The 60,948-nt window shown below is 32.0% G+C and overlaps 2 protein-coding genes across 3 annotated transcripts; one reads left to right on the top strand and one right to left on the bottom strand.

Annotated features, from left to right (window-relative positions):
• Nucleotides 1–647: 647 nt before the first annotated feature.
• On the bottom strand, nt 648–42,779 carry LOC139490859 (synaptotagmin-12-like). Of its 2 annotated transcripts, XM_071277937.1 has the most exons (9): nt 42,626–42,779; nt 15,904–16,094; nt 15,312–15,471; nt 12,561–12,696; nt 9,573–9,702; nt 8,502–8,714; nt 6,856–6,976; nt 6,019–6,152; nt 648–1,279 (listed from the first exon to the last, which is right to left on the bottom strand). In XM_071277937.1, exons 2-9 carry the CDS (start codon nt 16,069–16,071, stop codon nt 1,109–1,111), a joined length of 1,233 nt encoding a protein of 410 aa, XP_071134038.1. In that variant the 5' UTR covers nt 16,072–16,094; nt 42,626–42,779; the 3' UTR covers nt 648–1,108. The 2 variants fall into 2 exon arrangements, with proteins under 2 accessions (XP_071134038.1, XP_071134037.1); XM_071277936.1 differs by lacking the exon at nt 42,626–42,779 and having other exon boundaries at nt 15,904–16,167.
• Nucleotides 42,780–46,329: 3,550 nt separating this feature from the next.
• On the top strand, nt 46,330–53,704 carry LOC139492396 (uncharacterized). Its single transcript, XM_071280601.1, has 4 exons — nt 46,330–46,408; nt 50,918–50,975; nt 51,656–51,937; nt 52,850–53,704. Exons 2-4 carry the CDS (start codon nt 50,930–50,932, stop codon nt 52,852–52,854), a joined length of 333 nt encoding a protein of 110 aa, XP_071136702.1. The 5' UTR covers nt 46,330–46,408; nt 50,918–50,929; the 3' UTR covers nt 52,855–53,704.
• The last annotated feature ends 7,244 nt before the right edge of the window (nt 53,705–60,948 follow it).

Here is a 60,948-nt window from a genome sequence, read left to right as displayed (position 1 = left end):
TTTGATTTGCATTTGTCCCGGGTAAATAAATCGACTCCTGATTTTAAAAGAAAATCATTACATAGTACGAAGTCAGTATACAAATCTCTCAGCCAAAAATTTATTTCAACTAGGATTATTTCCTGATGACAAGAGTTTGATAGTCAGCATCATTTGGTTTAATGAGATAATAAATTCATGAAACTATTACATTGTTAAAATGGTTTCTAGGTTACGAACCTTTACAGATCGGTAATTCAACTGATACTACAGACGCTTTAGTTGATGTATCATTGCCTTATACGAAATGGAAGATGTCCCCAATCTTAGTCATATTAACGGTACTACTGTTATTGTAGCATATGTGCAGTTGACAACTTATGTCTCTTAAGTGACGCTTGGGCGTAAAACATTAAACACACATCGAAAGGCTCATGAAACCTAAAAGTACCAAAAGTAAAGTCGCACAAGGAATCAGAGTTATGCGTTACCGAGATATATTCCTTAGTTTTGATTTTTAAGTACTGATATTCGTATTTTTACCGATTAATTAGCTACTGAGCTAGTTGTACAGTCCTCCAGTAGAGATGTCGACGTAGAGGTAGTAATATAATTTACGCTCATTCAAGACAAGCACAAATAGAGTGAGTCAAAACAAAATGCATGTCTATTTTGGGGTATATTATTTATTCATTTTAAATAAATTGAAAAGTAAACATTTCATAGAATGAACAATAAAGGAGTAAACTTAAACAAGCATGGTTTATTTATTAACTAAAAATATATTTAAATCACAGATCATACAAGACAACAGCCTGACAACCTAACAATAAAGGATCACAACATAAAATGGTGAGCAGTTCATAATAAAAAATAAATCTATAATATCATCAAAAATTGTGCTAAAATAAAGTGTAAAATTAAATTAAAAGTTTTCAGCATATATACATTATTACCTTCCAAAACGTTACATGTTTTTATTTCAAATCCGATAATGACTTAGTGAAAAATACGACTTTTTCCTGGATTGGCCAACTCAGTTTGTATTACAAACAATAATCGATACATGTATAGAAAGTGGTAAATTAACAAGCACCCGGATTGTCTATTTTGCTTTTTTGAGTGTTTTTCATTTTCGCAAATAATGCCACATTGCTACGGGCTTGCGCAAACTCGACATCATTTGGTTCCAGTGTGAAAGTTCTGTACCGGAAGTGTTAGCACCAACGATGACATGGCCTAAAGATGGCGTTTTATTCTCTGGCAAATGTTCAGCAACAGTTATTCTAAGCTGCACCGTCTAAAATAAGACATAGATCCAATAAAAGTACTGATTTCTCAATAAGTAACAATAAAACATAGGTTTGTACGCAAAATATCGTTAAATATAATACTGCGTATAAATGATGTTAAGGGTAATATCAGCAATCATTTTAAGGTTTATATACTTGCATTCAGCAGTCTGAGAATTTTGATTGCTGCCTTGTGACTTGCGAGGGCCGTTGATCATCAAAGCGAATCCAATATAGAACACAGGTAAATTGCCAGGGTTATGATTAGAAATCGTTAAAGATATACTTTTAAGCAGATTATTCACACTATCTTCGATTCCTTAAACCATCCCGCAATTTTCAGCAGCATACGCTCACTGGAGAACAAGACTGCAACTCGCAATATTTCCACAACGTAGTTGTGATCGAGAAATAGTTTATCAACTATACCAGGATTATAATATAGTACGCTATACGCGCGTTTCGTCAACATAAGACTCATCAGTGACGCTCAGGTCAAAATAGTTATAAAGCCGAACAAGTACAAAGTTGAAGAGCATTTAGGACCCAAAATTTCAAAAATTTGTGCCAAATACGGGTAAGGTGATTAATCTATTCCTGGAATAGTTTTCTAACATGAAATTTATTTCTTTGTCCTGAATGGCAGTTCTTATCTTATAGTTCGTTTCTGTGTGTGTTTCATTTTAGTGTTTCTGTTGTGTCGTTGTTCTCTTCTTATATTTGATGTGTTTTCCTAAGTTTTATTTTGTAACCCGGATTTGTTTTTTTCAATCGATTTATGAATTTCGAACAGCGGCATACTACTGTTGCCTTTATGAGGGTGTTAGCACGTGGAGTTAAACGAAAAGTCAAACATAATGGTTTATAATTTATCTTGACAATGAATACATGATAGCCTGGTATCTGATGATTTCTTTTCCTATTACTTATTTGAGACAGAAACTTGACGCTTAAATTCGATAATTTCCATATTTTCTATATGTAATGCGTTCTGGCTTTCCACGAGTCCTGAAAAGGCCGTCAGACCAATCTTGGACTACATTTTCAGTCTTTAACCACTCAATTACGTGTTTTCACACCAATACAGGTAAGAAAGAATAATAGACTTTAAATACGGTAAAAGAACTATTTTATCCTGTTCACGTGTTGTTGTGTATGGGAGATAATCATAACAGAAGATGTACACAATATATGTTTAAATATATCAAAACTTTTTACTAATGTTAGAATTGATAAAAGAAGAAATCCATTGACTACTGCAATAACTGATACATGAAAGGAACCTATATCCTTTTGAAATAATCGATTCATTTGAGAAACCTATTACCGAAACGCCCACAGTTAGCATAAAGCCTAGGGTAAGTTTTCTTATGTAAATAAATCAACTGCAAATCCAGTATGTAATTTCATAATGATATATTCAAAGAAAAAAAGTGATGGTTGTGCTTTTCCTCACAGTATTGTACCTTGGCCATTCTGAGGTAACATCAAGTTTGAATTTTGGTTTGTTTTATTATAAATAATGTGTGTAGTATATATTTTTTTCCATATGAGGAATTTCTTCAATGTTAGTCCTTATTATGGTGATTGTTTTCAATTCTTATGGATTTTATTTTCTATGCTAATTATTATTGTCTTTTTATTGGCGATAGCATTGTCACTGTATTCCCTTATATCATTTAGATATAAACTAGCAAATATACTATTCAGCATGCAATTGTTAAAGAGGAGTGGCTGATTAGTAGTGATAATTGATGTTTAAGTAACGTTAGGTAACCATATCTTATCAACCATTTTCTTAAGAAAATGAGTATACCAAACTAGAGGCTCTACAGAGCCTGTGTCGCTCACCTTGGTACATGTGAATATTAAACAAAAGAAGAAGATAGATTCATGACAAAATTGTGTTTTGGTGATGGTGATGTGTTTGTACATCTTACTTTACTGAACATTCTTGCTGCTTACAATTATCTCTATCTATAATGAACTTGGCCCAGTAGTTTCAGTGGAAATGTTAATAAAAATTTACAAATTTTATGAAAATTGTAAAAAATTGACTATATCTATCTATATTAGTATTCAAGATAATAACCAAAAACAGCAAAATTTCCTTAAACTTACCAATTTAGGGGCAGCAACCCAACAACGGGTTGTACGATTCATCTGAAAATTTAAGGGCTGATAGATCTTGAGCTGATAAACAATTTTACCCAGTCAGAGTTGTTCTAAATGCTTTGGTTTTTGAGTACTAAGCCAAAAACTGCATTTTCCCCCTATGTTCTATTTTTAGCTATGGCGGCCATCTTGGTTGGATGGCCGAGTCACCGGACACATTTTTTTAACTAAATACCCCAAAAATGATTGTGGCCAAGTTTGGATTAATTTAACCCAGTAGTTTCAGAGGAGAAGATTTTTTGTAAAAGATTACTAAGATTTACGAAAAATGGTTAAAAATTGACTATAAAGGGCAATTACTCCTAAAGGGGTCAACTGGCCATTTCTGTCATGTTGACTTATTTGTAAATCTTACTTTGCTGAACATTATTGCTGTTTACAGTTTATCTTTATCTGTAATAATATTCAAGATTATAACCCAAAACAGTAAAATTTCCATAAAATTACCAATTCAGGGGCAGTAACCCAACAACGGGTTGTCCGATATATCTGAAAATTTAAGGGCAAATAGATTTTGACCTGATGAACTATTTTACCCTGTTAGATTTGCTCTAAATGCTTTGGTTTTTGAGTTATAAGCTAAAAACTGCATTTTACCCCTATGTTCTATTTTTACCCATGGAGGCCATCTCGGTTGGTTGACCGGGTCACCGGACACAGTTGTTAAACTAAATACCCAAATAATGATTGTGGCCAAGTTTGGATCAATTTGGCCCAGTAGTTTCAGAGGAGAAGATTTTTGTAAAAGATAACTAAGATTTACGAAAAATGGTTAAAAATGGACTATAAAGGGCAATAACTCTTAAAGGGGTCAACTGACCATTTCGGTCCTGTGACTTATTTGTAAATCTTACTTTGCTGAACATTATTGCTGTTTACAGTTTATCTCTATCTATAATAATATTCAAGATATAAACCAAAACAGTAAAATTTCCTTAAAATTACCAATTCAGGGGCAGCAACCCAACAACAGGTTGTCCAATTCATCTGAAAATTTCAGAACAGATAGATCTTGACCTGATTAACACTTTTATCCGATGTAAGATTTGCTCTAAATGCTTTGGTTTTTGAGTTATAAGCCCAAAAACTGCATTTTACCTATATGTTCTATTTTTAGCCATGACGGCCATCTTGGTTGGTTGGCCGGGTCACCGGACACATTTTTAAAACTAAATACCCTAATAATGATTGTGGCCAAGTTTGGTTTAATTTGGCCCAGTAGTTTCAGAGGAGAAGATTTTTGTTAAAGATTACTAAGATTTGCGAACTAGAGGCTCTAAAGGGCCTGTGTCGCTCACCTTGGTCTATGTGAATATTAAACAATGGACACAGATGGATTCATGACAAAATTGTGTTTTGGTGATGGTGATGTGTTTGTAGATCTAACTTTACTAAACATTCTTGCTGCTTACAATTATCTCTATCTATAACAGTACTTTCTGTGGAAAATGTTATTGAAAATCTTCAAATTTTAAGAAAATTGTTAAAAATTGACTATGAAGGGCAATAACTCCTTAGGGGGTCAATTGACTATTTTGGTCATACTGACTTATGTTTAGTTCTTACTTTGCTGTACATTATTGCTGTTTACAGTTTATCTCTATCTATAATAATATTCAAGATAATAACAAAAAAACAGCAAAATTTCCTCAAAATTACCAATTCAGGGGCAGCAACCGATTATCCAATTCATCTGAAAATTCCAGGGCAGATTTTTTAAACTAGATACCCCAATGATGATTGTGGCCAAGTTTGGTTAAATTTGGCACAGTAGTTTCAGAGGAGAAGATTTTTGTAAAAGTTAACGCAGGACGACGACGACGGACGACGACGGACGCCGGACGCCAAGTGATGAGAAAAGCTCACTTGGCCTTTCGGCCAGGTGAGCTAAAAATCCGGAATTTGACAGTTATTTTTCACTCGATTCGTCGTTTGAAAACGTTTGATTTTGTCGATTTTTGTGGATTTTTTCCCCTTTTGTGAAATTACCTTGTTTGGTATTTTTTCTATACTTTTTTTATACTTTGTATTAATTCAACAACTATCTATAAAAAAAACCTGGAAAAAACCAACGTAAACTGTGACTAGCGCTTACGTATCTTCCAAATCTATCATATTGGTCTTTGAAACTCAGTATGAAGAATACGTATACTGTTGACTGCTGGTCATTAATTTTGGACATTTTGTCTGTTTGTCTTGTTCACATATTGTTGTCAATATAATGAAGTTTTATGCGACTATCATACAATTGAGAGGTTAAGCTAGCTATAAAACTTGGTTTTGTCCACCGTTGTACATAAGAGAATGTCTGTACTAAGTCAAGAATGTGACAATTATTATCCATTTATTTTAGTTTGATATGTTTGAGCTTTAATTTAACTTTTTGATTTGGGACTTTCCGTTTTGAATTTTCCTGGAGATCAGTATTTTTGTGATTTTCTTTTTACTATTTGGTTAGTAAGGAACATGGTAAAACATGAGGTAGCGGGCAAATTGAAGGCTTTCTAATAGAGTCAATTGCAGTTTTTATCTGTAAAACAATTTTGATATCAGAATTACTATTAATACATACCGGCAAGGCAGTAGCAGGTACTGAAAAGATCATGGCTTCATTAAAATTGGGATGTTTTTCTCCACGTTTGACTGTTGTTTTCTTTTTGCTTATTTTCTTGCCATTTTGCATCAAATAAACCTTGACAAAAGGGTCTGAAATAGATAAAAAAAATTGTTATTACAATAATGAATTTCTAATAATTTTTACTAATTCCAATGTAAAGAAATAAAGTAATAGCTTTCATTATAGACATGAAGATTATATTTTATAATTTTCGTGCTAAGGAAGCGCCTTTCTTCGTTAAACTTCACCAGTAGCACTCAAACTCAAGAACCAAACATTTGAATTTCCAAACATTTTAAGAGATTTTTCTTAAGGGAATCTAAAGGAATATCCGAAATCATAAAGATAAAACTTTGTCTGAGGGAGTTGAAACCTTCAGTTTTTGTTTGTTAATATTTTAAGTTTCCTGCACCGGAGAATTTAATATGAGTATTTATTACCAAAGCACTGACTATTGACCTGTTGATACAAGCCATCGAATCTAACATTTATTTGTTACAATGTTGACAAACACTATAAAATACAAGTTGAAATAAATATGGATCATCGAAAGTATGGAGTCTTACTGCACATGTCTAAAATGACAAAGTTAAATTACTCCACCTCGTATCTTCAATTTGTATATTTGATAATTTACTCTGTGTTTCAAAGGAAAATTAAAACCATATTTTTTTTAAAGTAAATGTAATCTACGTTCTATTATATAGAAATGTGACTGAAGCAGATTCGTTTCCTATTTGTGCTGACAAAGATAAAACTAGATCACGAAGGGATTATACAAATGCTTCTTACCGCCTACTTCTTTCCCAGCTGTCATTCGAAGAGATCTAGCTTTGACAATTACAATCGTAAGTCTTTCTGCCGTAGGGAGGTAGCTTAAGGAAAACATAATATCACCATACTCTGTTGGTTTCTGAAACGAAAATAATACCATGGTACAATCACAATCTTTTCTAACATTGAACTCACTTAAGACAGCTTTGGGACTTTATGCCTATATGTCATCATTTTCCCATGTTTAGTAAATAGGTTAACTGTCATGTAAAAGAAAACATGCTAAGATCGAAACCTTTGTGAACAAAAGGAGAAAAAAAATATCGATTATAAAGATTTTTGAATTTTAATAAAAATCTGCTTGTAAAAATCTGCTTGTTTTGTATCAAATTTTAAAATTTATCTACTATTTTAAATAAAAACTATTCTATCCGTATGATTTTTTTTTAATTTTCTCTCATAGAAGCTCAGTCAAGTTATCTTAAAAATGAACATATGTTGTTGATATTGCCATACGTCTGTATAAACAATCACGAAAAGTCCAAAAATGACGATTGTTCGTTGCTTTATTAAAAGTCTGTGCCAGCCATCCGGGATTCTTGGCCCTGATTGTCGTTTAACTTGTACAAAGAGTTCCGTTGTCATCAAATTTAAGCTGTATCGACCTTGGTTAATTGTGTTAATTATGTTATAGAATTATAGAATTGGTTCGACCTTCAATAATTGAGCTATCTCTAGAATTTCTTTGTCTGTTTTCTACTTCAAATTAGTAAGGTTTTCAACGTCAGTAGATGATTGATGACTTAAGGATGTTCGCTTGTCATGTTTTGGGGGTTTTAGTCAGATTTTCGGAATCCTCTTGTTTTATCCATTTGAATGCCTAAAAATATTTTGCCTTTTGACCCCCATTTTTCTTTTTATAAATCTTTTATATGTATAATTTTAAGCCATCTGTAAAAGTCTTTTAAATTCTTGTTATTTTTTTATACTTTTTTGAGAACTTTAACTTGTCAATGATAAAGCTGAGAAAAATTAAGAGAACACATTTTTCCGCCAAAATTTCAATGGCTAATGTCTCAAAAACAAGCACATTAACCTCATTGTTTTTTGTTTGCTTTTTTAATTCCTTTATTAAACCCCTATTAATATATACTAGTGTTAAGAAAAGCTTGTTATTTTAAAACTGAATAGCGAACTTCCTTAAGGTAAATAAATTATATTGCAATGATTTTATATCTTGGCATGAATTTTCTGTGAAGATTTTGACGCCAAACATTCAAAAAGGTTTTTTCAAATCAATGTTGTTCCGCATAATCTTAAAACATCAGCTACGCTTGACGTATGTTTTACTATGTTGCACAACAACGCTTCCTTTCCTCAGACACTTGATTTGTATCTGCCACAGTTCCCTATTTTCTTCTCCTTACAACATATGTAAAGACTAACATAGAATTCTGAAACCAATACAGTTCTTTAAAAAAAAAACCACACACAGTGATTCTCCTTATGAAGACACGACATTTTGTTAAAGATTAGTTTAACAAGCAGACGATCGATTATTACAATATGAGAAATGGAAGTTTTTGCTGTTTCTCACCTTAATTAAACTTGATGTACATTGTTTACATAGATTACAAAACCAGGAAATTAACACATCAACTTACGTCATCAATATCTCGTAAATTTAACCACATTTTGATTGGTATACGCAGGTCAACGTCACCTACACGTATTTCTGATTCACCAATGACTTTATGTCTAGCATATTTATCCACTGCAAAAACTTGAAACTGAATGATTTTACTGTCTAGCTGGAATGGTTCAATGTTAAATAGAAATCTCTCCTTAAAAATCGGATCCGTAGAATGCTTTTGTATCTGTAAATTAAATAAACAGTACAAATAATTCACAAATTTTATGAAATTTTGTAGTCAAGTTACATTGTTATTACATGTTTTACAATATTGCCTGCGCTTATCAAATAATCTAGGGAAGGAGGTAACATTTGTGACAGTACTTATTTGATAATACAGATTTTCTTGGGAAAATGTATGAGACAGGGCCTGTTATTGAAAAGCTCTTATAAGAAATATAGTTTATAAAGGTAAACAAGGTAAAAAAAAATCCCAGGGAAGGGATAAACAGTACATAAGAGTAAAAAGTCATTAAGAAAGGGTCTTGATTGTTTTTATATAAAATTAATTTTTGCATATTCTAGTAAGAAGGTAAACGGAAGTTCTGGTAAAGACGAATATGCTTACCAAAGTCACCCTTAATGTTTGTGCATACGATTTGTGTCATATTTTATTTTCATCCTGTCGCACACCCTACACAAATAATTTCATACCAATTAATTGGCTATAAACTGAAATAAAATTACATATGGAGAAATATCTGCAAGAAGTTTTTGATAACTTTTGTTTATATATGCAATTTACGGTTTTAGTGTAAAATAAATATATTGAGAAATTTCTTTGAGTCGCGTTATAGCAAATGAATGTCGATAATATGACGTTAACAGTAATATTCAAAGAATATCTAAAAATGTTTTTCTAAATCATAGACTTTTTAATATTCGGCTCTGAACGTTAATAGTGAAGGTAAATCCAGAATAGTGATTCGAACGCATGAAATTTATAGAGTGCAGTTATCATTAATACAGCACTGGGTCTATACCATTGTTGGTTGACTATCAACCCCAAAGAGGATCATCGGACAAATTTTGTTGGACTTACTTTTGTTTGGAATGTAGTAGATGTATTCGGTAATATCGTTCCTTTGATGTAAGTATCAAGCGATCCAGAGTATTGATTTGGTGTTAGGTCTCTTGCTTGTATAATACTCACTACCAGTTCAGATACTTCCCTGTAAAAAGAAATTTAATAAAAAATCAAACACATTTCAATTAAGTTCTAATTGAATAAAATTGTGTAGATTTAAGACAGACATTTGTGATCAATAGCTGGAAGATGACAACATACTGATGTTTTATTTTCAATGTCAAATAAACCTCAAATATCAGGACGAAGACATGTTGATATGATATGATATGAATATGAACACCGCGTTTTAGTAGACTGGTTACTAAGTCAGATTTTTTCAACGAGCTTATACATAAGCGAATAATTCACCAGAAGACTTTTCACTCTTACTGGATACATTCTGACACCAAAAAAGAGAGAAATAAAATGAGAATTAAAATAGTAAGATGCAAAACAGGAAAATAAAATGCAAGATGTCTTCATCCAAACTGTGTCATGACTGTTTTTGTGGTTACACAAGTTTTGTAACATAGGAACAGACAAATAGAGCTTATCGTTCTGTGCTCTTAATTCTAACTGTAACAACTTAGCGTAGAAACAGCAAATATCAATGTTTAAGTCTTTGGTTTGATCCGACCAAAGATCAAACCAAAACTTTACGCGCTATTGGAGATCATAATATCAAGACATCATCGAGACGGTTATAAGCTGAAAGGGATTGCATTTTTGTATTTGGAACATTGAGTAGATGCACTTATTAATTTGTACACGTTTGAAAGAGAAAACAACAGTTGATTAATCAGTATACAACGCCCCTCCCTCCCCCCGCACAAAAAAGTAAAATAAAATACATATGATGGACATCTCGATATTTTTACCATTATGTAAACGTTTGATGTTTATCAAATAGTATTATCAAACCGAACCCTTTTTATCGATTGATATCTGATAAAACAATTTGAGTATGTATTATAGGGAATGCCGTATATTTGTCTTTGATGAATTTTCATTAACTACTCGTTAATAGACCAACTAGTGAACAAGTACCTCAAGCATAAACTAATGAACCATTTTATGTATTTAGTTTCTACAGTTAACAAATGCCTTACCATTGGCCATAATTTTTAATTAATTTGATGAATTTTCAGTTGTACTTTTATCATAATTCCAATTAAATCGTTCATTTAAGAATTGTAATTTCTTATCCGAGGCATATATAACCTAAGCCGTACTTGGCACCACTTTTAAAGTTTTGGGTCATTAATGATCTTCGACTTCGTATTTGTTTGGTTTTCTTAACTATTTTGGTCTGAGCGTCACTGGTTGGTTTTGTGTGGACGAAACGCACGTATGGTGTATTAAATTATAAGCCTGGTACCTTTGATAACTATTAGCATGTCGAAATGTCATATTGTAATATCTATTTGTGTATGTTTTCTTTGACCTGAATGTTCTTGCATTTATTTGTACTGTAGTCTTGTCATGTACTATTGTCGTTCTTATGTTATATTTAACATTGCCATAAAAGCGCGAGGTTTGGCTAGCCACAATACCAGGTTCAATCCACCATTTTTTTCTTAAAATGTTCTGAACCACATCAGGAAAATTGCCATTGTTATATAATAGTTCGTATCTGTGTGTGTTACAATTTAGTGTTGTGTTTCTGTTGTGTCGTAGTTCTCCTCTTATATTTGATGTGTTTCCCTCAGTTTTAGTTTGTAACCCAGATTTTTTAGCGGTATACTACTGTTGCCTTTTTTATATCAGGCTTTTGAATCTTTGCGAATAACCACCATAGAATGTTTTACATATCCTTATATGTGGTTGTGATTTGACATTTATTTCGAAGTGAAAAAGAAGATTTAAGACATTGAAACTGTGTTAATTTATTTTCAACAAGAAACGTTGTTTTGACCATTAACTATAGTGTGTCCCTTCTTTTTTATACTATGCACTAAGACACTGACGTAGATTAAAGAGATAGAAGAAAACTACATAACCTTAAAAGTATAACACAAATACCGAATTCAAAATTTGGAAAATAATTAAAAAGGAAGAAGCTTATGAATACTGACAAAATCAAACTATTTTAATTTTGACTAATTTTATAAAAAAAATGAAGATTATATATGCTTCAAGGGAGAAACGAATGTCGTCCGTTGTCTATGACTTTTAAAGTTTTTTTCCTGATTTGTTTTTCTTTTGGTCGGATGTTTTTAAACTATGTTCAATTCTTGTATGTCTTTCGTGTAAACTCGAAGCAAAAGAGAGAGCCTTTCTATGCTTGTCCAATTGTTAAAACGTAGAGTGAACCCAGGTGCCTAATTATAGTTAACGTCTTGTTAACATTTACCCCATATCTTTCATCATTCAATTATACCTTGAGCTTTCGAGAGAGAAAAGATGACTGTAAGTAATGTAGTTACGTTAAACGATTAAAGAAAACTAGTATAGGCTTTTGACACTTACGTCTTTCTAACTATAAATGTCTCGGCATATTAAATAGAAACAACATTTAATATGTAGATTTTTATTCTTTTGTCAGATTCATACAAACATTCACAGCTTGTATTTATCTTTTTTTAAACCTACTTCGTACCCTTCAAAGAGTATCTTTTTGTGACTGTGGTGGGTATTGTTAGCGTTGAACCTTCATGTATATCACAGTCATACTATTTTGTTCAGTTACAATCGGGACCCATAATTAAGATCGTAAAAGGTATATGCCTGTTTGTATAGTAATAGCAGATGACCTTCAGTCAGGCTATTAATTTGTAACAGTTGGATCTTAAGAGATTTGTTTTTGATTTTATTTTGGTTTTTACAAGACATTGTAATTTTTATTTCTTTTCATTGTCATTTTTTGTTGTAATGGTTTCTTTCTTTCTTCTTACTACGTGAATAAAGTGTGTTTGTTTTTTCACTTTATGTTTCTTAATGGTTCTAACAAAGGTGTCATACCTGTCATATTCTAAGGCAAACTCCATTTGACCTATCTTTGGCATGTCTGGTTGCATTTCCAGTACAGAAGAATCAGAGGCTACACTTTCACATGATTCAGCACGCCTTAAGCCTTGTGGAATTTCAACTTCTGAACCTTAAAAGAGGGACGAAAGATACAAAAGGGACAGTCAAACTCATAAATCTAAAACAAACTGACAACGCCATGGCTAAAAAGAAAAAGACAAACAGAAAAACAATAGAAAACATGACACAACATAGAAAACTAAAGAATAAACAACACGAACCCCACCAAAAACTAGGGGTGATCTCAGGTGCTCCGGAAGGGTAAGCAGATCCTGCTCCACATGTGGCACCCGTCGTGTTGCTTATGTGATTACAAATCCGGTAAATAGTCTAATTCGGTAGGTCACATTCATGAAAGGGAAGGGGATTGTAGTTACGACGTAAGGAACATATCCGATATCATTTGTGAAACGGTTATTCCATAACGGTCAACCAACTCGTGATGGCGTCCATAAAATTTACGAAGGGACGATTTCAACTTCACCATTTGGAACTCTTGGTTTAATAGCTTCCTTGTGAGCAGTAACCCTCTATCAAGAAAATCATGATAGGAAATGCAAGCACGGGAATATCGTAGCAATTGGGAGATATATACCCCGTATGCAGGTGCTGCTGGAATGTTGCTACTTAGAAATGGAAAGTTTATAATTGGAAAGCTGAAATCATCTCTTTTGTCGTAAAGTTTTGTTTTCAACCGACCCTCATTGTCAATTTCTAGATGTAAGTCAAGATATGAAGCCGACTTAACTGTATCTGTAGTATCCTTTATCTCCAATTCGATGGGATAGATGCGTTCCACATAGTCACCAAATTTTGAATTGTTTAGTGAAAGAACGTCATCTATATAGCGGAAAGTAGAGTTAACGGATATTGCTAACTTCATATCATTCTTCCTAAGAAAGATAAGAAGTTATCAATCTTTTCTTAAATGATAAAGATACTATATTTCTAAAATATGTTAGTGATTCAAAATTATGAGTATTACATTGTGTTTCGTCACCTTGCAAATGCATAAAAACAGGAATCGACAACAATATTTGTCAGTACAAAAACCGCATAAACAACAGTCGCCTCAACTAAACAAAAGACTAACAAACAGACAGAGACAAACACCAAACCAGACATTATCATAAAAGTCTTATTATTGTGTTGCAATCATTAAATGTTTTTAGGTTAAATCAGTTACCCAAACGCACAAACCTCCCACTATGCCAACGTAGATTTTAGCTTAGAGTTGATGTGTTTCCTCCAGTTTTAGTTTGCTTCTCGGATTTGTTTTCCTTCAATCGATTTATGACTTTTAAACACCAGAATACTTCTATAATTGTCTTTATTTACAGCATATCACACAATGAATAAACCTGCACTATCAAACTACCTACATAATAACCTCTGACTTGGAAAAAAGGTAAGTAAAGACCGTTTCATAATTAAATACAAGTAGGGTGAAGATGTGTTTGCTATACAAGGAGATAGTTAATCTAAGTTGAGATGTTGATTGGATACTGCTGCTGCTTAAATAAATAGTAATCAGAAATATCAATCACAACAAATTTCATAAAGTCATATTATTGAACTGAAATCGGTTATATTTGTTGAGACAAGCGATGAAGCATTCGTAAACCATGGTATCACGTTTTTAAGGATGCTTTTTTTTAATTCAATCTGAATAAATATATAGACGATGACCTCTGGGTAGTTTAGCGACATTGACTGGTTATAAAGCCCTAGCACGGTCGGGAATGTATAAAATGGAACTGAAATGGCTTCTCAAACAAAACACATAAAAAATATGTCAGGTAAAAATATATGTTTGCGTTATTCTAGTAGTATCAAAGTAAATCAACGTTTACATGCATTTGCAATTTATGTTGCTACAAATGCAATGTGACCAGCTAATGAGAAAAGAGAGGGTGATCATAAACACTTATGCAGCTCTGAAAACATAACTGTTATTATGAATTATTGTATTATGGACACAATTAATGAAAGTTATGATTGCTTTACGACGAAGATTAATTTCTATTCGTATTAATGCTTGAAAGTGTTTGAGGGAATCAAATTATAATATATCGACAATTACATTAAAGAGTCAACGGAATTTATGTTTTCGTCCACCATTTTTTCTTAAAATGTGCTGTCCTAAGTCAGGAAAATGGCAGTTGTATCTTATAGTTCGATTCTGCGTGTGTTGCATTGTCGTTTTTTTTTGTTCACTTCAGTTTTTCTATAGTTTTGTTAGTTTCCTCATATAGTTGATGTGTTTCCTTTGGTTTTAGTTTGTATCCCGTATTTGTTTTCTTCCAATTGATTGATGACTTTCGAACAGCGGTATACTACTGTTGCCTTTATTCGACTTCATAAAGAGAAATCGTTCATTCGTTTATATATATTATCTACTTACTGATCATGGGATTTTCAATTAATAATATGCTGTTTCAAATTAGTTACTAGAAACAATGAAATAGAGTGTTATCTTGATGAGGTTAATCACGAAAGCGCTTTAAATATTTGGCTTTGAGTGTTTTCGATGAAAGTCAATCCAGAAAAGCAATTCGAACTCATGAAATGTTTAATGTGTTGTTAAATTGGTTTTACATAAGATTCATTTTTTTTAACAGTTTGGTACTGTATAAATGTTGATTTATGTGCGGAATTTTAAACCTGTAATAATTTGAAACATACCGATTGATGCATTGCTTACAGAAACAGGACTACTCCTCGAACTTTCATCTAATGGTGGCGAATATCTATCTGGCTGACCATATCGGGGATCTTTTTGTATTGTGTCATACTGAACAAATTTACCGCTCGGATCAAGTACAAAATCAGATTCAGAATTAACCTAAAAAAATGCATTTGATTCATTGATTGATTAAATAGAATCAATATCTGAATATTACTTAAAAATATTAAATTAAAAAAAAATCTAAAACACTTTACTCATAAATGATTGAATCAATCAAATCAAAGTTTTTAAATATCTTAAGGCATTTCGAAATTTGTCATATGCTTATAATTTACCATACTATAGTTCGGACATCATGAAACACAACTGTAGCTGATACACAGTGAATTTTGACTGATATCAATTGAAAATGCCTCTGATGTGAAATATGCACAGCAGAAAAGGGCTAAAATAAGTTGAGACAATAAACTAATGTTTCTAAATTATTTCGAAAACCATTCAAAGAAAAGATGAATAAAAAACAACTCAAACGTTCTTAAGAGGAAGATTAATATGTCAAAGTACAAATTATGTAATAGAAGTGCCTACCATGTATCCATTGAATTGATCATGCTGCGTCAAAACGTCTTTTTCCTCACCACTTGCAAAACAGTGAGTCAGTCGGTATGTCCCAAACAACCTCATCAAGATGGCAACTATAATAGCGACAACAATACATAATGCGATCACCAATAGTGCTGTTCCAGCGTCACTCATACTCCCAACAACTCTACATCAACCTACAGAATAGAAGTATAGATTGTTATTAGTGATCGTGGTATGAATGAGTCATTTGTTTAGACTATGAATGATGCAGCTTACAAATAATATTAAGATTGATTATTTCATATTATGAGAAAATTTTCCAAACCTAAGGACACTTCCTGTTTCAGTGCGTAAATCTATTTTGTAAACAAATTTAACACACTATAATAAAGTTTAATTTCTTTTCTTATATATGAAATGATAAAAGGTATAAACATGAGGATATGAGATAATTGGTGATCAGACAACTCTCCAGCAACGACCAAATGATGTAGAAGTAGAATGTCTATAACACTTCCGTGATTTGTAACACGCAATGTTTTTTTGGTTCAATTATGAAACATGTGTCTTTGCACGTGAATGTTAACAGGGACAACCAACATGTTATAAAACAATTAGAGGACAACCATTTGATTTGATATTCGGAGGGGCAAAAATTGTTCTTGCATATTGGCTTTTCGTGTTCATCTGTTACTACGCGTGCTTTTTTTTACTTGTTTACACAATTGTTTCCTTCAATTTGTGTTGCAGAATACTTATTTGCTGTCTGTCGTGGACAAAATTTGCTTTTAGTGGAAGATTATATAGTTTTTCGTTTATAACTACGTTTTAAATGAGATATGAGGTAAACGTCAATAAGACAGCAACTAAATGACGCAATAATGAAAAGACACCTGAAAGTCAACATACTTTTTTGTCAATCATATATATACAGGTGTGTAAACAATATGACAAGCTCTAAATATCCCCAACAGTTAAACTATAACTAATGGAAACTTTTTAAAATCTCCACATAGTGAGATAACAACTGACATTTCAGCATGAGTGTGTCCCGACTATATCATCATAATGATCACCATAAGTTTTTGACCTAACAGTGCCTTTCACCATACCCCTTCTTTTATTGTTTAAATGGGTTTTTGTTGTTAAATCAGTGAACCTAATTGTTAATTTGTTCTCTTACAGAGAGGAATGGTATAATTGCCATCTAATTTAAAAATAAGGAAATTTGGTTTGATTTTTAACTGAACCAACTATCCACCAAAGTCAAAAATGATGTGGATGTAAGTAACAATAGGTCACAAATAAGTCTGGTCAAATATCAATCCTTTTATCAGTCAAATCACCAAAGTCTTATTTCAGATTAAGCTGTCACTTTTCTTATAATTGACAGTAACATCACGTCGGTTACAGCTCTCCTTGTACTTATGTTATACCGTAAGATGGAGTAATTTGATCCATTGTTCAATAAACTAGGGGATTATTTTTCGCTTTGTTTTACCTTTGAAGGGTACAAATCTGATTAACAACTGTTATCGATTGAAACACAAGAGCATCAATTATGTGATAATTGAGAGTTGTTAAAATTGTCAGCGGAAGAACTTTGATTGAAGATTTTGCAATTTGACAGTGACATATATATGTCATTACTTGAAGGCACTTTATGAGTTCACGAATCATTCCGGTCATTCATGTTCGAAAACATTAACTCAAAGCCCATTTATCATTTTAAGAAGAACAGTATTTAGTTGAAGCATTCTACAATTTTGTTATAATTGAAAACTATGTTTTCAAAGAATAAGTCCATTTTACATATATAAGAAAATATACGACTTTTCCCTTATAAAGAGTGCACATTGCTAATATGTGATATGAGTAAATAATTTCTGTAATCTTATTGGCATACATTATTTTAAATTTTCTTTTGTTGTCATTTGATTTATATTCAAAACAATAATAATCAAAATCAAGAGGTTAATATAAGTTTAGAACAACTTACGTGTACATAGACAGTCATTTTCCTAAGCAATGTTGAGAACGTTATGCAAATTCAAGTTTGTCTTCTTCTCTGCTTTCGGTGTTATTTTTAAAAAGTTTTTTTTTAAATATTTCATTTTACAAATGTAAGTAAATGCCAAATCAGATAATATTTTAGCATAAAAATAGAGAGGAGATATATATATCTTGAGGACAATTAGAAAATCGGATATGGAATCATTTAGTTATAACTGATATAATTTGATACTAAGATTTATCAACCCCAGAGACTCAACCTTCAACATCAGATATTGACTTCGGTGAGCTTCATGTCTCTGTGGTTAATACAACATTATATCAACCTTATAAAAAAGTAAATAATTGTATAATAATGCATCACTTGCCTTTTACAGAATCCTCAGAGATACAGGTTATATCTTTCGTATTGTGTTACGACGGGGTAAAAGTCGGTTGTAATTGAGTTTTACTTATACTTTTTGAGTAGACATCATACCAAGAACGCTTCGACCAGACAGTTTAATTTCTTAAGTAGCGATAAAAGTAACATAGTTGGATAGATAATTCAATTGTAAAGAACACATTATCCTGATGATTAATATTGTACAGTTCTTTACATACACATGACATGGTAGAATATAAGTCATATGTCACCCTGTAACTAGTTTCTTCTCTTCAATATAAGCATCTTTGTATTAGGTTTTGTTTTGACCTTTCTTCTGTCACTTTTGAATGGAGTTTATTTATGGCTTTTGATATGAAACATAGGAGCCGTTTACGAATCATCAAACGCGCTGCTGAGAAATAAAAAACGGAAATTTGAATGGAGAAAAAACATCTTAAAGACAAATACTATTGCTTTATTACAAGATCATTCCTGCAAAAGATAGCTCCATTAAATCATTTAAAGGGAGAAAAAAGTCACATTCAGAAATATCCCAAATAAACTGGCAGCAAACAAATACAAGACGTTACATTCAGTACTGTCACATTATGACGATAATATTAAGGAAGTCTTAAACAAAACGATCTTATAGTTTCTTTTTTTCTATAATGAAATGGAACTGAGAATGCGGTCCCTAGTAAGTGTGCCAAACATATTTATTAATATTCATGATATTCCAACTTGGACGAAATCTATATACATAATTAGTAGAATTAAAACGTATGTTTTATTAGCCCCAAGAGAACACACTTAGACTTATCTTTAAGGTACAGCAACCTCATTAGTGACTGTGTGAAGGAAATTAAGAACAGGCTGGAATTGTGCTTTTTATCATCATATAGATTTTACAAAAATGAACCGCAATTGTGATCTTAAGCTTTTTGGGAGATTAGATAAAGGCAACAGTAATATACCGCTGTTCAAAAGTCATAAATCGATTAAAAGAAAACAAATCCGGGTTACAAACTAAAATCGAGGTAAACACATCAACTATTAGAGGAAAACAACGAAACGACAGAACACTGAAGTGCAACAAAAACCAAACGACAATGCAACATACATAGAAACGGCTATTAAATAACAACTACCATATTCATGACTTTGTACAGGACATTTAAGAAAACATTTTATGTAATAATTAGAATTGACAAACTAGAAAAACCGACTTCACAAAAAAGTACAAATAATTAAGAGGTTTACTATTTGTTTCTAATTTTCGTTCTTCTGCTTCTTCTTAAGTCTCAATTGCGTGTTATGTGTTGATAAGGCAAGCTTTTAAGTTATGTAGCCATAGCGTTGTCAGTTTAATTTTCGAATGATAAGCTTGAATATCCTTCTAGTATCTCTCGCCTGTCTTTTGCATATATAACTCGGGAACACTTTATTGTGATTCTTTAATTCGTTGTCCGAAAGGCGGCATGTTTTAATTGTCAATTACAAACAACACTTGCAGGTAAGAGCACAAAAATATATCGACGAAGTAAAATATGTAAAGCAACCATTGTTTCAGTTAATTTTAAACCACAGTTTTGTCATAAACAAGTTATATTGAAGAGGTGCATCTACGAAACCTTTTTCCATACATCAACAAACAAGTAAACACATATTGTAATGACCATTTTGACCTAAATATAATCGAAAGGCTGAGTAGTAACCAAAACCCTCAGATTTGTTCAGAGTTTTAGTCAATTTTCAGACTCATGTGATGTTGGATTGGAAAAACTGAGGAACGAAAATGAGATCTGATTTGAATCAAGTTATTGTTAAAGGTAGACGTTTCATTTTCAAACATTTTCATGTGGTACTTTGTATGGTAACATATATTTTTGTTTTTTATATTTTTGAATTTTTCATCCGAGTATTCTACTATTTAAAAGTAGATTTTCCTAAACATGTGAGTAAGGTCTAAAAATTGATTAAAATAAATGTAATATTCACTGTAATGAATTGATGTTTTATGTTTATCGAATATAAATATTTTGTTCTGCCTTTAGAATAAAAATAGCGGATGTCTGCAAAAACTAAAATAGTCGATATCATATTCATGCATCAACGCTATTATTAGGTAATTGAATAGCTTTCAAAGCTATGCTAGCCTCATATTCTAATTAAAAGTTATATACTTCAATAAGATAAAGAACAGACCCACGCTATATGGTAATAGTTTCAGATATTAATTCACTTGGCGAATATTAATGATCAGTTGGATTCATATTTATACTAGTATTCAAATGCGATACAAGATTAAACATACAATTGTATTGAATGTAAAAGGTATAGGATGATATCGGTGAATAAAAAAATAATTTGGAAAAATCCTTCACTCATAACCGAGTTAATCCGTACTCGGATATGATCATCTCAGTTATAACACAGGAGATTGATAAGTTGGTGATGATAAAGACAATTAAAATTTGTAGACATTTTTATTGAAAAGGCTTTAAAGAGGAAAAGGGAGTCGAAAGTACCAAGAGGACACTCCAACTCATGTGTCGAACATAAATTGAAACGCCATGGCAGACAGCTTTATTTTGATAGTCTATATGCTCAGCGAAATGATTGTCATTTGTTTTTAGATGCATTTTGGAAACCCTAGTTTATTGTCAGAGGTACACAAAACACAATAACACGATGATAAACACATCTGTAATGCATTAAGTTACGTTTTAGCTTTTCTAAGACCTCTTAGTACAAATGATTTAAATAAAGTGCATTACGTTTATATGTATTTTATCGACATGCATAAAACATGTTAAAAGCTGTTATTGCACAACTTTTGCAGTGTAATAACCATATAATACAGTACTGATAGACTATTTGTCATTCTACCATGTATTATCTAATAAGTATAACAAGGTACACAGATCTATTAGGCTCTTTAGTTTTGAAGAGAGAAAAAAGAAAATGAATATTTCCGAGATCTGTAACAGACAAATTCGTTATTTGGAGAAAAAAATATAAAAAGAAGAATAAAAAATCAAAACAATAAGACTTAATCATCTTTACTCTTTTTAAATCTTTCCAAGAGGATTCGTCTGAGAAAAGATTCTTTATGTCTGTCAATTCATCAGGTTAGAGTTCAACAGAATTGCAATCATAATCATATAATCCAAATAATATTAAAATTCCAATATTTTTTTAAAGAAAAACTAATTTTTACATTTATTTTATTTTGAATTACGAATAGACGGAACCAAAACAATAAAACTTAATTATACTTTTTCTCTTCTAAATATGCATAAAAGAATTAGTACGAGAAGAGATTCTCAATTTCTGCCAATTCATCAAATTAGAGTTAAACAGAATTGCAATTGTTATCATATAATTCAATTAATATGAAAAATCCAATAATTTCTAAAAGAATTGGTTTTTTTTAACAATTTTGTTTCATTTGATTCATGAATACACGGAGCCAAAACAATAAAATTTAATTCCGCCTTTTATTTCTTTAAGTATGCATAAAAAGATTTGTCAAGGAATAAATTCTTAAATTCTGTCACTTCATCAAATACGAGTTCAACAGAATTGTAATCGTAATTATATAATCCAATGGATAAACATGGAAAATTCAATTATTCTCAAAAGAGAAATGTATTCTTTTTATGATTTCCTTCAATTTACTTTTTTGATTACAAAACTCCTTTCATAACAAATCTTCAAGAAGATATTTTTCTTGGAAAGCATCCTCAAAGGATTGAAAGTTGAGAATAAATCGTTTAATATTAAAAACTAATTACATGAAAACTCAAAACTGCTATAATTAAATGTTACGTAGTTTATCAGCAACAGTATTGATGTTTGGCTAAAATAAAACATTGTCATTCGTTTAGTTAAGAATATATATAAAAAAGAACTAATTTCAGATTTACTTTCTTCAGTTGTTTTAATACAACGAGAGAACATTTTCAAGTAAACATAAAAGCTGTTGACAAATGTGAATTATCACAATTCATATCATCACATTACACATTTCCACAAATACGTATGGTATCTGTGCTTTGAATCGTTTGTAGGAGAAAGAAAAACAAGACCATTTGAAATAACTGATAAAAAGGAAGAACCTGTGGCATTTTGAAAACAAAATTTGAAGAAACAATATCAAAATAAAAAAAAAAGAAAACACATGAATGAAACCAATGTGATGACTACTTTTATGTAGCATACGAATGTAATAAGTTTTACCTTATAAGACCATATGTATTCAAAAATATCTGTGGTCAACTTCTGCAAAACCGACTACATTTTACTTCGTTTCAATAAAAGTACAATCTTGTTAAAACTCAAGAATAATGCTCTTTTCTGTAACATGTTTGTTGTGTTTAAAGAGTCAGACTATATTTTTATGATTAAGAATGGACAGTTTCGTACAGAACTTTAACCGGGCCATAATTGCGTTAAATATAAGACCTGATAGCGGTAAAATGATATGTTCAATCAAAAAGCTTCCCAGAATTTACTCGGAATTGTCAATAAATGTCGGGAAATTGGAAACATGATCTGCCAATGAACAAAAGACATTAATTAGGTTTCTTACATCAAGCGCGATTTACTAATAAGAAAAGTTTTGCAATGGATAATTAATGGTTGACAGCATCGTAATATGATGTACATCAAAAACGAAGAGTAACATAGCCAGAATAAAGGGCCAAAGGATGTACAAGAAACACGACAGATAAGAAAGAATAAGATAAGGAAAGATATTGCTCAATAACGACAATCATTCTACATGTAAAAGTGGCTTGTGACCAGAAGTTGAAAAGAGATGGATTTGCGCACGCATCATATGATAAATTTGACTCCATGACGTTTATATTAATTTCAGGTAATTCTGATTAGTGACAGGTGTTCTAAATTAAGAATAAGTATACATAATACATCTACAATGCGCGTATTAATGAGAAGTACAAAAACAAATGAGCGTATTAATGAGAAGTAAAAAACCACAACTACTTAACCTTGAGGTAAATTCAAAACTAAATATCCCAAATCGAATAGCAAATTCAAAAGCTCAAACACCTCAAATGAATTGATAACAATTTTCATATTCCTAAAATTACAAAAAAATGGTGGATTAATATAGTTGTATTAAAAAACACTTTTATACATTGAAGGAGAGTAAACGTTTAATGTTGTCAATGAATTCAAATAGTTAACATACAAATTTGTAAGGGTTCCGCGGAACCCAGTGTCTCGCTTCTTTTGCTGTAAATCGCAGGCTTAACAAAAATGAGAAAAAAATCAATAAAAATATTCCTCTTGATACTATCTTTTGATTTTAAGAAGCTTCTGTCCAAGTTTGGTACAAATCCAGGATAGTTTATGAACCTAATAAATGTTTAATAACTTTAACTGCAGATTGTATGTAATGTTAACTGGAAGAAAAACTAAGTCCATTTATAAGTAAAATACAGATACACAGGTACGAAATATTAACAATTTTTTTTTTAGATACTAGCTTTTGATCATAAACAAGCTTCTGTCCAAGTTTGGTACAAATTTAAAATAGTATAAGAAATTAAGTTATTATTTTTTTTTAAACTTAACCACAGAGTGCATAAATGTGCTGTTTCCTTGCAGAAAATCTAAGTCCATTTAAAAGTAAAATACGGAAAAAAAGGATTATTTTTTTTACAAAATTTACTTCTGGATACTATCTTATGATCATAAACAAGCTTCTGTCCAAGTTTGGTGCAAACCCAGAATAGTTTGAGAAAGTTATTAAAATTTTAAAAACTTTAACCACAGAATGAATATAATGTTTCCCTGCAGAAAAACTAAGTCTATTTATAAGTAAAATACCGAAAAAAGGAATTTTATTTTTGAAAACTTTACTTCTGGATACTATCTTATGATCATAAACAAGCTTCTGTCCAAGTTTGGTAGAAATCCAGTATAGTTTAAGAAAGTTATTCAAATTTTAAAAACTTTAACCACAGAGTGAATGTAATGTTTCCCCGCAGAAAAACTAAGCCCATTTATATATAAAATACAGAAAAAATGGAATTTTATTTTTATAAAATTTACTTCTGGATCCTGTCTTATGATCATAAACAAGCTTCTGTCCAAGTTTGGTAGAAATCCAGTATAGTTTAAGAAAGTTAAAAAAAATCAAAAACTTTAACCACAGAGTGAATATTTGTGGACGCCGCCGCCGACGACACCGACGACGACGGAATGTAGGATCGCTTAGTCTCGTTTTTTCGACTAAAGACGAAGGCTCCACAAAAATGAAACTTCCAATATTACAATCATTTACACTGGTCCCTGGCCTCCATTATCATAATATCAAAAATATGTCCATAAATATCTAATTACTACCGTGTTTGTACTTTTGTTTAATGATGTATCAAAAATATACTTAATATCGCATTTTTGCGCCTGTCCCAAGTCAGGAGCGGCTCAGCCTCTGGCCTTTCTTAGTCTTGTATTATTTTAGGTTGCATTTCTGTAAATATTGACAATGCAATTTCGCATAGGAACTCCTTTTACGGCTAAAACTGTACCTCTTTTACTATGAAGTATTGAAAAAAATCTTATCCTAGAATTGAAAGTTCATATGCACCACAATTTTTTTCAAAGGTAAAAATATAGGGCTGTGCGGCATATTTTCAACGTTTATATGCCCATAACTTCTCAGAGTTTAAACTTACACTAATTTTCATAACTACCCCTACCTCGAATGAAAGGTTACCACATATTTCAATGTAAACAATATGCACGTGTTTATTTACTGGTAACATTCCCAAGTTCTGTCTCTGCGATATAGAACACAGAGAGCATAACTGGGAACCAATATGTACTCCAAATGAATTTTCTATGAATATTCAATTACTCCCCAAAAGAGGCGTGTTTTGAGAAACAGCTGTATTTACAAAGTGCAACCTATACAGACATTTATTCAAATAGAAAACTCTCTAAAATCAGTTTTTCTCACATTAATACTCATTTATCAGAATTAAAGTCTTAAAGAAATCACTGTGTATACTCTAAGTTTTTCTTTACTATACATGTTATACCCCCTCCCCTGTTTCAATTTTTTAAAGAATTTGAAAACAAGACTTTAATTATTGCCAGCTTACCCTATTTGCATATTTTCTGATAAAAATGCCTAGAACCTGTTAAAAACTGTTTTGATAACATATTGAAAGCATATCAGAATATCATAAATGTAATGTTTAGCAGTCAATCATTACAACATTCAAGATTATATAAAGTATCCAATCCAGCCTCTATCTCCAGTCCACATCTTACTGTATGCCTATTTGTCAATTAAAGAACACATTTTCTGCCTCAAATGGTCAATTTAGAATTTTTGTCACAACAGTATCATCTTTAACCATATATCTGACACAATTTAGCTACTATATATACTAGAAGTGTTCAAACAAAGCCATATTTGCAATAGTTGTATGTATGCAGATACCAGTCTGAGATATAAATTCACTTAAAATGTTGTAGAGATGACTGCTAACATTTGATTTTTGCATAACTTCCAAGCATAGTTATTGTTTTCTATATCAAGAACTTTAAAATCATAAAATCATAGCATTTACAAGTTAAATTATTTGTTTTATGACCCAGGGGGTAGGCAATTTTCTATGTTTCTTGCCCCTGGGGCATCAAATTTCCTAAATAATTCTGCTGTTTCTAGCAATTTGGAATATTTAGTACATATTCAGGATAGAACACACTATTGTAAGTTTTCTTGAGATATTTTTGTTTTTCTAGCTTGTATTTATTATGCCGTGGTGACAAAAAAGCAGATTTAGGTGTTGCGGCTTACTTTTGGGTTATCGAAAAGACACAAATACCCCATAAATAATATTCAGGAAGGATCTATGAGTTTCAATGACTGCGAAGATTAAATATAAGCACTTCTTAACAATTTAACTTACAAATATGCAAATATTATGATTAAATTTTGTATCCAGGACTTTAAGTAAACTATGCATACTGTAAACTGTGAATTTATGCTGAGTCATCATATTTAAGGCCCAGGATTCTATCAATCTTCATTAAATATTTATAAAACTTCTTATTTGAGTTAATTTCTTTAAAATCTGTGAAATAAAGCAAATTTGGTTAAATTCTGAATGTTCCCCTTTTTCATCCTATATAATTTTAGTTTCTTGTGTACAATTTGGAAATAAGTATGGCGTTCATTATCACTGAACTAGTATATTTTGTTTAAGGGCCAGCTGAAGAACGCCTCCGGGTGCGGGAATTTCTCGCTACATTGAAGACCTATTGGTGACCTTCTGCTGTTGTGTTTTTTTCTATGGTCGGGTTGTTGTCTCTTTGACACATTCCCCATTTCCATTCTCAATTTTATGATAAAAACATAAGCTAAATCAGTAGTGTAAGGAAAAGTATTTGCTCATTCAAATGTATTTATAAATGTTGAGTGTGTTAATATTTATGTCAGTTTCATACGAAAAGGTCTTAGATAAACCCGTTTCAACAACTTCTTAACAAAAAGCTGCTGCTTATAATTACAAGCTTCCCACTATGAAATGGTTTCCAAATGATACACAAGAAATCTTACAAATATCGGTTAACATATGAATGCAGTAAAAGTTCCATATAGATTGTCTGGTCTTTTAAATGGTGTATTAACATTGCGTTATATCCTTTTTTATATAAACAAATCACTAATAAAGATACATCAGATGGATAAAGAAGACAGTATTATTTTTAATCCGCAAATTCAATTTTTTATAAAACAAGAATGTGTCCAAAGTACACGGATGCTCCACTCGCACTATCCTTTTCCATGTTCCATGGACCGTGAAATTGGGGAATGATCTATTTGGTTTTAAAATTAGAAAGATTATACTATAGGGAACATATGTACTAAGTTTCAAGTTGATCGGACTTCAATTTTATCAAAAACTACCTTGACCAAAAACTTTAACCTGAAACTCCCACTTTCATTTTCTATGTTTAGTGGACCGTGAAATTGGGGTCAAAAGTCTAATTTGGCTTCACAATTAAAAAGATTATATCATAAGCAACAAGTTTACTAAGTTTCAAGTTGATTGGACTTCAGCTTCCCAAAAACTACCTTGACCAAAAAACTTTAACCTGAAACTCCCACTTTCATTTTCTATGTTCAATGGACCGTGAAATTGGGGTCAAAAGTCTAATTTGGCTTTAAAACTAGAAAGATCATATCATAAGCAACACGTCTACTACGTTTCAAGTTGATTGGACTTCAGCTTCATCAAAAACTACCTTGACCAACAACTTTAACCTGAACGGAAGGACGCACAGACGGACTAACGGACGCACGGACGCACAGACGAACGGAGCCACAGACCAGAAAACATAATGCCCCTCTTCTATCGTAGGTGGGGCATAAAAATATTTAGACATTATTGTGCATGATATTTATATTTATAATTTTTAATTGATGCACATATTTTGGCTAAAGAGCTTCAAATGTGTCCTGTCTCATGCAAATATGACAAAATAAAAAGTTTTAGGCACACTGTACGACCTTTGCCTCAAAACCAACACTTCATAGTAAAATGCTCCGGTATGACAATATGTCAAAGAAATTTAAAACACATTACTCATATATGATAATGACAAAGGCAGACAGCAACCAACGACAATTACTAGATCACAGGTACCGCGCATGTGCAAAGAACTTGGTGGGTCTCAACCTACCTCCCAGCGCGCAACCCTGTCTCATTAAACCTGATATTGTGATGCAACTACAAGAATCTGTAATAATCAGTCAGAGAGGAACATGTCAGATTTGTCCAAAATAAATAACAAAACGACAAAAAAACAAAGTATCAATGTAAGTGTACTAGCAGCTGATATAAATAACTCAAATCACAATCATTACAAATAGATAATCTATGTTCTCTCAAACTAAAATTTCAATCAGTCCATCCTCTATGGATTTAGAAAAAAGACAATATAAGTAGTTGAGTTGAATGTTAAGTTTCATAGTCTTTATACTGTAATGTTTAGGAATACATTTGGTACTTTTTATTTTGTTGTGATCAGTGTAATCGATTTTTGTTATGATTGTTAGAAGGTTTGTTACAATGAATGTTCTAATGTTTGAATGTAGGTTTTGTACTATAAGTATTTTCTATCATTAATATATTTTTAAGTGTTTATTTGATGCTATGATTATTGTAGTAGTTATTTGCAGGTTTGGTACTTGGACCACTGAATTGTTGGGGGTAAAAGAAGAGGGGTGAAAGATACCAGAGGAACAGTCAAACTCATAAATCGAAAATAAACTGACAACGCCATGGCTAGAAATGAAAAAGACAAACAGACAAATAATGGTACACAGAAACAACATAGAAAACTAAAGACTGAGCAACACGAACCCCCCAAAAAACTGGGGATGATGCCTGGTGCTCAGGAAGGGTAAGCAGATCCTGCTCCACATGTGTTTGATGATTGTTATTGTGTTGAGTGATAGGATGTTTTATTTTACTGGTAGGTTTGTCACGGTCAGTACTCTATATGTGATAAGTTATATCTTTAGTACCATGTTTTACTGTTGTTTGTAGTGTTATGTATAAGTTATGTTTAAGAATCTCATGAAAAAGTATAAACAATTTGAGAGAGAAAACTGAAATAATTAAGTTATTAACGTCTTTGAGGACTTTCGTTTAATTTGCCGCCTTCTTTCGGTTTATAAGAATAATAGCATGACCAAATTTTGAAATCGTATGTATTCTTATTGCATAAACCTAAACAAATCTATATGACAATGTCAGTTCATTTACACCTTGCTTCAAACAGATTGTCAGAATATATCATCTGCAAGTAACGGAAATTGATAATTAGTCATTTGAAAAGTTTTACGATGTTTATACCAGATAAGGAGGAATAGGGGTGAAAACGTCCAGTCTATTACAGATATTTTTGTCTGATTACTCATTATATAACTTTTTTTCATTTCTTCTTGGGAATTTTGTTACATTCCTTTATTCGAATTTAAATGAAATTCTTTTAAATCTTAGCAAAGATTGAGCGATATGTAAGTTGCGGTAAATTATTCATATTCAAGACTGAAAAATGAACATGATAAACGTGAATTCCAATGAAATACAATCAGTTTAGAGATTCTAAAAGCATAGTCTGTTGCGCTTTAATAAAACAATTTAATCTACTGTTTTAATGTGCATGTTAAAGCAAAACAAGACTGGATGATTGCTAGAAAGTTAACATTTATGACTAAGTCTAAAAATAATGTATCCGAGAGAACCAAAATTTTACCAAGATAGCAGTGTAGCAATATAAAAACATAACTTTCTTAATGATTGCCACAAAGAACCATTCTACCTGAAGCCTTGTTCAGGGGAAACCTCTTGGTCGATAAATAAAGGCAACAGTAGTATACCGCTGTTCGAAAGTAATAAATCGAGTAAGAGAAAACAAAGCTGGGTTACAGACTAAAACCGAGGGAAACATATCAGCTATAAGTGGGAAAAAACGAACTGCAAAGTGCAACAAAAAACAAAAGACAATGCAACACACACATAAACAAACTATAAGACAACAACTGTATTTTTCCTGACTTGGTACAGGACATTTTAAGAAAAATGGCGGGTTGAACCTGGTTTTGTGGCTAGCAAAACCTCGCGCTTTTATTGGAATGGTCAAACAATTCAACAGGAATGATTGATGATACATTTGAATCATGATTAACATCATCCATGATTACAAAAAACAGCTGTCTTTATTCTCAGTCAAACATTTTTTTTACTGAGGTCCTTGATAGGACTATTTCGATTTATATTTTTATTCGTGGTTATAATCTCAAAATTTTGTTAAGTCATTTAATTTATCACGACAATAATCAAGTGATTTTCGGGAAGTGTCCCGATCCAACCGCATCTGGTCAAATTCGTCCTGATTATAACGTTGTCAATTGATTCTCTGATCCTGTGTTAATCTTTCGTATGGTAAAAAAACGACAAAATCTGTACCGACAGCGTTTCAAGATTCTTCTGAATGTGAACTGGCAGAGATCAGACAGTGACCAGACACTGAAAACACGACTGAAAGAAGACATATCTGGCCTGAACGCTCAGATCATGCCCGTGCCGCAGAACCCAGTAAAGACAACAGAGGACGCGGTTATGATTTAAACCCGATACAATAGATTCTGAGATAATATTATCAGTTATCCGACTAGACAATATGGACTAAAAGAGGGACGAAAGATACCAAAGGGACAGTCAAACTCATAAATCTAAAACAAACTGACAACGCCATGGCTAAAAATGAAAAAGACAAACAGAAAAACAATAGTACACATGACACAGCATAGAAAACTAAAGAATAAACAACACGAACCCCACCAAAAACTAGGGGTCATCTCAGGTGCTCCGGAAGGGTAAGTTTCCGGGTGTTACAGAACTTACCTACCAAGAGTGCTTGACATTTACAGACTATTCCCGATCGTTAGGACGGTTGCGTCCCAGCAACGGTAGACATTTATAGATAATGTCTAGTAATTTGACGGGTTATCTTTTCTTGTCGTGTCTGATCTCAAACGGGAGCAATAATCGGCTATCTGTGCACGTCGTTTATTATCGGGAACAGTAACATAAAATATAATTTTGCCACAGAAGAATTGTCCGTACATGTACGCATTCACCCCTTATCAACATCTACAGGAAGTTACACAGACACGTGTGTTTCAAATTACACTATGACTTATAACAGAAAATATTTCCTTACAAACCAACATCAAAACTCGTCAGACAATACAGAAGAATTGAGACGGTATCCTATATAAGACGAATTTAGTTATTTCGCTCATCTGAATGTAACCCTTCTCTCTGGTATGATTTGAGAGTTGTATTACCAGTATACTTCTGATTTGCCATACATGCCTACGCATTTAAAAGCCGTAAGCACAAATCTATTGTTCATTTATTTTACTAACAAATGCAGTGACAAATAAAAGATCAACAAAAACACCATAAATAAAATACACAAATATTTCTCTGTAGAGACCTGATATTTAGACAATTTACTTTTGAACTAATTGCAAACTTTAATTTCCTGTGATATTGTTTTTAATTACCTCAGGCATATTAAAGTAACATTTGTATCTGTTAATAACAGTTCGTTATTGGTTATATAAAAGCAGACATTTGTGATCGACCAACAAATCTGATATCGTGCTATAACCAGAAGTTCACATTATCGATCACATATAGAAATGACAAAGCCTAAATGTTAGGTCTTCAATCTTTCTCTGAAGTTTTAATCAGAAATGATAGAAGATTGAATTGTGTTTTGAAAGAATAAATGTACTTTTAACATAGCAGTACTGATACTACATATTTTTACTTTCGTTTTATAGATACATTTTGCTCAAATCAATAGGATATTGTTACATCATTATTTAAAAACTTTAATTAGTTCGGATCGTACTAGAAATGAATTGATAACATTATCAACAAGAAGAAAATGAAATTAGGAGCTTCGAAGAAAAGATTAATGGTGGCTGCTAAGAAAAATATTACTGGAAAAAGAACCTTAAGCTGGGGTCACACATTCACGATTTTTACTGACGTCCTTGACAGGAACATTTTCGATAAAAATTTGTCAAAAGTCTGATCAAGATCCTGTAAATCGTGGATGGAAATTCAAACTTTTATGTAAATTATTCAAAATTTGTAAAACAAATAAATTAATCACGACAACAATCAGATAGTGTTCAGGAAGCGTCGATATTCAACCGTTTCCAAGCGAATTTATCCCGATAATCCCGTTCTCAATCCGCTTCTTATCCAATTTGTATCTTTCGCCTGGTAAAATTCGACCGAGTCTGTCACGACTGCGCCCAGATCCTACAGAATGTAATCCGACAGAGATCAGGCAGTGACAAGACAGTAAACCGACGCTGACGGAAGTTATCCGTTTGAAAACTGTCGACATACTCGGTACTGTCGGAACGTAATCCCATCACAGTCCGCTCTATCGCATCGCAAACGGCTTTGTCTGGTCTCAGTCGTATTGTATTCTGTAATTGTCGGGACTCTGACGTGGGTATCAATGACGAATTTCGTATAAATAACGGGACTGTTCCGGAACGGTTTCGGCAAAAACGGTTCGCAATCGACAATATCTGGATGCAATCTGGACTCGATCGGCAGAAAAACAGCAATGAAAAATTTCCCCAGATCAATCCCGTTCCACAGGACACCGTCCAGAATACACATAACATTGTGAGGATTTTGATCCGATACAGCAGAATATGTCACGACATAGGCACGATTGTAATCCAACTAGACAAAATCGGCTCAGTTTCCCCGAATGTTACGGGACGCACCTAACTGTCGGGGTGCCTCGCCGAACTATTCGGACCCTTCCCGACTGATAGGAATTTGTTACGAACTTAAACGACTGCGTTCAAACAATGAGAGGACATTCCAGATAATTGAGGATAGTAATCCGACTTTTTCACTTTTCGTGTCGTATCGCTGTCTGATCTCAAACGGGAGCAATAATCGGAAATGTGTGAACCCCGTATTAAATGGTAGGATGACACTTCTTAGAAAAAAAATCTTTCCTTTTTTTTTTATTACTGAACATGGTTTTACTTGTGCTGGGCATCGTGCATCTGATCTTTAATGACGCAACCTATATCTTCATAATTAAAGGTAGGATACAGGTCGTGTTTAAGCCCCTTTCATATGTACAGTATCATGTAGACATTGACAGCTGTTTGTCTTCTTGACGGTTTTTGAAATATTTTGTCATACTGCTGTCTTTATCTTTAACTCGGGTTCTTTTGTAATCTAGTGAACAACTTAATTGTTTGTTTGTGTTTATAAATGGAACATAATTATTGCAAAATGGTACTTACTGAACAAGTGATTTATTTCTAGAAAAAATGGCTGTATACCGTGTTATTTGATGTTCACTTAATCTGCTCATAATTTTACTTTATAAACAAAACGTATGGGATTTTATCAAACTTTGGTACATTTCATTCTTAATTTTGTAAAAAAAAAAACATTAGATGACTTCATTTTGAAATATAAATATGTCTTAATTACTTAAAACTAATAAACGAAGCTGCATTCTAGTAGAGCTGAATACTGATATTGAGTATCTTCATCGGAACTAATGATATTTGTACGTTTGTAAATGTCAGTCTGTGGATGTCAAAAGTTGAATACAACTCATCCTGAAAGATTGTCTAGTTGATGACATAATACTGAACGCACGAAGAATAGATTTAAAAGCTTATCAATTAACCTGTCAAACAAAATGGATAGAAAAACAAATCAAGTTTTAGTATATTACGTGCTTGCAGATATTGCTTCAGTTCCCTCTTTATATGCATAACAAATGCAAGTTAATCATCAAACGATGAAGTGCTAAGTACAGGTCTATATAGAAATAGTGTAATTTCATGTGAATAAATTAACTCATATAATGCAATGCGTTTACCATTGTGTCTATTTTCCATAGCGCAAGTTAATCCTTGGTGTTCTATATTCATTTTAATGCTCTTCAATTATCAGTTGTGTAGTGTTTCTGGACTTAATTTAGACTTATGTTATCAGTATGTACATTGTTTATTGTTTTGATTGCCCATTTGGTAAACATGTATCTTATCCTCCTTTTATCATTCTATTAATATAATAGTCCCAGAAGAAACGATTAATTTTTACATAATTACTTAAACTTATAATTTAAAAATTTCATTAGATGTTTTTTTGTCTCAATAGGTATCGTACAGGAATATGACAGTTGTTAACCATTCGTTTGATGTGTTTGAGCTTTTGATTTTGACATTTGATTAGGAACTTTCCTTTTTGAATTTTCCTCGGAGTTCAGTATTTTTTGTGATTTTACTTTTCAATGTGTATTCCTCTCGTGATGTGTAGGGGTTATGGCAAATCCAAAACTTTTAGACCAAAACGCATTCTCACAAAGATGGAAAAATTTCAGGTTTGGTCTAAAATACACATAAATAAAGGCAACAGTAGTATACCGCTGTTCATAACACATTCACATATATCCGAAAGCGCCTATTATACAATTTGTTTGATGACCCGACAAAAAGAAAAAGAAATGTGTTAGAAGTGATCTCCACTGTATACTGTTTGTTGTCTGTTGTGAGACCTTTATTGCATATCATTGATTTTTTCAACAGCAATCTTAAACAAGAGATCTTAATTGCAAATATGGGCGCATGGAAAGGTGTACTTGATATTTTATTCTTTAACTCTAATTCCAGTCGTTTAATTATATGTTTGATGACATGTATTAATGTGCAAAATTAAATTTCCAAAGACCATGCATTGCAGTTTCTATATTTGTATGCTATCTTTATTACAAAAACTTAGTATAAGCTTTCTGATAAGTCAGATGATTTTAATGAGGTATAATGGCTCTATGCAAAACAATATTTAAAAAAATGAACAGATACGATAGACTTGATATTTATATGTCATTGAACATGTTGATATTATACACAACGACACGATATTAAAAGACACGTGCAGACTTATATTCTGAAGTTCTCGTGAACCATAGATATTTAAAGAGTCATTAATGATGAAAATATTTCTCTATATTTTTTATACCCACCATTGTGTAAACAGAACATGAAATATCAAACGCACTTTAAGTAAGCTCCCGTGGGTTTTTCAAAATAGAATGCACAAGACCACCGACAAAAATGGAGACACCAATACTATAGAAAAAAAACCACATTTTTTTGTAACTTCTCTAAACTGAGCAGAGATTATGAAAAAAGATTAAAATTAATTAAAGTATAGCGTATAGAGACAAAAATTTTTTTTTTTAAATACTTGAAAAATTATCAATGTTACATCTTTGAAAAAGCTTAAGACAACTTCATGTAATACAAATGCATAAACGTATAATATATTGATTGTTTGATAAAGAACATTTAAATGAGCATGATATCCAAAAAAGTTCTAAAAGGCAAGGTACTTCTTTGAGATAACGTTTATATCATGTATGTCTGGACACTTACGCTAAATCAAACTGTTGTAATTGAGTTACGCTATCCAATACGATTTACCTTGAAGAACTAGAGTATAGGTGTTTATATTCAATTTATAGTTTTCTATATCAATTCCATGTTTGAGGTTTATAGTTTTGGGGCAAATTCTGAGGCGTTTGCATTTAAAAATTTGGACGGTAAAATAAATGGCGAAGTTGACGCGCATTGGAACCTTTAATATAAAACAAAACAGTTATTGTAGTTGCAAATCTGTCTAAAGCCATCTATGTCTGAAGGGAGAACACCTTAGTGAATCGAAGATTTTAGATTGATGAATGGTTAATTCATAGCAAGTTATGGTATTAATGACACTTTTTTTTATTTCAGTCAATCATAGGTGCTGCAGTGTGACAAAACTTAATACATATTTAGTGCGATTTTAGTCACGAAAGTACTACGTAATCATAAGAGACACTAGTCAGATGATTTGTCGATAAGTCGTTTCTTTAGCTGCACAATCGATACGTGAATAAGCTTAGGTAATCATAACTAAAAATGGTTGTAATAATTCGTAATAAATCAACAATTCTATTATTTATAGAAAAACATGAGTGTTATCATTGACCAATATGTTTTATAGAGTAAATCTTTGTTAGCCGACTTCGTAAAAATCATTTTGTATTCAATAGGTGTATTGTCTATAAAACGGAATTGGAGATACATGTACTAATGAAAACAGATATGGTTTCAATACTCCTTAGACCGCCATTGTCGTACAGGTCAATGATCCTAGTGATCCTTTGTTGTGTTCATTTTATCTACCTAAAGAGCTCATAGTGAGTAAAATATAACTGCTGTGATAGGATTGAGAACGCCATTTCATTTGATGATCCCCATTCCAATAATTATATCGCTTGTTATCAAATTAGCTAAACCTAATCATACTATATACATGAAGATAAGATGTACGTCAAACCATTTGATATTCACTGACACCGATGGCCAAAACTCAAAACTAAGATGTTTAAAATAAAAAGATAAAAGTAATCAAAACATACAGGACAACGATTAATGTTAGAAGAAGGGAAGAAAATACTGTACCAAAGAACCATTAAAATAATGAGTCAAAAATGAAGTCGATACCTTTACTTAGATATTCTTGCAACAAGTGCACAGACCCAATGATAGTATTCAATGTCCCTAGATACGACACGTTTCTATGAATACTTTTACTGTCGAAGGACCTGTTATTAAGTAGTTTACTCAACTCCCTCAGACAAAATTATCCTTAGATGGATTTGGCTATTATTTTTAGATCCTGTTTGGTCAAATAGCTCTTCAATTGTTTTGATTCATATTTGAAAATAAGGCGATGTGGTATGACTGCCAATAAGACGAATATCCACCAAAGTTTACATGAATTGGATGCAAGTAAGCAATTACAGCGGCCTTCATATCTTTGTTTTTCGTTCATTTTTTTACATAAATAAGGCCGTTAGTTTTCTCGTTTGAATTGTTTTACATTGTCTCATCTGGGCCTATTATAGCTGACTATGCGGTATGGGCTTTGCTCATTGTTGAAGGCCGTACGGTAACCTATAGTTGTTAATGTCTGTGTCATTTTGGTCTTTTGTGGATAGTTGTCTCATTGGCAATCATACCACATCTTCTTTTTTATAGTTAGATTTCAACATTGATATATAATATTGCTTTTATTTCTTACTGTTTTGCTCTCTGACAGTCTGAGTTTACCTGAGCAAATATTTTTTAATGCATTCGGTAAACAATCTAAATAAACATGTTTCTGGATACATTTCATCCCCCATCCTGGTTGTTACATTTCCTGTTTGCCCATTTTAAACATGATATAAATAACGAAAAACATCTCTTTAAAGTAAAGAACTTACAATAGTGATCTCTATAAAAGACAGCTACTTCTATGCCATTGTATAAATTGATTGAACATTAACATTATCATGAAATTCAAGAATAGCTCAGACTAATTCGCCTCGGAAACGTATTTGTTGATTTTCGAATAAATCATGGATGTCAGAACATTTAAGCTAATTTCAACCCGTTTTAATTGAGTTATTTTATCAAATGGAAATCAAGTAATAACCGGATATACCTTGAAGAACTATGAAGTAATTTTTATTGTATTTTTAAAAACAATTTTATGTGGGAGGTAATAGTATCTAGGCCGATAATGGTATTTCTCCATATATTGTCAGCAGTATATTCCATAGAAAAAAGTACAATCACAAAAATACTGAACTCAGAGGAAAATCAAATAGGAAAGTCCCTAATCATGGCAAAATCAAACGACAAAACACATCAAAATCGAATGGACAACAACTGTCATAGAAAACTTTCAGTTAATATCTGTATCTAATACAAGAAACCGTTTTACTGAAAGCACTAAATACGTTGGTAAAGTTATCTACTGGACAGTTGAATATTGCTATATTTATACAAATAAAAAACACAATTCTTATCTGTTAAAAAGTTACAAAAACGACTTTATTAGAGGGAATCCTAAACTAGAAAACAACATGGTCAAACAAACTTTAAGGGTAAACTGGGGACTATAAATGTGGTCATCCCTTCACCTACCTGTAACGTCAGTAAACCCTTGCTTAATCGAACAGCGGTATACTACAGTAACTGTTGTCTTTATTCAATTGAGGGCGTCAATTTTGTAGTTTGGGATGCACATATATACATTCGCAGCCGAGTGATGTCTGAATATGGATGTTAACGTTAAATCTGATGTGTAGAAGGATTGTCACAATCTCAGTGCATTTGAAATACAGACCTTAGTAATAATTCTCTGAGTCATGATTCGTAGGTTCCCTGTTGCATAGCGAAATTGTCCAACATAAATTATTCTTATTTCAAGTGGTAGTCCATAATTTGTGGCCTATATTCAGATTAAAAATTTCCCGCTAAACATTGAATGATACATTTTGGGAAACAGACCTCGTGAAGTACTATACAGTATATTTTAATCTATTTGAGCATGGAAAGCTTAAAGGTGTTACATACAACATGCACGAAACTCATTTAGTTTTCTAAGTTATTAATAGGCCTGAGATATAAAATTTCTAAATGACGTCTATAAAACAAAATGGAATGGCAATTTAAAGATGTTTTATTTACTTAACGTGCCATTCCCCTTCCATCCCATTTCCTCTGAGATGGTTATTGATATTAAATTCCCATTCAATGTTATTTTAAGAAAATGCGTGTGTAACCATGCTCGTTTGTATGTCAAGTAACCAATTAAATGCAACTATAAAATTTATTAAAGAAAATATTGTTTTAATATAAATATGGTTATTAAGTCGGTTAATATCTAATTTAGTACGTCCAATTTCTGTACTTTTTATCATTCATTTCCATTCTATTTGCCAAAAATCTTAACAGAATCCAACGTATCAAATATAAGTATATTTGATGGTATTTTCATATTGAATTTTCTTATTTCACTTTACAAGTCATGAGTTTGTACAGTCATGTATTTCTATTGTTCGTATATTCGTGTAAATCATTTTCATTTATGAAAGGAAAATAATATTAGAAATGATAACAGGAAAAATAAGCCATGTCAAAATATAATATCAGTGATAAAACAATGAAAATATCTCATATCCTCGAAAAACATTACTAAATTACAAAGTCGTTATAATCATCCAATGACATATTTAACACAGCAAAGGTAACATCAACAGTTAAAACAGTGTCAAAATGTTAATATGTTAACTTATCTTAAAACACACCTAACAGACCAAATCCATTTAGAATTTTCATCGGAGTTCATAATTTTTCTTTTATTACTTTTTTTACGCTAATCTAATATGTCATGTGGTCTACTGAACAGAACTATCTCCTAAATAAAAAAAAAATAAGCGAATAAAACTTGTACTGCAACAACAACAAATGGATAACGATTTCTATTGCAAATACTTATTATCAAGCTAAAACTTTTGCAAAACAAACGTAGAAAAATAATATTTCTCTTTCAAATAATTTGGTTTAAGATTTCCATGAGTACGGTTAAACCATTGCTTATTTTAAGAAATGCGTGTATGATAACGATAACTCTAGAGACAACCTACACAGTTCGTGTCTACCTGACATATCCAGTTGTGTCAATATGTTGGTGAATGTGGTTGCTCTACTAATTGATTGAGTTTTATATCATTTAGGTTGACAATGAGCAAATATCTCATTGAAAGGTCAATCCGATTTAGAATGTAGCACTAACTGGAAGACATTTGTTATATTCAGTGTAGTCCACATTATTGGATTGATCGACATTTTTCTGACGAGAAGTTGAAGCATTGTATCGTTAATTCATTTGCTTTTCTAGCTGATCACAATTTAAAGACATGGTACGTGAGATGAATGTCTAAGGTTTCATTATCGAATTTAAACATTGAAAAATATACGACGCTGTTCTGTCCTTAAGACTATGGAATGATTTAGTTTCTTTGTGTTGATTTGAAAAGTCGATTAGATACAAAATAGATAGTTTAAATTGCAAGAAAATTGCTTTTGAAATCCAGCACGGCAATAACTGGTCAATATTGAATGTCATTCTCGGAAATATCGGAAATATCGTGACATAGAATAAAACCAGGAAATGAAATACAAAGAATGTCGTTAAAAACGAACTGAATCAGACTTCAAATTTATGCCAGAAGATGATTATTTCATTTCTTTCTTTACTGGCGTCATAAAATTAACAAATGTATACAATGGTTTATGCACTAGACGAACATTAATATATATAAAAAAATAACTGTATTTTAGAAAAATCAATTATACAACATTTAAAAAGTGCCAAAAAGGCAAATAGTATATAAACGGAAGACAGTAATATAAGCAGATATGATAATTTGGCTTTGATATCTTGTACATACAAGTGGTTTTATTTTGAGCAATCTACTTAAAACAAAATAACCCATCTCATGGTGTTGCATTAAGACAACAATATAAGTACATTGTAACCACTGTAAATAGAGATGTTTTACACTGTCGAACCGACAACAATATATCGAGCATATAAAAGACGGAGGAGTTCAAACACAAACAAGATTTGCATGCCATCAATTTAGAGGATAGTTTTACGATACTCTTGACACAGCTCAAAAGGATAAACTTCTAAGTCAATGCTAACGTCAACGCTGGAGAAGATAGCTACTCTGCTAATGGCAAAACGAAGTACTAACTGAGAAAGATAGTTGCTCCTAAAATTGTAATTAACGCCTTTGTATTCTGTGATCAATATGAATGGAAAATGCAAAGCTATTGAAGTGCTAACAAGCCATTACCACGGATTTCTATATAGCTGAACAATACACAACTTTACACCTTGTTAAATTAAATAAATGACAGCCTACAGAAATGTTATGATCGATTACAATCAATAGTATCCTGCTCCTGATAACACATTATTAAATTTGGACTGGAATATATGTCATTCCAAGAAATGACACATCCAAATCAACATCAACCTTGATCCATTGATATTATTTATTCTAATGGATATACTATTGTTTAAGGTCCAGTGGTCGATGTTAAATGTATATCAGGACTAGAACAGGTAAATGTGATATACAAAAAAGACTTGGTATTAGACCGATAGCTTGATTTTAGATATACTACTTAAAAGAAAATAATAGCACTAGGGAAGACAAGTCCCAAACACTTCCCGGGCACTTTATTTTAACTTTGATTCAACCTGTCTTGAAGGTTGCTCAAAATACTAATTGCTGCATGTAAAGCAGAGAGGGAGCAGATTTAGAAAATAATTTGACCCGGTTGGCGATAAAAACCACGACTTCCTGCACTAAGGGCGAACATGCTACCAATAGACCACAGAGAGGGGTTCCAATTAAAATATTTCTATTTTATATACAATCATTTTTTTAATTGTCATGACTTCTTAAAACACTGCTCTGGTAAATATTGGACAGGAAAGATGCACTTCAAGAAGTTAGGTATGCTTAGCAGAACTTGAGTATGGATATATCATGTCCCTCTGCGGTTTGCCCCTACAAATGAGGAGACTTTTCCGTGGTCAAAATCAGACTTAAATAATGTTAATATCATAATGTTGTCCAACAGAAAAATGTTTTCCTTGGTTTATACCATGCGTTGACAACTTGTTAATATTACAAATCTCTTACAAAAAGAGTTTTATATATTGCAATGAATCTACTGAAGGTCATTACACAGTGATGCCGCAAAGAAACGCATACGTCACTTCCGCTTACATATGCATTTATAAATTGTAATTTTGTGTTGAAGGGTACATGCATAGTATTAATAAAATATTTCTGATTTGATTTGTTGTGTCGTCCCAAGTAAAATTGAAGTGAATACTTTAAGATCATACATAACCTTCATTTAATCAGAAAAAGTTAGAAGTACGATACTTACAATTTTCCCAACTACATGAAATTCCCGTCGGAAATATATGTTGTGACAAGGCATTTATTTATCTATTGCTATCCATTTCAAAGTTGTGCTTATTTGAGTTAGGCTATACTTCTTGGTCTTTCTCTTTTATATCAGTTCTTAACAGCAATATTTGTATTGCTGATGGTATAATTGCAATGAGACCTTCAACACGGAGCAACAGATTACACCATACTGCAAATTCAATAAAACCCTGCAATAGCTTGATGAGGGGAAATCCTTGTCGTATGTCAATGATCGTCAATGACCCTATATCTTGGCTTTTTAAAAGAACCCGGGGTGATATAAAAAAAAAAAACCTATTGGAGACAAAGAAAATACTCTCATATTTTCATTATCAAGTACACTAACAATTCACACGCATTTAGACAGCTACTTCGAAACAACAAGATATTTTTAAATGACTAAGTTGGCGGGAAATACAGTATGAACATTGATATATAACCTCGTTACACTGCGTATAACAATTTCGATTAACAACTTGACCGAGCAAAAAAAGGAAGTAGTTATTAGAGAAGACATATCGAGTACCAATGCACTGTAAAATATAGGAGTATACAAATAAAGCACGGATTTACTCTCACAGTCACCATACAACACGAGTAAGAAACCCTGAGAATGTAACAGGAAAGAAGGAATGTGATGTATAAAAAAGTATATATTTTTGCAGCAGTAATTCATTGACGATTATATATCCTTCACATACCAGACTTGTAGTCATTATTTATTCATAAAACATATGATCATTGGCAAATATGGAGTAATGATAAAATATAACATATTGTAAAGACAAATATTCTGACAACAACCACACTTACCTGAATAATAATAGATGTTCTTTAAATATGCTCTCTCTCCATTTATAATCACACTCGTGTATCAACCTAATACTGAGGTATTCAAAATATAGGTTTATTAACGTGTCGGAGCGAAGCTTTCAGTCTTATAGCTGGATCAATAAGACTAAATCAATGGAGAACAAACCTCGATCTCGGCGTAATGTAATAAAGTAAATCCCACGGGCCTAACTAAGTTAAGTATACAGCGGCAGCAAATATTACCGCCTAGCGATCATTTTTCTTTTACTGATGACAATTTAAAAGAAAAATGAAATTTCCAATAGAATATTGTTTGTTGAATAAATAATGATTTGTTTTGTTCACATTGGATGATCAATACTTGTAACGTTTTTCCTTTAATTTTGATATATTGGAAAATTGTTGATTCAGTGCGTTCTAGCAGTAAAACAAATAATTAAAACCACGAACTTTACGGAGATGTTTTTTAATAAAACTTTACATTACATTAATTTGATAGTTATTTGATAATAACAGTAATTAATTAAATATGACTTGAAACAGTAGAACTTCTGCTAGATCAAGGATAAAAGAGATATAAAGCCATTAATGCAATGCAATGTCTTTCAAAACTTGTTTTTTGTCAATTTGTATGTAAATGTATTATCGTGGCCTGAAAGATAAACGTTAAGAATAAAGATAGTTTTATTAAAACAAAACTATGTTATGAAACTGTTTGGCCGATGTCTTGGAATTTTTTAAATCCATAATTATTCCATAAAGTCCGATGCCTCGTGAAAGGTAAGTTCCACACTTTATGCACGTTTGTGAACAACTCTCGGAGGGGTTCGTAGCTGAAATATTGCGAAAAAATTGCCCCTATCCATCATAATCTTATTTTCACATGCCAGTCCAAATTTCTTGCCCTTCCTTCCTGTCGAGTTACCTTTTAAAACCTTTCTACTGTATTACTTTTTAATTTGCTCTAGACTTGAATATGCCTGATATATTTCCCACTGGACATTAAGAAAGGAAAAATAAAAAAGAATCAGGAAGTTCAAACTGGACTTTCCTGTGCTACGAATTTTCTTTCATTATCAGAACCGAAATATATGTCTAAGTCATACAAAATTTTAAGGATTCATTGACTCTTTTGCCATACAAGTCATTCGAGTACTTTTCGTCAAACATTTAAAAACAAAAAACAAATAAAACACCCAACAGAGGCATTAGTTCCTTGCGAATGGCTCCACGAAGGCACAACTTATTTTCATAAAAAAAATCTTTAAAAACTAAACTTATTTAACTATGATATAGCGAAAAATTTAATAAGTGGACGATTTCATTTGATCATATCCTCATCAACTTAATTTCATTGACTTTTACGTGCTTTACAATCCTACCTCCTCGTATATTCCTGTGTACATAATACGTACTTTTAACGTTGCTGAAGATACATTATAGGTAACATATAATTAATAGTAGGCCACATCCCTTCACGTAATATACGGTACTGCGGTCTATAAATCATATCAATTCGAAGTTATATAACAATACGTATACCGGTAACATTTGTGATAGAAAACATTTTTACTTTATACTTACTGGTAACTTTACGCCACACCAAATGGTAACTTTCTTGGCAGAGAACATTTTAGATAGAAAACACTTAATGTACAATCAGTCTTATAGAAGAGGGGCGAAAGATACTAGAGAAACATTCAAACTCATAGATTGAAAATAAACTGACAACTACATGGCTAAAAAAGAAAAAGACAAACAGACAAATAATACCGGTAGTACAAAAGACACAGCATACAAAACTAGACTAAGTAACACAAACCCCACCAAAAAATGGGGGTGATCTCAGGTCCTGAAGGGTAAGCAGATAATGTAGGCATTTGACTCACAATTCTCCATTATCAATTTACAATTTATATCAACTGATAAAATATGATAAAAGTATACTAAACAAAATAAATATACGAAAAATACATGAATTTGAAACACAAGGATTCCTAAATAATGGTCCTTAGTTCCATTTTCCTTACAATATTTTTATCTACATTGGCTTTATGAACGTTATATTAATTGATGACCTTAACATTCTTGCTTGCCATGACAATCGCAAAATCGATTCAGTTTTGACATGCTTAAGGAAATGCATTTATTAATTGTCACATGAAAAGTCTATGAATCATAAAAGATCAAAGATGATCAAGATAAGTCGGTAGGATATAATGAAAATAATTACAGGTAATGCACGGAACCGGATATAGTATAAACGTTCTAGCGAAAATAGCAATTAAATCTACCATGATTTTGTTCACGATGTGGCTAAAAGCAGGCCAGATTGGCAGAAGCGTCGATCGTTGTTTGAATTAGTCAAATTACAAAACCGACCATGATAAAGTTTTAAAGCATGTTCATTCGTTACTCTTCATCATAAACTCGCAAAGCGATAAGTTTATTTATCTAATTGAGGGACTATAAAAACCAAAATAGGTCTGAAGAATAGTCAAGTATGCCTTCAACCAAATGAAAATGCGGGAGGTGACAGTTCTAAATGAAATTTCGATGTCGTTTGATTTACATATTAATATGTGACATGTAAAGCCTGGATGTGTAGTATGATTATCTTAAATTCGATTGGCTACTCCTAGAATGAGAAAGAAGATATTAAATTACAGTATATCTATTGAGGATGTATGAATATGGTCATTCATTTTCTTCAGAACAGCAGTAAAACCTTTGCAAAAGTAAGGCATCCGGTTGGTTGTCTGGTTTGTATAAATTTCCGATCTCGTCCTGCCAGAATGTGTGTGTTCAATCCGATGACTCGCAATGTCTCCCTGTCTTTTTGTTGTTGTGATGTACAAATACACGAACACGTTCACCCTGTGTTTTAGTTAGATGTATTTTTTATTTGTATCCATCTGATGATAAAAGCCTTTTTCAACTGTCTTTTTGTTGAACTGTTACGCCACAGTCCAAGGTTATGGGTTAGGGTTGGGATCCCGTTACCATGTTTTACCCCGCTACATTCTGTATGTATGTGCCTGTCCCAATTTAGAAGCCTGCAAGTCAGTGGTTGTCGTTTGTAACCATGTTACATATTTGTTTTTCGTTCATTATTTGTACATTAATTAGGCCGTTAGTTTTCTCGTTTGAACTATTTTACATTTGTGAGTACAGGGCCTTGTATAGCTGTCATAGGCTTTGCTCATTATTGAATGCCGTATGGTGACCTCTAGCTGTTTATTTCTGTGTCATTTTAGTCTCTTGTGAAGAGTTGTCCCATTGGCAATCATACCCCATCTGCTTTAGTATAACACCAACTCATCAAAGGGTCCTTTAGTAGCATGTTGCAATGATAAGTTTCTGTCCTTACAGTGATATTTCAAATTTTCCGCCATTCATCCAAGCCAACCCCAATTGTTAACCTTTTTTGTGTTAATAGTTATTTTGTTCTCGTCCACAACATATAAAAGTTGAAAGTATTGTGCGATTCATCAGAAATAGAGGTGAAATCGGAACAATTTAATCATAGATATTAATGTTCCAGAATCGTTTTTTATTGACCATAACATATGTATAGTGTCAGCTGGTCAGCGACTGTTTTGCTTCAAGGTAGTAAATAAATATATCCAAGCGGTCCAATTAATTAACTGCAGTTATTTATTATGTATATAAAACCAAACAAGGGGAAATTATTCACTTTATCAAATTTCTCGAGATAATTGTTGGTAGCTATTTCGTTGGGGTGGTTAAGAGAAATCAGCAGAGTAGACTATTTTGATTGAAGTAAGCAACATTTACTTATTTGTTTGTTTGTTTATTTGTTTTTATTTATTTCTCTTATATTTATCAATCTAGCTGTCGTTTTTATTTTTATAATAGTTATCTTAAAAGTAAAATAACAAAAATATCGAATTCCGAGTAAAATTTAAAACGTAAAGTCCTTAATCAAATGGCAAAATCAAAAGCTTAAACACATCAAACGATGGATAACAACTATCCATCGTCCTGACTTGGTACAGGCATTTTCCTATCTAGAAAATGGTGAACTAAACCTGGTTTTATAACTAGCTAAACCTCCCACTTTCATGACAGTCGCATTAACTTCTATTATATTGACAATGAGGTGTGATTTAACAGACAGAAAGGATAACAATTATAAAGAAAACTTAGGTACAGCGGTCAACATTGTGTTATATTGTTTATCACAATAAAAACAAATAAATATGTAACAAAGATACAAATTTATAATACAGATTATATGTGCTTTAAAGTTTGGGCCAATTGTCGGTAAGATTTTCGTTCCTGATCAGTGAAACTGTCATTTGTGCTTTAAAGTTTGGGCCAATTGTCGGTAAGATTTTCGTTCCTGATCAGTGAAACTGTTATTTAGGATTCTGCAAATAAGAGAAACAGAAACATATGTATTATTGTGTATTACTACATGTAGTTCTACCGGTTGAACTTTCGATATGGACTACTGTACCGGGTGAACTTCCGATGTAGACAACTAGGTCGATGCCACTGCTGATTGAGGTTTCTTTCCGTGTGTATCACCAGTACTAGAGTCACATATTCTGTGTTAATCTGAATTCATATGGTCATAATTATAAATAAATTGTTTTCAAAACGTTTTTGTCTAAATCCTAAGAACTTTTTTAACCCATGAATAGATAACCTAAGCTGTACTTCGAAAAACCGTTTAGAATTTGGGTCCTAAATGACACTTACTTTGTTTATTGGGCCTTTTTTGACTGTTTTGATGCTAGCGTCACTGATGAGTCCATATAGACAAAAAGCGCATCTGGAGTACACAATTTAAACATGGTATCTATGATGGGTAATAGATATTAAAAATGGCTCTAAACATACGTATAATTTCAATGCAGAATTTTTAAATTTTTGTTAATTGGCGAAGCAAAATAAAAATACAACAAAATATAATCAACCTCGGTCAAACCTTACCGGATAGCACGAACGGACGCCTAACGGATGAAAATAAAAGTTGTCCTTTGACTAAATTGTTATCCGTTGGGAGTCCGTTGATGTACTGACCAAATAAAACGGACGCGTAACGAATGCATATAACGGACACACACAGGATATGCAACGTACGAGAAACGGAAACGTAACGGACAGAACGGATGTCGAACTTACATCCAACGGACGAGTACCGCATAAAACGGACACCATTACGGAAGCGTACCGGATAAAACGGATGAACAAGTTATACGGAAAAAATAAAGGCCACAATAATAATACATGTAAATCGCATAAATATTCAAAATGTTTCTGTGTTACTGGTTTTGGTTTGTTCTTCAAAATGCAACCAAAAAGCAGTATCTGGCCTGAATAAGAGCTGTTTGATTGTGAAGACGTGCCCTTACTCTAAGACTGATTATGAATAATAAGAATTCATGAACCTTGAAAAATCTAGTTTGCATTTCTGACGCGAAATTTTTTATTGGCATTTATCCGTTTCACATTCGTTCAACATCCGTTTTATCCGTTAGACTTCGTTTAGAAGTCAGTTGGTGAATTTGTCTGCCAGACCTCCAACGCAGTCAGGATTCTACTTCGTCTAAATTATCTCCCCATTACACCAGTTCATTTTCACAATTGTAGAAATGGAAGCCATTGTAGGGATGATGCGCTGTCAATTTTGTTCTTGAAATCCGATAAATTTATCCACATAGAACCATTACGATCCTTATATTTTAGTTGTATTTTAAAAGACAAATGTATCTACAAGCTATTGAGCATCAGTTAATGATCTTGTCGGCATTGATTCAACTTAAAACTATATTCTGATCGGTTGTCAGGTGGAATTTTCGAAAATTCTTAAATATTTAAAAAAATTCTAATTAAATATTACGTGAAAGGGCAGAATTTTTTTTTTTTAGTGGATGAAGATTATAAACACAAAATTTTTTTTTTTTTTCGAAGATATGCATTTTCATCATCCAACTTAAAAGACTGCCGTCAAGTACTTTAAGTTAAAAAATAGCTATTCGAATACACCTACTATGTTTTTGTGATTCATTAGATAGGTATTTCACTTGACCCTTATATTTCATCTTTTCGTACTGTGTTTTTTTTTTATGTAATAAAGTCAACCTGTAGCTTAGTTATATAAAATGATAGAATCTGAAGCGAGATGATATATCAAATACTCTTGCTTTGTACGTTTTTAAGACAAAATATAATCCTCAAACACGCACTAAACATAAAAAGGTGCACTCAATTTTCTCTTTTCGACACAATTGTTACCCATTTTTTGGATTTTTTTCTTGAGTCACATAATAGAAGGGCAGACACAAAAATTACTGAAGTAATAGATTGATATGTTATCCGTCCGTGGTAAAAATAAAAATAAAATCGGAGTTTATGCATTTTCTACATCCAACTTGATAGATACCCATGTCGTCGACTTGATATCTAATTGTTCTGCATTACTATGTAATAGATAAATTGAAAACTTATGCAAATGGTGTTTTTAAAATAAAACACTTCTTAATTGAGAATTTAAAAAGTTATCCGTTAGGCATCCGTTCGAGCTATCCGTTAACGTGTGACCGAAGCTATAATAGTCATACTGAAGAAAAAAACTTAATATTAATTTCAGACTGAAGAAACAAATATATTTCATACAGGCTAAACAAATTATAAATACTTTCATTTAGTAGTATTCAGGCTGAACAAAATTACAAGTAACAATATTTAACAAATTTTCTAAGTATTTGTTGCACTCGAGTACTTATAATATAATTAAAAACGAGCTGTTTCGTCGACTTGGTCAAGATATAACTTCAAAGATGCATTGGAAAAGACAATTATTATACTGTAATGGTACATGTATTATCGCGTTTCCAATTTAAACGATGGTTCAGTTTTTATCTTTCTAGATTAAATAATTATGTTTGATTTTCTGAATATGGAATTGTGCTAGTGCGGGCGCAGCATGGTGTCCTATGGACAAAACTTATGGCTTTGTATTATATATTGCAAGCATTTTTAGGGCTTGATTATATTTAAAGCTAATACTTATTCTACATTCAATTTGATAACTTGTATAAAGAAAAAAAAAATCTGTGATTCATGTAGACTATTCCTGTCAGGCACTACACCAATCTTGAGTTGATTTTTTTTATGAATACGTTACGCTGATTGACTTTATCGAACAATCGGTTCTTACAGTGTATATCATGGAAGCATCGTTACGCTCTGCGGAATGTATCAATACACATATACCGGCGGTCGGAAGATGGACGTTTAAATCGATGAATCGTGCTAGTATCACTCTTCCAGCACGCTTATGAAAGCTTTAAATGAAGACATTAGCGTGTTGACGACCCATTCATTATACAACTAGCGTTTTTCCATACACAAGAAATATAAGGAGTAATTATAATCTTCTGCCCTATATCTCGGTCGATCAGCAGTAAAGAAACGGACTAATTTGAATTATCATTTATGTTTTCGTGTCCTAAATATGCTTGACCTGTTGGCACTGGACTTACGGGAAGAAATTAATTAGTGATATTTAAGTACCATACACATTTATTATTTTTTATTTCGATGTTTTTATTTGGTGTATAACCAAGTTTATCTTCCTAATTAGAACTAGCAAAGTAACCTTTAAATAACTGTATTAGTTTTATACGGATAATAGTCGTCTGCTCTGTTATTTAACATAGTGTGTACTTTTCCTGTTTCTGATATTTAGTCTTCGATTGGATTCGCATGGCGGGGGATGCATGTATACCACACATTATCTCCCTGTCGACCCAAACAGTCTTGTCCTTAGTAGATCATGTGAATCCCTCAGTTTTAGTTTTTACCATAATGTTGACTGTTGTACCCCTATATTGACATTTTTACATATAATGTATGTTTGTTTTGTTCAAAAATCGTTGTCAATAAAATGTAATTGTATGCGACTGTCGTACAAGTGAAAGATTTAGCTAGCTATAAACTCAGGTGAAATTCATCAATTTCTACACAAGAAAATGCTTCTACCAAGGCAAGAATATGACAGTTGTTATCAATTTGTTAGATGTGCTTGAGCTTTTGATTCTGCCATTTGATAAGGGACTTTTCGTTTCTAAAATTCCTCTGGATTCGGTATTTTTGTGATTTTACTTTTTGTCTCTATTTAATTCATTTAGGAAATTTAAACACCAGTTAACTACAGAAGCCTTATTTTAAGACTACTTAAGTAGTCAGTGCTAAAAATTCCAAAATATGAAAAAAGCATGAAACACTAAATAATAAATGTGTACAATTTTCTTTCAGACATAAAGAAATATGAAGACCATAGTGCTTGCATTTTTTTTGGTAACATGTTTTTTAGGTATGTATAATTATGAACTCATAACTTGTTGCTGACAGTTGATTACTAACTTCAGTGATAAATATTTTTTTTTATATACAAGAACCATATTTAAGTCCAAAGATGTGTGCATTGATGCTGTTTAAAAATTGCATACGCAGGCATGATTTTCATAACAAATGAAATTTATTTGAATATAAATACTCCCCGAATTACACAAATGACAACAAAGAATCATCAGGGTGTTTTGTGTCAATTTGAAGAACAGCATCACTGAAGAAGGTCCTTTCATTATTTTTTATTGCTTTCGTTACACTATACTTTAAACTTCTTTGTCATGTTTTTGTGGTGTCGTCATTTTCCAAACAATTCAAGCTTTTAGCTTTTCTTGATGGTGACATTTGAAAGTGCTCTAAACGCTTTAATATCGGTGAAAATGAAGTCGTATTTGAATAATAATGAAATATTGGCTTGCAAATTCGATACTCCAAATTAATTTAAAAAGTTGCTGGAAAGGTTTGTTTAAATGCGATAAAGGTGGTATCTGTTACAGTCTGATTGAACTTCAGTTTAACCGGGCGTGAAATCGTACCACTTGTATATAACACATAGCATGCCAGCGAATGTTCTGATGTCTTACAATGGAGTCGTGAATATTAAAATATTCTATACACTTGAATAATATTCATGAATATTTTCAGGTAAACATGAAGTGCGTGTTGACGCAGCAATGGTAAACATGACCCCAAATCAATGTGCAATAAACACTGCCGCAATTAGATGCAAACCAAGGAGACATTTAAGTTTTGAAAACTCTGATAACTCTGATGATTCTCACGATTCTCATGATTTTCATGATTCTGACATATCAGATAGATATAGAAAAGTTATGAAAAAGGGAGACCGGAATTGTAAGGATTGTTGTAGAAGGTCTGGTTGTCGGGGTGGCGACTGTGTTGGTAGAACCTGTCGGTGTAGACAATGTAAGTAAAATGAAAATAGGGAAATGTGGTATGAGTGCCAATGAGACTACTATCAACCATGGACAAATAGATGTGGATGTACATGTAAGCAGCTGTGGGTCACCATACAGCCTTATAAAATAGGAAAATGTGGTTATGTATCAATGAGACTACTATCAACCATGGACAAATAGACGTGGATGTAAACAGCTTTGGATCACCATTCAGCTTTAAATAAAGTAAAATGCATACTGTGTAAAAAGCTATAAAATACCAAAGCATAATAGATTGTTATTTTTCATGAAGAGTGCAGCAAAACATCAAAACACAAACTGTGCATCGGAGAAACAAAAATAAACAAATATCACGAAAGCATAATACTAACAACTAATGCGGAAAACAAACAAAAACATTTAAATGAAATCAGGTGATCTGGAAGGGTCCGCAACTCCTTGTTAAAACTGAAGCCGTGTTGTAACCTTGTGAAAAGACAAGAACGAAGATAGAAATATGTGACTGTAGCTTGCGTTAACTTACGTATGAAACAATTATTCATTCAGGAAAACAAATCAAGTTAACAAACAAACAAAATCTGAGGAAACCGCATGCATTCAAAACAAAAGGAAGCGAGACCTGGGTACGTCGACAGGGTAAGGGTCTCCTGGTACGCATGCATGGCGGGTGACCAGTTTATGATGACGACAGATAAAATTACCATTACTAATCATGATATTAAATTAAATACAGTTTTTAACTACAGAGGGTTAAGTTATTTATCACAATCCTTTCAACAAATACAAATATTGCATAACAAAGTGTGATGTTTCTGTGTTGCCAATGGGCTAAAATTTATAATCCAAACGTAAAAAGTGAATAAATAGAAAATGTTTTTGGTGTAAAATATATAACTTGATATATAAATATATATTTCAGGCTAGTTCGTATGCAGAGAGCTGAATACACATTACACATCATTCAAATAAAGTTTTTAGTTATGATGCAAAATGTACAATTTGTACATACTGGTAGGACAAGCTAAGTTTAATAAATCTGTCTGAACAGAAAGTTGCAAATATATAGAACACCTTATTATGAATGTTTAAAAATTGAAATTACATCAATTCTGTATTTCGATGTATTCCTTACGTATCAAAAACGTTTCAATCGATGGAAGGATGCATTCGAATAATGGCTTAAACAATTTAATTGGGTGTATATTGTTATGCTGATACTTTGTATAACTTGGAAAGTGGATCAAGCACAACAGACTTGAGAAAACAGTTTATTAAATCCTTTCCTGCTAAGTTGAGTTATTGCGGGGGAAAATGTTTCCCAGGTACCCTGAGGGTTATGCTAGCCAACATTGGCATTAAGCATGCATCAATCGGAGGTGTATCTGTTGGATTGGAATTTCCTTATATTTCTGTTGTTATGATCTGGTTGAGATAATTTCTCTTTTCAATTTGAATGATATATTATACGCTAATTATCAATTAAAGATTTCAGTTGAACTCTAATTTGGACAACATAGTTGGTTGATGTTGGAGTAAGGTTATAACTTAGTATTCATTACGGAGACTTCTTTAAATAATCATTAAGAATGAGGGAGCTTGGTGGGGGAGTCAAATAACGACAAGTTATTATGATTCCAAACAATCTTCAAAGATAAATTTATTTCTCGAAGGGAAAAAAAAAGAAGGAAAGTTGTACTGTAGAAGTAAAAGCTGCTTAAAGATTACAAAACATAAAACTCTTTAAAATAAGTTTAACATAAAGTCTGCTAATCTCAATACAGCTCACACAAAAAGTTGGAACTCATTTTTTCTGTTTACCCTTTTATTAAATACACTCAATCAGGACATAGTGAGGGATAGGTTTTTTTCCAAGCAGCTTTCTCTCAATCCACTGTTTTTGATAAAACAAACAAAATCTTCAGCTCATCTAGTCAGCTTAAAAGAATAACTTAAGCCCATATAATATATTCAAAGAGATCTATTATGACAAGAGAAAAATAAATGATGTGTCAGGAAATCTGACAGGAATAGTTATCAAAGGTACCAGAATTATGATTTAATACGCCAGATGCGCTTTTCGTCTTCATAAAGGAAGTCAGTCCATATGTATTACCGGTTCGACTAACTAGAAACTTGTCAGGCAGATAAAACACTGAAACGTGGCCTCAATGATCATCAACAGGTTGACAATTCCTAATAATTACATGTATACAATCGGACGGATAATAATATCCTGATTCGTCTCAGTGATCAACTATCACCATTCTATAATCATCGGAAAAAATAATGTTATATTTCTTTTGTTTTTAAAGAAGTTGATTTGAGTAGTGGCCTTTATAGAACACGTAGACAACCAGCTTCCCTCAAAATATAAAGTAAAAATACTGATACTAATCAATTGTTAAGGTATCAGCACTAACAGAAATTCAATCTTATAAAAACACTAATTTTGGTGCAGTCTATATTGATAAAAAATATAGTAGTGCTAGTTACTTTCCTACTATAAGTGATCTCCTTTTTCATCGATGTAAATCACTGAGGCTAGATTCATAGTACCTTTACTTCATTCTACAGTAAACCATGATGCATTTTTGAATTAGAAGTATTTTTAAAAGAACCATCACCATTAAAAAAAGAAATACTGACTTAAACGCATGCCTATACTCTCAACAAAAGTCACAAGCTCAGTATTATTCATTTTGTTCTATTTTATGAAAAACGCATCAATTTTCATTGTACTAGTAGGACTCAAAATCCAAAATTCAATAATGACATAGAAACTCGCTGATAAAAACACCCACAGCAAACTTGTTCTATATAACGCGATTTAGGGCCATATTAGAATTCATATTGAAAGTGGATTATCATCTCAGATCGATATGATAAAATCAAGAAAATTAATAATAACTATAAAAATGATTATAGGGAATGCACTGTTCCGACATTGATATTGATGGTTCAGCATAAATGTGAATGAATGACAATATTGTTGTTTTTCTTCTTGTATCTGGTATAGTCTGTTTTTCTTTTTGTATCTGGTATAGTCTGTTTTTCTTTTTGTATCTGGTATAGTCTGTTTTTCATTGACTTTCGAATTTCTAGTGTCCCCTTGGTATCTTCTCTCGTTTTCTCTCTTTTTAGATAATATTTACTTAAATATGCAGTGAATAAGTTAGAAATATCAACTATAAGATCAAATAATTATAAAAATAAAATATACAAAATTATTCAAAATACCCATCTGAACCAAAATTTATCTTAATCTAACCAAAAAGTATTATAAACAATCATATTTCTAAAGGATTGGAAGTCAACTTTATGTAGAAACAAAAAGACTTACAACATTTGACTTACTACTTTAATGTAAGTTAAGGTCCACTTTGAATGACAGGTTTTAAATCTGGGAGTTATTGAATGGTATGCAGTTGCCGTACTATGTGACTCCCCCATTTAACATCATTACGATTTAGAACCGCAATTTTCATATGAAGCACATAAAACCAAATAAAGGCAACAGTAGTATACCGCTGTTCAAAACTCATAAATCCATGGACATAAAAAAAAAATCGGGATAACAAACTAAAACTGAGGGAAACGCATTAAATATAAGAGGAAAACAACGACACAACATTAAAATGTAACACACACACACACACACACACACACACACACACACACACACACAGAAACTGACTAGACATTAGACAAAATCCTACATATGAGAATAACAAATATAACATCAAAACCAAATACATGAATTTGGGATAGATAAGTACCGTGACACGTCTTATAGTAATGTGAATTCACACTCAAAAATAAGAGAAAACAAACGACACAACGGAAACACAACATTAAAATGTAACACACACAGAAACGACCTATAATATGACAATGGCCATATTCCTGACTTGGTACAGGACATTTTCAAAGGAAAAAATGGTGGGTTGAACCTGGTTTTGTGGCATGCCAAACCTCCCTCTGTTATGGCCATGTAAAATATAATATTAAAATGACAACACAACATTACAGGACTACAATATAAATAAATAGGAGAACACAATTGACAAAGAAACACACAAATAATAGCTAAGAAAAGTTTTTTACAAATTCAATACGCCAGAAGTGATTTTGTCCACACATGACTTACTAGTGACGCCCAGAAGACGTATTGAATTAATAAAGAACAACAATAATTAAAAAAAAATCATGCTTATAATCCTAGCCTCTTCCCCCCCCCTCCCCCCAAAAAAAAACTAAGTCGTCCTTTTGTTCTATTGAAATTAACAATGGATTTATTTACATTGGATATGTATATCTCAAATTCTATTATGACGTGCTTCTTTCGCTTTGTAAACAACACCGTGTGAACATTCTCGATATATCTATATACTTAGCGCAGACTCAGAGATATACATAATAATGGATATTACAATATACCTCCCACGTAAATCCACATCATGGTATTTTAACCTATTTGGAAACGCTTTGCCGATTTATTGTATAAGAAATTTCAATAAAACAAAAAACAAAAGAACTTTTATTATTATTCGGATGCATAATAAAAGGAATTAATATACTGCAACTAGTTGTGTTTATTTCCTACACACAGCTATATTTTGTGCGATGTCAATTTCATCATGGAACACTTTCTTCACAATCAGGGGTTCACAATTAAGGGATGAAAATAAGCTTCATATTTATGTTACGATTTTAAAAGCTATCAATATATTAATTTAATTGCAGTATAAAAAAAAATATTAAGTCAATGTCACAATAATATAAACTTTTTTGTTACCATCGAAGTTCGTATAATATTGTATCAAAATGGAATTCTGAGTTTTGTTTTGTCTTATTTTCTATTGTATTGCATTATTCGCATAAAAATCGCAAATATTGGGTTTAAGAATTAAACATATTTTTTTCTAACAGCTATTAACGAAATAATCAATGCAAGCTAAAGATTTATGAGAATATTTGAGCTTTATCCAACAAGGAGTAAAAAAGAACAGCTACACACACGGCTTACCCACCCTCGCTTCAGTATATGAATGAACTTATTTGTCCTATTAGAATCGAAATAATTCATGAAAACCATAGATTTGTTGGAAATTTACACTTGGCCTGGACCGTGATATTCGAATTTTATCCTGAGCGCTAGCGAGGGATGAAATTAACGAATATTACAGCTAACGCTCAGGATAAAATTCGAATATCACAGCTAACGCTCAGGATAAAATTCGAATATCACGGCCACGGCCATGTGTACATTTCCAACAAATCTATGGCTTTCATGAATTATTTCTTAAATATTACATTCATTGATCGATGACCTCCAAATTTTCAGATGAAAACGCTCACAGCAAAATCCTTCTATATAAATAAAGGCAATAGTAGTATACTTTTGTTCAAATATGATACACATAAAAGCCATACTTGATGTCATATTAAAGGTGAATGATTATCACATATCAAAGATAAAATCAAGATATATTAATTAAAAATGATTACTGGAAATGCAATGTTGTATTTGTCTTTTTAAAATCGAAATATATTTTTTCGCTAACGCTCAGTGTAAATTATCGACAAATATAATGCCTACCCATGTTAAAATGAGCAAAAAGCACAACATGAAGAAATGAATTTTAATTCAAACTCTTAAGTCGAAGATATATTAGATAGACAACTTGAGACTGAGCAACTTGAAGCCCACAACAAACTGGGAGTATCTCATGTGCTTCAGAAGGGTAAACAGATCCTGCTCGTCATGTGGCACCCAAAACCCTTCTTAAAACATAAACGTTGAATGATAAAAACAATTATAGTACACATTGTGTAGATAAATAGAAATGATAACATTTGATAAATAAAATGGTAAATACTTTTTGAATGAAAGAAAGAAAAAACGTAGATAACGAAAATACGTACAATAACGAATATTACCCCGGTGCCTTCCTCGAATGCCAAAATTTTAAATGTTACCTATTCCTTGAATGCCAACAAAAATATTTCAATAGATGTTTATATAATAACAATAGGTGTTTTTATAAGTATTTAACTGTTAAAAATAATTAATGAACTTTAAAGAATTGCAACATTTAATCACTTTCTCATCAGGAAAATTAGTAGATTTTAGGGTTAAAACTATTATGAATTTTAGAGAAATAAAGAAAATTAAAACGTTTATTACTTTTTATCAAAAAAATGTGTTTGGAATGAATATGTTAATAACATAAGAAATATCAGAAATTTTTTATAACATTTTAGTTTAATACAATCATTTCAAACTAAATAAAGGATATAAGAGATTTGTTTAATTCCATATCATTTAAAATATTTTATTAGTTAATATAAACTATATGAAGATTTCAATTGTACAATTAATTAAATTTGAAAAATAATTAAGTCAATTTGATAACTTCCAAGCTGGAAACTCTACAAACAAGAAAATTCATGAAATAGGGTAACAAGAATTTCGATGAGTTGCGAACATGACAAACAACTAAGCAAGGTTATTTTACGAATCACTTATAACAAAAAGGGTGTGATTTTATAACCAAGAAAAATATCATAAACAAACTGAACAAATTTTAAACAAAATAGTAATCTAACATGGGATACAAAGTTTCAAGAATTTTAATCAAGTAATATGGTAGGATATTACAGCACAGACAACAATAGAAATATTGAAAAAAACCTTTGAAGTCCAAAGGGTCTATAGTAAATTGTAGAATTTGTGCAAACTGGAATTCCTGACAATATGCACGTATTGACTTTGTGATGCAACACTTTTCAAAGTTTCATTTTAGAGAATTCATATTTGTTCAAGCAGGAGCAGCAAAATATGATTTTGTTTAACAACTTAAAAAACATGAACTAGATTTAGAAATGAAATATGATTTGTGGCGCAAATGAAAGATTTTTTTGGCGCAAAAGCAAAGCACTGGATTTGGCTACCTGTAATTTACCTATCTGTTTAATTAGTATGATTGTTTTGATAAGGATGCACTTTTGTTGTGATAACTACTTGCACCTATTCCTTGAATGCCAACATAATTTTACAAGTAAATTGTCGGTAGATCAAAGGATGTTGGCATTCAAGGAATAAACCCCGTCAGTTATTTTCAATACATTCTGGAATAATTCCTTCGAAAAAAACTGATCATTAGTACCCAGTTCAGGTTATTATGTATGAAGCAACTCCTTTTATTGCAAATCTGGATTATTTCAGACTAACAGGAAATTAATACAGGGTAATTTTGAATAAACAGAGACAGTATGAAAAATACAGGGCTATTATGAGTAAACAAGGCCATCATTTTAAAAAGAAACAGGGTCATTTTGTAAAAACAGGGCCATATTGAAAATAAAACATGGTTATAATGAGAAAAAAAAACAGTGCCATTATGAAAAAACCCAGGTCCATTTTGAAAAAAAAAAACATTATGAAAAAAAGGGTCATTATGAATAAATAGAGCTGTTACGGATTTTCATTTGTTATCAAAGCAAAATATATATTTTTTTGGGGAAAAGAAACATTACGTCGTAACTACAATCCCCTTCCCTTTCATGAATGTGACCTACCAAATTAGACTATTTACCGGATTTGTAATCACATAAGCAACACGACGGGTGCCACATGTGGAGCAGGATCTGCTTACCCTTCCGGAGCACCTGAGATCACCCCTAGTTTTTTGGTGGGGTTCGTGTTGTTTATTCTTTAGTTTTCTATGTTTTGTCATGTGTACTATTGTTTGTCTGTTTGTCTTTTTCATTTTTAGCCATGGCGTTGTCAGTTTGTTTTAGATTTATGAGTTTGACTGTCCTTTTGGTATCTTTCGTCCCTCTTTTACACGAATCAGGACTTACCGGTAATGTCAAAATACATTCCATGATATGTATCAATATATCTTATTTGAGTTTTAAAATCCTGAATGAAATCTTGTATTTTGTATGCCATAAATTGCTTCCAACAGGAAAATAAAACAATATTTACATGTTATTCCATCACATCTTTTCAAATGTTTCTTTTTGATATAGCATTTGATATAGTTATAACTATACACACAACTTTTCGACAAATAATATTTGGATTTGTTGAATATTACACATTGGGGGTTTTGTTATTAAAAGTGTTAAAAAATGCGTGTTTTCAAATTGACCCTTTTATTTAACATTATAAACATCACCTACCATTTTAACAGACCTTTGACATAAATCAGGACGATTATTGAAAACACCCATTAATTAATACTATAATATTGAATACAATGTTGAAATCAAGAAGTACTATTTATTAAAAATGATACTGTTAAACGAACCTTAAATAAGAGGTCAATATCTGGTCAACACTGTCAGACAGACATAACTACCTCATGATGACCTCATAAAAATTGGCGAAAGAAAGTTAATCTTTTGATTAGATTTACCAATGTAAGAAACTGCCCTCATAATAAACATTCAACACATGCTTTTGAATTATGATCAAGGTGAGATAAACCCTGTAAGACAAACACGTTAACATCTTCAAACACATTAATTTAGTTCATACGTGTAGTAACAGAGAAACTGAATTAATTGCTTTGGCTTTTAGTTAAACAATAACAATGATTTAAGAACAAAACGGACACATATACACCCCGTATAACCCCGATGCAAATGAATCCGGACGTTGACGCGTTCGAAGCGATAATCAGGACAACATTTGGGATGACATCAATTTCGAATTCCTCTCTAAGACTTTTTTGAGTATATATAAATATGTCAGTGTGCATATACCATAAATAAAAGCAACAGTAGAATACCGCTTATGAATAGTCATAAATCGATTAAGCGGAAACAAACCCGGGTCACCAACCTAAACCGAAGGAAACACATCAACTATAGGAGAAAAGGGAATTGAAATAATTCATCATTGATGTGAAGCTTACAATGAATGAATCTATAGCTTATTTACCTATAACTTAAAGTGCCTATGTTAACTTGACTTTACACCAATAACATTAGTTCATGGTTCATACG

The sequence above is a fragment of the Mytilus edulis genome, chromosome 10 (genome assembly GCF_963676685.1).
Source record: "Mytilus edulis chromosome 10, xbMytEdul2.2, whole genome shotgun sequence".
NCBI lineage: Eukaryota > Metazoa > Mollusca > Bivalvia > Mytilida > Mytilidae > Mytilus > Mytilus edulis.
The sequence above is the reverse complement of the archived record's forward strand: the minus strand, read 5'-3'. Positions and strand labels throughout refer to the sequence as shown.

Coding starts and splice junctions, on each gene's coding strand:
- LOC139490859 (XM_071277937.1), bottom strand. CDS start 16,071: ATGAGTGACGCTGGAACAGCACTATTGGTGATCGCATTATGTATTGTT. Junction 12,697..15,311: donor TGTAAGCAATGCATCAATCG/GTATGTTTCAAA, acceptor CCCTCTTTTAAG/GTTCAGAAGTTGAAATTCCA. Junction 1,280..6,018: donor TACCTGCTACTGCCTTGCCG/GTATGTATTAAT, acceptor GTCTTATTTTAG/ACGGTGCAGCTTAGAATAAC.
- LOC139492396 (XM_071280601.1), top strand. CDS start 50,930: ATGAAGACCATAGTGCTTGCATTTTTTTTGGTAACATGTTTTTTAG. Junction 50,976..51,655: donor TTTGGTAACATGTTTTTTAG/GTATGTATAATT, acceptor GAATATTTTCAG/GTAAACATGAAGTGCGTGTT.